At 31.9% G+C, this 72,089-nt stretch overlaps 6 protein-coding genes across 6 annotated transcripts; 3 read left to right on the top strand and 3 right to left on the bottom strand.

The window, feature by feature from the left end:
- The first annotated feature begins 4,186 nt into the window (after positions 1 to 4,186).
- LOC122601768 lies at positions 4,187 to 4,801 on the top strand. The gene has a single exon (XM_043774506.1). The coding sequence runs from the start codon at positions 4,187 to 4,189 to the stop codon at positions 4,799 to 4,801; it is 615 nt and encodes a 204-aa protein (XP_043630441.1).
- Positions 4,802 to 11,528: 6,727 nt separating this feature from the next.
- Positions 11,529 to 14,732, top strand: LOC122599610 (luminal-binding protein-like). Its single transcript, XM_043772142.1, has 8 exons — positions 11,529 to 11,611; positions 11,830 to 12,115; positions 12,230 to 12,444; positions 12,538 to 12,780; positions 12,879 to 13,358; positions 13,485 to 13,639; positions 13,833 to 13,915; positions 14,011 to 14,732. Exons 1-8 carry the CDS (start codon positions 11,569 to 11,571, stop codon positions 14,510 to 14,512), a joined length of 2,007 nt encoding a protein of 668 aa, XP_043628077.1. The 5' UTR covers positions 11,529 to 11,568; the 3' UTR covers positions 14,513 to 14,732.
- Positions 14,733 to 15,562: 830 nt separating this feature from the next.
- LOC122600438 (glutamine-dependent NAD(+) synthetase) lies at positions 15,563 to 22,394 on the bottom strand. The gene is made up of 14 exons (XM_043773149.1): positions 22,294 to 22,394; positions 21,931 to 22,160; positions 21,034 to 21,339; positions 20,716 to 20,939; positions 19,994 to 20,097; positions 19,724 to 19,861; positions 19,412 to 19,580; positions 19,112 to 19,247; positions 18,332 to 18,470; positions 18,034 to 18,210; positions 17,676 to 17,843; positions 16,509 to 16,604; positions 16,227 to 16,355; positions 15,563 to 16,120 (listed from the first exon to the last, which is right to left on the bottom strand). The coding sequence occupies exons 2-14, from the start codon at positions 22,122 to 22,124 to the stop codon at positions 15,938 to 15,940; spliced, it is 2,163 nt and encodes a 720-aa protein (XP_043629084.1). The 5' UTR covers positions 22,125 to 22,160; positions 22,294 to 22,394; the 3' UTR covers positions 15,563 to 15,937.
- A 1,310-nt stretch (positions 22,395 to 23,704) lies between these two features.
- LOC122600075 lies at positions 23,705 to 29,783 on the top strand. Its single transcript, XM_043772731.1, has 12 exons — positions 23,705 to 23,918; positions 25,099 to 25,364; positions 25,784 to 25,857; positions 26,146 to 26,240; positions 26,371 to 26,468; positions 26,592 to 26,675; positions 26,955 to 27,035; positions 27,153 to 27,236; positions 27,329 to 27,424; positions 27,955 to 28,034; positions 28,609 to 28,697; positions 28,933 to 29,783. The coding sequence occupies exons 1-12, from the start codon at positions 23,789 to 23,791 to the stop codon at positions 29,367 to 29,369; spliced, it is 1,614 nt and encodes a 537-aa protein (XP_043628666.1). The 5' UTR covers positions 23,705 to 23,788; the 3' UTR covers positions 29,370 to 29,783.
- A 21,293-nt stretch (positions 29,784 to 51,076) lies between these two features.
- On the bottom strand, positions 51,077 to 52,569 carry LOC122600248 (transcription factor MYB8-like). Its single transcript, XM_043772935.1, has 2 exons — positions 52,386 to 52,569; positions 51,077 to 51,915 (listed from the first exon to the last, which is right to left on the bottom strand). The coding sequence occupies exons 1-2, from the start codon at positions 52,516 to 52,518 to the stop codon at positions 51,221 to 51,223; spliced, it is 828 nt and encodes a 275-aa protein (XP_043628870.1). The 5' UTR covers positions 52,519 to 52,569; the 3' UTR covers positions 51,077 to 51,220.
- An 8,819-nt stretch (positions 52,570 to 61,388) lies between these two features.
- On the bottom strand, positions 61,389 to 64,660 carry LOC122601986 (WD repeat-containing protein 44-like). The gene is made up of 8 exons (XM_043774716.1): positions 64,581 to 64,660; positions 63,314 to 64,419; positions 63,129 to 63,219; positions 62,891 to 63,048; positions 62,736 to 62,787; positions 62,561 to 62,637; positions 62,374 to 62,467; positions 61,389 to 62,203 (listed from the first exon to the last, which is right to left on the bottom strand). Exons 2-8 carry the CDS (start codon positions 64,391 to 64,393, stop codon positions 61,659 to 61,661), a joined length of 2,097 nt encoding a protein of 698 aa, XP_043630651.1. The 5' UTR covers positions 64,394 to 64,419; positions 64,581 to 64,660; the 3' UTR covers positions 61,389 to 61,658.
- Between the last annotated feature and the right edge of the window lie 7,429 nt (positions 64,661 to 72,089).

The following is a 72,089-nucleotide window of genomic DNA, read 5'->3' as shown; positions in this document are numbered from 1 at the left end:
AAGAAGATGGGTATATGATGATTTTTAAGAGAATATATCATTTTAATTGCGGGGTAAGATTATTTAAAAGTTAGTGTTAATTCTCGCCAGATATAGTGTCACTTATAGTAATCCTTTCAAACCGTATTCGATCATTGATCATGGAAGACAAAAGGTTAGGAAGAAAGGATAGAAGAACATGAAGTAATGGTGTTGTGTTTTGACATGAAAAGATCTCCCACAACTGTAATGTTGCTTTCTACAGAATGATCTAATCTCCACTTAGTATCAATTCGATTGATCTATCATTTCGACTAAATCTACATATTCTTTTTCATTGATGTGTCCATGAATCTAATTCTGAAAGAGACTTTCTTCATAATATCCTTCTCAAATTTTCTTACGCTAAATGTGAATATATATGTTACAAATTCTTTGTGAGTAATTCATGACCAGCTATTAACCTTGAGTTGGAAGTTACCAAAATGGATTAAATTAAATTTGGAAGCAACTATGGTAAAAATAAGTAATTGAAGCATCTATGGTAAAAGTAAGTAATGTTGAAAGTCTCTTTTTAAATTTCTCAATAACCGGGTACCAATACTTGTATTGTATCTCGTAATTGGTACAAATTGTTTTATTTATTTTTTTTAATCCTTGCAGTCCAAGCTTCAAAAAGTATCTATGATTTAGCTGTTTTGTTTTCGATTTAGATATCGATGATATACTATTGTAATTGTACTTTACTTGCACTATGGGGTTTTTTAATACTTTGCTAGTAATTTTTTATTTTTAATATTTTACCGTTCTAGAAAAATTAAGAGGTCGATACTTAATTATCTGAAGTTGAGACATCACATCTGTCTCTCTAGAGTAGAGAGAGCGCCAATAAACTGGTAACAACCTAATTAATCGGCTATCCAAAGCAATGGTGGAATATAATGATCTTTATGTACGTACGTGGCAAGTACGTATTAAGCTACAAAGACTTGCCAATAGTCAAATTGACTCGAGTCAATTTGAAACTTAATAGTTATGTCTTTAAATTGGTTGAAACTTGAAAGTAGTATACACCACATGAAATTGGTTATTAGTTTATGCTAAATATAGTTAGTAGCTCCTTATCTCACTTTCTTCCAGCATTAATTGAAAGGCGAACGAAGTTTATTCATACTTGTCCTCTTTTAGAATGCGTAAATAAATGATGATGTTGGTTGAAAATGCAATTTTCATGATAATAATTGTATCATCGTTATTGTTGTTATTATCAATATTGTGATTATTTTTATTTTATGGGTTTTGCTAAACAAAGCCCTAAGCGCTTTCGTTAAGTTACATTAAATAGTTGTACACTTACCATAAAAATCAGGGGTCGACTTTTGATATGAAAATGTACAACCTTTTTATGCACGTTTAGTGAAACCCTAAAAGCTTCATTTAGTATTTTTCTTATTTTATATATCACTAAAATTAATTAACAAACTAACAAATAAGGAAACAATTTAGGTCAACCTCGCATCAATTAGGGCAAGATAAAGGCACACTTATTCGTCATAAAAGTAAAATAAAAAAAATTATCTTAGTAAATCGGTAAGATCATTACCAAATACCAATCATATATTTCCTTCGTTCCAATTTAAAAGTGCAAATTTAACTTGCTAAGTCTTTTTTCTTTTCTAATTTTAACTGTATTTTTGTTTATATGATCATATAATTTCTAACGAATGTTGTATCAATGAAAAATACATCTAAAACTCAATTTATCTATATATTTTACATCAATTATATTACGTATAATTAGTTGCAACTGAAAGACTTTAAAAATCAAAGATTAAAAAGTTTGTAAAAATCAAATATCAATATCACTAACTATGCCTACCTTTAAGTAACTAGGTGTAAATTTAAAAATTTTGTTGAGAACAAATATGAATAAAAAGGTTTATGATGCGGTCATATATATATATATATATATTGAAAAGTTATTTTGAGAATTTTTTTTTTTGCGAGAACCTTTGAGAATTTTTCAAATCAAGCCCAACCGATGATTATTCTTTACATGAAAATTGTTTTTTGATTGTTTTCTGAATAACTTATGTGTAATTTTAAAGTTTATAATTGTGTGGAGGAATAGATTATCATCCGTTATACAATTATATGGAGATTTGGATTCTTGATCATATGTGCACGAATATTGCTATGATTACATGTGATTGACTTGCATACATGTGATCATAGCAATATACGTGCACATGTGATCAAGAATCCAAATCTCTACATAATTGTATAACGGATGATAATCAATGCCTTCACACAATTATAAACTTTAAAATTACATTTAAGTTATTCAGAATACAATCAAAAAACAATTTCCATGTAAAGAACAATCATCGGTTGGGCTTGATTTGAAAAGTTCTCAAAGGTTCTCGCAAAAAAAAGGGTTCTCAAAATAACTTTACCATATATATATATATATATATATGGGATTAGTATTTTAGAATGTAAACAACTTTACACGAATAGTTATAGTGTGTATCGAACTTTAATCACGTGTATTGTATGTAATAAACTTTCAAATCTTGTGCATTGTATGTATCCGAATATATGTGGCAACCATATAAGTTGTCACTTGTCAAGTTTTGATTGGTTGAATACATACAATGCACAGGATCTGAAAGTTCATTACATACAATATACAAAATTAAAGTCTGATACACACTATAACAATTCATGTAAAGTTGTTTACATTATGGGGTACTAATCCCTAATAAAAAATATACATTCATGAAACACTAATTAAGTCAATAAACCATTTACATCATGCTTAATAAATGTATATGTGCATACTGCATAAAAATGTATATGTACATCTTGGCGGAATGTCGTTCAACCTTTGTTGATTTTATATCTTTTCAATCCACCATCGTGATTGAGTGTTTAACTAACCGTACTATACACACGACTTTTAATTCTTTAATTATATATCCAGACTCCTCATTGGAATTGAAAAGTAGAGCAAATATGATGATGGGTAGTGTTTGTATGACACACGTAGTGTATATATCAATAAACTTTTCAATTCCAATATCCTCAAAATATATATAATTTTTAATAAAAATAAATATATATTACGAGTAGTATTTAGGAAATTCTATTGTTTCAACTTTTTAGCAACCATGATAAAAAGACGTGCATGTCGACAAAGGCCTCTCCCTAAGGCTTCGTCGACACCTTCGTCAACGCTCTTCCACCATCGAAGGCTTAGGGAGCAACTCATCGATGCCCCCTCTTCGTCTCATTGTGTCCTTCTAGCGAAGAGCATTGACGAAGCAAAGGAGCGTGGCAACGGCTAGTTTTTGTTTTTTTTTTTTTAACAAACGGCTTAATTAAAGTTTAAAAAAATAACCTCCACTATAAAAACCAACTTCTATTCAACCATTCTCATCTCATTCACTTCTTTTCACTCATACAAAATTTACACAAAACAACACACACTCTATACATTTTCACTAAATATGTCGAGTTCCGACGAAGATTCAGTTTCATACATTCATAAGTATACAATAGATGTCGCAATGTTAAACACTTTCGTTACTTTAATTGACGAAGAAGAAGAAGCAGAGAGCTCGAGAATGGCAAACAGACCAAAAATACCAAGAAGAACAATACCCAGAAACCATGTGGAAGCCGCCACACGTTTTATAATCATTACTTTGCCCCGCAACCCGTTTACCCAGCCGATTATTTTAGAAGGCGATTTTGAATGCCCAAAGAAATGTTTCTTCGTATAGTGAACGGTATGCATTCCTTAAACGCCATACAACCATTACCAAAACACTTTGCATTCTTTTACAACGGTCCAACCAACGCTGTGGGTCGCCTGACGTTAAATACTTTTCAAAAATGTACTTCGCCAATACGCCAGGTGGCTTATGATTCTACTGCTGACGTTAAATACCTCAAAATGGGTTCCCAAACGTCTGCCGATTCGTTGAACTACTTCTGTAAATGTGTTGTTCAATTATATCACTCAGAGTTTTTGAGAAAACTGACACAAGAAGATGTTAACCGCCTGACCACTAAACACGAGGCGGTGCATGGTTTTCTGGGTATGCTTGGAAGCGTTGATTGTATGCATTGGGCTTGGAGAAACTGCCCAACTGCATGGCAAGGCCAATACACTCGTGGTGACAAATGACATCCGACGATTATGCTTGAAGCAGTTGCTTCATATGATTTGTGGATTTGGCATACTTACTTTGGACCCGCCGGTTCGAACAACGACATCAACGTCCTTAATGAATCTGACTTGTTCGACCAGCTTCTCCAAAATAAAGCTCTTACGGTAAATTTCACCGCTAATGGCCGACAGTTTACAAAGGGTTGTTATCTAGCTGATGGTATCTATCACGAATGGGCTACACTTGTCAAGTTTTTCAAGTGTCCCATGGACCCTAAGACCAGTAAATTCAAACGCTTCCAAGAGTCTGCAAGAAAAGACGTGGAGCGTGCTTTTGGGGTACTTCAAGGCCAATGGAGAATCCTTCAACAGGGTGCGCGTCCATTAAGTATTAATAAATTTAAACGCATCATGTACTCTTGTGTGCTGTTGCACAACATGGTCGTTAAATATAACATGCGTGCAATCAGTCCTTTGGATTTGGAGCTAATTCCTGATACGCCGCCAGCTCGTTCTTGGGACGAACGTGTTAACATTCACTTACGTATGACAGGGGAGTTACGTGATAGGGTGACACACAACCGTTTAAGAGGCGCCGTAGTCGAGCACATTTGGAACTTGGCGGAAAACCAACGTGAACGTTGAGTGTAGTATTTTTTTTTTAATTGTCTTTTTTTAATTAATAAATGTAATGTATTGATTTTTTTTAATAAATGTAATGTGTTTTTTTTAATTAATGTAATGTGTTTTTTTTAATAAATGTAATGTGATTTTTTTATTTTAATTTTAAATAAATGTTGAATTATTTATTTTTTGTGTAAATGTAAAATAAAATAAATAAAAAGTGTGGAATAGGGGTTATAGGGAGTGATTGTGGAAGAGGTGGATAAAGAGAGAGAAAAACTGATGTGGGAGTGTGGAAGAGGTGTGGATGAAGTTAGCTTAGGGAGAGGCCTAAGTGATACTTTTAGCCGTTGCTGGAGAGGATGAAAAGAATATTTGATACCTTTTGTTGGATTTTAGATTTTACCGTAAAAGCGATAGGTTTGTGCCTGAGTGATTAAAGCCATGTTTTTGGGTCCAAAATCATTGAAAGTAGGTACTATACTTCAACTTTATCATTGTATAAAGAGACAAGAGTTATGAGAAATAACTAAAACAAATTAGCGATGTACGTGTCGATGATAATATAAATGTAATTGATTTCATCATTCTTGCTCAAGGACATGCTTGAAAAAATCGGGACAAGTGTTGATGTGCGAAATCTAGCTTTAAAATTTATAAAACACGAATCACTGGAAAACTGACTACAACACACTCACGGGCAGTGTACCCGTTCGTATGCAGTATAGTAACCGGCAAATCCAAGATCGTTCACAAGGACTTTTTGTAAGCAATTGTTTTAAGAAATGTGATTCAAGAGAAAATGGGGGGTTTTGTGACTGAATTGTCACTTTGCAAAGTCAGTTAAATTTGTTAGTAATCCCTCAGGATTAATCGAAAGAAGAGTTTGTTGTTTTAAACAATAGTTTAAAGGGCACCCATCTTGATTTTGCTCGACAAAATGTTAAGATTGCACGTTTGATGAAGTTCAAATTCAATTTAGTGATTAAACGACCGAGACTCAAATTAATCGCCAACCCCGTACCCGTCAAGTTAACAACTTATTCGACTCTCTTGTATAAACTAGTTTCATTATTAAGACCGGTACCCCAAGACGCCTTTTTATAACTTCCCTAGTTTAACAATGGTTTTGATCATTTCAGATAACAATTTTGCCTATCGATTGTACCCAACCGTCAACCCGTTAATTCTTATCAAATATTGATTACCCTCTACCGTACCCGTCATATAACCAATTGCTTCTAACCAAGCAATCAAAATAACTTATACCCAAATCCTAGTCGTCACTAAGCAATGAATACAAATTATCCGCAATCAATAATTGAATAACAAAGAATTAATAGATTAAGATCACGACAAAACATTAAATCAAATCACTTGAATTAACAAATATTGTGCAATCCCTACATAATGTCTCACTCCATCAAGATGGATGAAAAAGTGATTAGCCACTCATATTAAATATGAAATAACAAATCAAAATAGAAGAATTCATCGTTGCCGAATACAAAGGAATGAAAACGAATAACGGAATTGATCCAATCGTGCTTGAAATCCTTAAAGAAGGTTGAATACAAGAAAAACCTCAAAAAGTGCTTCCAAAAATGGCTGAAATATGGCTTAGGGTTTCTAAGTTATCAAAAGATGTTTTTAAAATTCGTCCAAAAGAGTTTTTATATAAAGTCCACGCGTAACTGCCGTTATAGACTTGTAACTCCCGTTACACGGGTTAACTTCCATTCTTTGCAGATTTCGTCCTTCAGCTACTAACGGGCGTTAAGGATTTGTAACTCCCATTAAGACCCAGCTTGTAACTCCCGTTAGCACAAATGTAACTGCAGTTACAGTGGCCATGTTATTTCCTTGATCCTCTTAACGGCCATTAGATGTATTATAACTGGAGTTAAGCTTCTTTCATCAAAATTTCTTCATTTTAACATCCTTTTCCACTCTATCTTCATCCCAATTCATCCACGAACTTCACGATGTACTTTCTTAAGTTGTTTTTGGCCATTTTCCTCCATGAACCTGCTATGGACCTGAAACCACTCATACATACCATAAAGCATCGAAATATAGGTACGAATGACTATAAACGTAGCATAAATGACCTAAAACAATATGGAAAATATGTATAAAATGAGTCACATCAAGTGCTCGAGTCATTGACTACGAAGAATTGACTAATTATCTTATACAATTGCCTTTTTTTTCTTCTACATAAATAAATTTGAATATAATTCATTATATCAATTTGACCTACGCGATAATAATATGTTTGATGGATATGATAACAATCACTATAAAAACTAAAAAGAGCTTAATTAATATAAGGTTTTACTTAATTATAAATCTATATCTATTGATCCATTTGGTTAATTGAAAATTGTAACTATCCATATTTCTATACTATCTTATAAAAAAAATAGTCTATGTGTTGAAAGCTAAAAAAATGTCTAAAATATCCTTAGTGACTATATTACACCATCAGTCCTTATTTTTTAAAATATTTTCATTAATCATTTACATTGTTACTTTTACATTAATAATTTACACTACTCGATGTTGTCTCTAACACCAACAGTCATTCCCTACCATCACACCGTCACCGCCACGGTTACCACCGCATTGCGTGGATACCGTGTTGTTACATTACATTACAATATCATTGAAGAGGCTTGCTATGAACATTATCTTTTTTGTTATTTTATATACAAACAAAAATCTTATTTATAATATTTAAAAATGGGTCTAATATCTAATTATCTATATACAAAACTCAAAAAATATATTCTTTTGAAGCAAATTTTTAAATCCTGCATGTACGTGGTATATCCGAAAGGAGCTTGTTAATCTAATAACCATTAGATACATGATAGTTTAAATTTTATTCTTAAAGTACATTTATTCTATTATTTTATTTATTATATATACACCATTTTAATACACAATAGACATGATCTTAGGGCTATAATTAACAAAATATAATTTTCAAAATTAAAATAACAGTTTCTTTCAAAGCTTATTTGCATGATTTATTAAGTTACCAAAATATCCTAATATATAATTATTTTCATACTTCAAAAAGAGAAGAAAACAACTAAAATGGTTGTCTATGAGTTTGAATGAAAAGTTCTATAGCTAATAGTTTTATCTTAACAACTAGTTGGTAGTTAGTAGTTAATAGTTCGTAGACAATAGTTAATAGTTACCATTTGAGTAGTTCTTGATTAGTAACATTAGAAAGATATTTTACATGAAAAATTATATTAATAAAAATACTAAATTTATTTTTTTTAAACAACAAAGAAATTGGTAACATCTTTGGGAATTGTTATGCCCATCCCAAATTTGATTATTGATAATATCTTGAACGGTTTGTTTTCGTATGTTTTGAATGATGAAACTTTTTAAGGAAAATATCCTAACTACTGGAGTACTAGACCAAAACCCCAATGTCAAGTACCAAATATAATATAATGACATTAATATAAGTACTTGCTCTTGCTTTTTAATATGAATACCAAGATTCAAGTCTTTAGTTTAAATAAGTTGGCATTAGTTGATGTAACTAGGAATAGGTTAAAAAAATTGTTATGAGTTTTGTTAAATACAACTTTTAGGGTTGTAATTAACATGTTTAAAACAATTATACATTTACCATATATAAAATTTAAAGAGTTAACTTTTAATATAAAAAAATATAATGGACATGCATTAACTATAACATAATGGCGGTATTTAACTTTTTCTTATTAGAAAAAATAGTTGGTTTATAGAGATATTCAATCTAGATCTAGTATTTATATGAATCTAGATAATAAGAATACAATTAGATAAATTACTCTTAACAACGAGCAAATAACTCAATGGTATAAGTTATCTTGCACAAGTCTCCCAATGATGCAAGATCCAGCTTCGAGTATTGCTGAGGGAACAAAGTTTATCTTAATAAAATGTTGTGTCTTTAGGCAGTTTAATTAGAGAATTTTTCTTCTACAAGGTATTGAGGTGAGGGGTTTTTTAGCGCGGACCTAGTTAAGACAACGTAAGTTAGATTCCCTTTTGCGAGCAAGTGATCCACAAATTTTTATTTCTGCAAAAAAGACAACTTACCGTTTGTAAACTAAAAACATCGTATACTAAATTAAAAATAATAATAATAAAACATGTCGCATAAAAGTATGTCACACGTCGATTGAAAATTTTTACAATCATCTTATAATTATATCTCCAAATTTATACAGAAGATGCGCATGGATACATAATGCAAGGATAAAGTCTATACACGATGGAATTAAGAGAAAAGGGATCGACTACGTACACGTACGCGACACTCACATGGAGCATATGATGACAAAAGTTATGTCGATGATAATAAAATAATACGATGTCGAATTTTTACTTTAGAAAAAATCATATGAGATGATCTATATACATATCATCGACGTCGAATTTTTTTACATCTAACGGGCCACCACACGTCGACAGCGTTAGCCTATCTGCCTAGGTCTTAATGTTAAAAAAAAAAAAAAAAAATCTGCCTAGACCTTGATTGATCTACCTGAAGTCACGTGGCAATATGACAATTGCTATTTACGATGTATATATATGTAATCTCTATATATATGTGTGAGTATGACTGTATGAGGAGTTTTTTTTTTAAAATAATGTATTTGACAAAAATTATTTACCAAATTAGTATAGTTTTAAAAATATTTACTATTTTAGTAGAAAACTTTATTTTTAACATTATAAAGATTGTAAGCTATTTGTAGACCAGGAAATAAACTCATAAACACTAATCACTCATCAATTCTCAAAGTCATAATATTTCATTTTTTAAGATCTAGTAAAATTTTATATAGAAAGATCATTTGCTCAGTAGTCAGTACCCATCTCTTATATAAATCTATATACTCATTCATGTATCAATACATCTATTTTTAAAACAAAACAAGCCAATGAAGAGGAAGTAAATTCAAATTGTAAATGTCACTAGACTTTCAATAACAAAATTTATTGCATGATAGACCTCTCATCAACCAAATGAATACAAATATGGTTTTCAGATGGCGTGGACTTCAGCTTAATTTACAAACGAGATACACAATCAAGGGACCAAATTCACAATTTAACAGTGACATCCGACGAGTGCTACAATCAGATGATTTTGCCGTCGATGATTATTATTTATTAAATAACAAACTCTGAAACCAACCAAGTTGGCGGCAAGTTCGCACAAGCTAAAAATGGATGAGTGTTTGATTACCTGGGCAAATAATGTATCATTATTAATTTATTATATGTTTATATTTAATGATTTTATTTTAGGTTATGTGAATTGGAGGTAATTAGTGTTAGAGCCTAGAGGTTTATCGGTCTACTCATTGCTTTTGATTTTTCTTTTCAATTTTTAAATTTAACAAATATAATGTTAATAAGGTTTTATACTAAAATGATAAATAATTTTAAAACTATACTAGTTTAGTAAATAATTTTAGTCACTACACTATTTTAGAAAAAAACTCACTGTATGAGTGTGTCGACTAGAGTAGAGACGTCAATAAATTTGTTGGTTAACCAATACTGGGCTTCATTTTTGTTTTGAGCAAAAAAGGAAAATGAGCAAAAAAGGAAACACCAAAACTTATAGCCCAAAATAAAAAAATAAAATAAAATAAAAAATAAAAAAAGGGAAAATGTCATTAACCAATACTGGGCTTCCCTTTTGTTTTGGGCCGGTTTTGAGGGATACATACTTTTCAAAAACAAAGTTTATCTTTGATAATGATGTAGTTTAGAGCTGTTTAGTAAATTATGTAAAAGTTTATTGTTTAAAAAGTAAATAAATAGATGATAGAAAAGAGAGCATATTGGAACTAAATGAGTTTTTGGAACTACTAACAAATAGTTCTTTTCATGTCGATTTCACGTCAAGTTTAAGATTAATAGAATGTCGTTCATCTTAATTTGTCCTGATAAAAAAAATAATAAAAAAATGTTACATTTTTATCTTCATATTTATCTTTACTTCTATATAATGGAGGAAACCTTTTTTTTTTATATATTTTAAATTACAATTTTGAACGATCTAATTTACCCCTATTCTTTATTCAGTAATTTAAATATCTCTATCTAATATACTTATAATACATTTAAATCTCAACCACTCATTTTTTTCTCTCCTCAAGTCTTAATCACTCATTTTTTCTCTCTTCTGCATAAATCATTTTATTACTCTAATTCGTTCAAAATCTTTATCTCAAAACCGTATATCGATAAATTATAAAAGTTGGTGTTCTTAAAATTTCATGCTCTTTCATAATTAAAGATGTCATTTGATATACTTTCGACTAATTTTTAAATTTGCGAAAGGAGCCCGTACGACCAAGACATTTGGCTATTACACGACTTATCACCTCCTATGACTTATCACTCCACCATCTCACCGTTGCATTGCGCGGGCACTATGCTCATATAATAAAATAAACAAGAGAAAACAATTCAAGGGTTAAAAATCAAAATACCCAAAACTCGATCAAAGGACACCCAACACTTCACAATTACAATGCATGACAAAGCAACCCAATAATACAACGCCACGTCATCATCTGTGACATGAATTCCTTCCCGCGAGACCCAAGCGTAACCCATATCCATATGTATATATATACATTCTCATAATTCTTCGTTGAAAACATAATGACATTCTCCCTTCAATCGACTGCACAACTTTTAATTATAAAAACATTATTATATATATCTAGAGCTCAAAAGGATTAAATATGCGTCGTCGCTTCGGCATTGTTCTTGCGGTTCTCGTAATCGGTATTGCGCGCTATTAGATTTCAAATTTTGCTACTAGAAATATACTCGTAGTATATATAATTTATAAAAATATATATGTTTATGCTACGTACGTACTTATGTGTATGTAACAATTTGTTACAAATAACAAATTGTTATATAATTTAGATACATGATCTCTCATTGATCTGTATGTTACTAATTAATAATAATTAACACCGATTTCTGTGTTGTAACAGGCTGCTTATCTGCAACAATATCGATTGCGGAAGAAGCAGAAAGTAGTAGTAGTAATAACAAGTTAGGGACAGTTATTGGGATTGATCTCGGGACGACGTATTCTGTTGTTGGAGTTTATCAGAATGGACATGTCGAAATCATAGCCAATGATCAAGGAAACCGTATCACTCCATCCTGGGTAGCATTCACTGATTCCGAACGGTTGATTGGTGATGCTGCAAAGAATCAGGCGGCTGTCAATTCCTATAGGACCATCTTTGATGTTAAGAGACTTATTGGAAGATGGTATATATATATATATAATTAATTAATTCCTTGTTTATAGATTAATAATGGGAATTTTTATTAGTTAATTGTTGTTTAATTTTCATTACAACTATTTATGTTTGGATGATATAGGTTTGGGGACAAGGAAGTTCAGAGGGATATGAAACTTGTTCCTTACAAAATTGTGGATAGACATGGGAAGCCTTATATCCAAGTTGAAATTAAGGAAGGGGAGACTAAAGTTTTCAGCCCGGAAGAGATTAGCGCTATGATTTTGACCAAGATGAAAGAGACGGCTGAAGCGTTCCTTGGGAAGACGATTAAGGATGCTGTTGTTACAGTTCCTGGTAAGGAAAACGTAGAGTTTTTCGTTGATAAAGTTTTTGGATGTATATTATGTATACGTTTGAATGATGTTTGTGTTTTGTTTCTTGGTGCAGCGTATTTTAATGATGCCCAAAGGCAGGCTACCAAGGATGCCGGTGTGATTGCTGGTTTGAACGTCGTGAGAATCATTAATGAGCCCACGGCTGCTGCTTTAGCATACGGTCTGGACAAGAAAGGTGTTGAGAAGAATATTCTGGTCTTCGACCTTGGTGGTGGAACATTTGATGTCAGTATCTTGACATTGGATCATGGTGTTTTTGAGGTTCTTTCCACAAATGGAGACACCCATCTTGGAGGTGAGGATTTTGTTTTTTTGTTTTTAACTTATGAATGTTATGAGATAATACTGTTTACTATATATGCTCATCAATGATTTGGGATTGATATCTTTTAGGTGAGGATTTTGACCAAAGGATCATGGAGTACTTCATCAAGTTGATCAAGAAGAAGCATGGAAAGGACATTAGCAAGGACAACAGAGCTCTTGGAAAACTTAGAAAGGAAGCAGAACGCGCCAAGAGAGCCTTGAGTAGCCAACATCAAGTCCGTGTTGAGATTGAGTCTCTTTTTGACGGTGTGGATTTCTCTGAACCATTGACTCGAGCTCGATTTGAGGAGTTGAACAATGACTTGTTCAGAAAGACCATGATACCTGTAAAAAACGCTATGAAGGATGCTGGTTTGGAAAAGCATCAGATTGATGAGATTGTTCTTGTTGGTGGTAGTACTAGAATTCCAAAGGTTCAACAACTCCTTAGGGATTATTTTGATGGTAAGGAACCAAACAAGGGTGTGAATCCTGATGAGGCTGTTGCGTTTGGCGCTGCAGTACAAGGAGGCATTTTGAGTGGAGACGGTGGTGATGAAACAAAAGGTAATTTTCTTTTCTTATAATGTATTCATACTTTTGTGTGTGTGTGTGTTTTTTTTTTTCCATTTGGGTTATTCGATCTTTCTTTTGACAACGCAATATAAATGCTAATAATGTGTTATCGTGTAGAAATCATTCTTTTGGATGTGGCTCCTCTTACACTTGGTATTGAAACTGTTGGAGGTGTGATGACCAAGTTGATCCCCAGGAATACTGTGATTCCGACTAAGAGATCCCAAGTGTTTACAACCTACCAGGATCAGCAGACAACAGTCTCCATCAAGGTATTCTATTTTTACTAATTTTGCACCCATCAATTATGTGTACAGATGAATATAGATAGGATATGGGGTTGACAAGATGACCCGTTTACCCAACCCACCCGTTTTACCCAACCTGCTGGCTCATTATCGAATCACCCCATTTTCCACCTCTAAGTTTGAGCCTTTTAATGATTAAATTGCGTATTTGTAACAGGTCTATGAAGGAGAAAGAAGTCTGACAAAGGATTGTAGGCTTCTTGGAACATTTGATCTGACTGGAATTCCTCCAGCTCCAAGGTTTAGAAACCACTAAATATTTATCAGTTTAGTTGATACCATTTGATGTTCGTGTAGAGGCTGAAATGCAATTTTACGTTTTCTTTTCAATTCAGGGGAACACCGCAGATTGAAGTCACTTTTGAAGTAGATGCCAATGGTATCTTAAACGTGAAGGCAGAGGACAAGGCTTCTGGAAAATCAGAAAAGATCACGATCACTAATGAGAAGGGACGATTGAGCCAAGAAGAAATTGAGCGTATGGTTAAGGAAGCAGAAGAGTTCGCTGAGGAAGACAAAAAGGTAAAAGAAAAGATTGATGCCCGTAACGCCCTTGAAACATACGTGTACAACATGAGAAACCAGATTAACGACAAAGATAAGTTGGCGGATAAGCTTGAGTCAGAGGAGAAAGAAAAGATTGAAACAGCAACGAAGGAAACACTTGAATGGTTGGATGACAACCAGTCAGCTGAGAAAGAGGACTATTATGAAAAGCTGAAAGAAGTGGAAGCTGTTTGTAACCCGATCATGACAGCTGTTTATCAGAGGTCTGGTGGGGCTTCAGGAGGTGGTGCAGAATCTACAGAAGATGATGATGAACACGACGAGCTATAGGGTGTTTTTTGGTAATGCACAGAGAAGAGGTGAGAAGATAGAGTTAGTATGATTTTGGGATTTTATTATATGAATTTGAGGAGGGTGATGACATGTGATTGATGAAATCCTTTCTTTTGTGATTAGTGATTACTTTGGTTGGATTTTTTATTCTTGTTTTCAAGAAGAATTTTATTGAATTTGTAATGATCTAGTGTTTAAACAATTTGCCTACAGTTTATTGTTCTTCTGCCTTGATGTCTTTTTTTCTTCTACTGTTGTTCATTTGGTTAGAAACCCGACACAGAATTATATCTCGCTTTGTCTTAAACTGACTTGACCATTGTTTCTTGCGTAAGAGCGTGCAAAGCTGGGTGTGGAACCATAGAACTAAGCAACTAGTATACTCGGTTCTATACATAACAAGAATCAGATTATCAGTCTACTTGAATGAATTATGATCATAATATCATAATAAGTTGGACCTGAATCACTAACCCATGACAAATCCAAAGTTTAGGCAAGCTGTTAGGACGAACCTGATACCATATCAGTCCTATTTTCTTCTAATGCTTTTGAATTTTCTGGCCTGATTTTCTTTCCTGCATACCTTGGGCAAGTTGATGGAATGGAACAGATGCTGATTACAGATCATACATTATAAGGCGTATCCTTGGTTTCAAACCGAGTCATATTCGAGATTAACTAGACTTGCAGAGTCAAGATAATATGGCTTAACCATGCCTTCCTGGTTCTCGAGCTAGTTATATCTTTCTTTCAGACATGTTCATTATCAACTATACCACTAAAATGATTTATTATAGCTAACAATAATTCCTAGGTTCAATCAATTTATGCCATTATTGAATGTTGTCCAATAAATATAAATATGCCAGAAAATGTTTGGAGATTGTTAGAGCAAGGTTTTAAAGTTGTTTAATAAGAACAATACATTACCCTGCCATCGTTCATATTGCGTAATGAGAAATAAGATGTTACCATGATCGGTAATCGACTTCATGGACATAAATCATGCAAGGCTCGTACAGAGGTTTATGTGAGATGGTAGCATTCAAAAAAGAAAGAATTTCATCTCAACATATTGTTGTCTGTGAGTAAAAATATACATAGTTTAAGAAATGTGTAATTGATGTTGTTTGAACGTAACATTTATAACTTACAAACCAAAAAAATTTCTTTATGATATGTCCATAGATGAGAAGCACAGATTTTGGATCAGACATGAGTACATCTTAATCCTTTATGATTATTCCATTAAAAAAACTATATAAATCTATACGAACCCCTTTTCTTCCTTTTTTTCAAACAAGAAAAGATAAAACCTAAAAGTTGTGGGTAATATGTATCAAACCTAAAACTATGCACAAGTACATGCATGGTGGTTGTCAGTTTGAGCCATTTAAATAAATTGCATGACCTTAATTTCTAGAGACCGGCTTTTGGATTGGCTGAACCAGCTGCTACAATTCCAACACCATTTGAGGTAGATGCATCTTTATCGACACTAAGCTCATTCACAAGTTCATCTATTTTGCGAAACTGGTATGGCCATCTTGAATTATACAGGAACTGTCGAAGATCAAATCTGTTGTCTTCTGGTGAATAACTCTGCACACATAAAGGTGAAGTTTGTGTCATTAAGTAGTCCATAAAAGTTATCTGAAAAAGAGAGAATATAAAAGTTTGCAAGAAGAGAATACTCAAAATTGAATACCTCAGCATGATAGGAAGGTGTTAATACAGTCATCTTGTGTCGATTGATGGAATAGTATTTGAAGAAGTGCTTCACTTTATCAGCTACCTCAGAAGGACTAAGTTTAGAGCCCCAACCAAAACATAGATTCTGTAACAACAATCACAGTCAATGAGTGCAATAAAATAATCTGGAAGCTAGAGGGGGAGATGAGAGGGTTGGTAATGGGTACACAAACACTTCATGTCAATCTTCAAACAACATTTAAGTTATGATCAAAAAACAACATTATTCAAGACAAACCTTGAACATGGACACAGGACCGCATCGGAATATCTTCCTCAACCTTCCATAAACTGAAAGTTCCTCGTATGTCATTCCCATGTCCACTTCATCCAGCTGATTTATGCAAGATTTTATAAGAGATAAAATCATATGATGGTTGCATATTCACACCAATTTGCTATATGCAGTGGCTGAATATGCAAAAAAGTTACATGTTCTAAGATGTAAAGAATCTAAAAAAACATCCAAAAGTCAAAGATTTGTATATGGAGGTACTGAAGAAATTTGAAATTGCTGATAACTGTGCATCCAAAAATGGGGAAACTGTCCAAAAGGATTCTATGATTCAAAACTTTATATAATGGCCTTTTTTTGGTCAATAAGAATGAAAGTATCTAAAAATATTGAACACACATGAGAGCTAGCAAAATGACAGCGTTGGTAGTATATTGGGTCAAAACGGGTTATTTAGGCCACATCACTTGTAGGTTCAAAAGTTGTACATTTTACTATCAAATAAATCACATATGTTATATTGCATCGGTAATAATCTAATTTCCTTTTAGGGGTGTGCCAAAAACTGAAAAACCAAACCGAAACCACCAAGAACCGACCAACTATAAAACCGATGGTTCTGTTTGTTAACTTTTGAACTAACCAACTGGATCCGTTCTTCTGTTAGGTGGAAAAACCGATTCACTAGAAACCGCCCCCCTCCATTTTGTATACTATTACTAATATGTACATTAAGTTAGTATTTCATTGTACTCAGCATTTTCCATACCATGATACTAACAAAGTTTTGGCCATCAGATATATATACCAAGAGAAAGAACAACCGGAATGCTATTTGCTATTCTTGTAACTGGAATGATCAAATGCAATCCACCTTAATATTTAAGGAATAAAAACCAAAGGTTTAACTTCTTTAATAAAACTGTTTAGGAGGTTTATGCACTACAAAATTTACTATGGGCAACTTTCGACCCGGTTTCTATTAAGAATATTCTATTATTTTTTATTTCACGCGGTTGAGTACAAAAAATAATTTTATCAGCACATTCAATCATTCATTAGTAATTGGGTTAAAAGGCCACCCGCCCACCACTAATAAGCTTGATGGTTGGCATCTCTAAGGCACACATTTCTGAACAGATCACTTAACTAAAAATGATGCTAAATTACCTGGCTGTAATTGGATCGTATAGGCTCTAGCTCAGCAGTTGGTGGAGCAGCTTCTATTTCTGCTAAAGATGAGAAACCAAGATGGATGGCAGCCCACCGCAGAAATATTCGAAGATCCTGCTTACTAATACTTCCAATTGGATTTATATCAGCAGAACTGCAATCATACTACAAAAAGAATACAAAGGTTATAAAACAATCTAGCACAAAATCCCAATTATCCATCGAAGACTAGTTTACAATTCTAAATTTCTACGTGAAGCCATGGAAATCTTTAGAATTCGAATTCCAAAAACTTCTATATTACCTAAATTTTTACCAAAAGATAAATGTATAGAATGATGAATTAATAAAATACCTTAGTTAGGTAACCACGTAACCCTTCATCCACATTGGAGCTACCCAACACAAGATAGAACCCAGGTTTGCTATGAACCCATGGCAACAATGATGCCAACATAAATGCCAAAACCATTCTAATGCGAGCTTGTATGTTTTGGAGCCCTAAATTTTCAATGTTTGATCCCCCATCTACCTATGGATGAGAAATAAAAGTTTTATTACTTTTAGTATGATTATGGAAGTCAACATAATTAGAGAATAAATCATCTTGGCTAGAGATACACAAATGTATGTTCTCTTTTTCAGGGATTTACCTTGTAACGAGGACGCTTCCCGGTGAGTGTCTGAAATAAAGATAGGAAGGCAGATACCACAGTGTCTATGGAAACATCAAGATGCCATGATCCAATTTCATCAGCAAGCAGCTTGGCCCGCGACCGTGTGGCATCAGAACTGAGAAGCAACCACCCATGTTAGTGGTGTATGGTGCGAACACCAATCCGAAAATCCACAAAATATGTTCATGTGATGACTTTGTTTTGAAAAAAGCAAATGAATGTAAACAAAGAGACAAAAACTGTTTTTACAATATCAACTACTGAACTTATGAGAATTGCGATGTAGAGTACTAATTGAAAATGTAGGTCTTTTTCCCGGTGCCCATCAAATATGGTCCGGTGTAACAAATGAATGCAGATAGATCCAAAAGGCATTGCTAATGATGATGTGTTATTATGTGTATTAGCTCTAATGGGTCAGATAAAGCAAAGTAGCTAAAGGGGGAACTTTCCAAAACCCCATCGTATATGTAAATGCATACAGCTCCTAAATCACCTTATTCAAAGAGGTTTATATGACCATTGTAAAGTATTGTTATATAAGTATGACTTGCACATTAACAGATTACAAAGTACTTTATAGAATGGACAAAAAGGTGTCTGCAAGTCAACTCACAACCCATTCCACTTACTGAAAATGACCATTTTCAACCAAAACCTGTTTTGACATGTCACCAATTCTCACATCTTGCCACCACGACTAATGTTGATAAGGTAGTGTACTGGAAAACGATATACAACTTTACATGTACTTGCCTGTTTTCAGTCCCCATGTAAACAGTGTAAAATATGCGTTTAGCAAATTCCTTGCTGTCAGTAGGGAATTTTCCATCAGTGTAATGTCCAATTCTTACAGCATCAGCCTTTACTTGTTCGTCTCCATTTGCGATCTCTTGATGATGATGATATATACAATTTTACAAGATTAAACTATTTATTAAGGAAAAACCTGATGTTTTGTTAGAAAAGTAGCATCTAACAATAATTTTGAATACTTTAGTACACTATGCACACAGAGAGAGCTATATAAAACTATTTATTAAGGAATAATCAGACCTTTTACTACAAGCTGACACATGCATCCAACGATGCCAGCTACTGAAGAGCTATCGGCTCCACCAGAAAGTGGAAGAAGGAAACCAGAAGCCCCACTTCTTCGTAGGTAATCCCAAAGCCAGCAACCAGGTCCAAAAGCTATTTCTTCCTCAGGTAAGTGATATATAATCTGCAAAATAAATAAATTGGCTGATTAAACGATGCTGATTGAGCATAACATAAGAAGAAAAAAAAACAGGACAATATGTGTATTACAAACACCCCCAGCGCCACAAAACAATGGAAGTAATTGAGTAAACAACGCTGACTGACCTCCTTCAATGGACTTGAAAGAGACATCTGAAGGTTAAAAGGCTGACAAAGCTTGTACGGCACATCTACAAAGGAAACAGATCGTTTACAACTTGCTTGCTCTTGGAAACTACTTATGGATCCTCTAAGACTAGCGACCTGCCACAAATTAACAGGCTCATTAAGAGGTCAAACGAGCAATGTGGATGATAAGGAAAAACAAATTGACAATGAATTTACAAACAATTAATTATATTAATGAACATGGAATTCAGGGAATATAAAACATACTGCGTCTAGATCTATTTGAGCAACCACCACCTCGACATCCTTTAATGAGAATTGTGACCCTTGTGCTACTACGTCTCCATTAACAACAACACAAGCACATCCATCTGCAATATAAAGAATCTTCAATGCTCACAAGAGAACATGGTTCATGATTGTCGAAAGGGCCCTTAAAAAGAAAGAAGATATAAAGAAAATCCCAAAAAAGTAACATTAATTTGCAGGTGGGTGGGTGTGTATGAGACAGAGAAAGTGTGAGATGCATTATCAAGTCATCAGAGGAAAAATGGGCTGATACGCTGGGTGGGAAACAGGTCAAAACTAGTGTCATTTACGGGTTGGGTGGGTTGATGAAAATGCTTTCTGCTTAAAATATTTATATGTCCTACATTAAGTGTGGCAAATATGTTTAGAAAACATATACTACTACAACAGAACTATTATGTACTTGACGTACAGAACTTTAGCATAGCAATATCTAGGCAGCCCACCAAACAAGAGGTTGTGAGGTCACCATTAAAAATAAACATGTGTGTATCATTCCCCTTGAAAAATGAAAAATATTCTTATCTACTAAATAAAATGATTTGGGAAGTTTTATGCATTAAGAACACACTTCAGGAGACTTTCGTGTTTCGATCTGTTTGACCCATTTCATTTAAAGCTACTTTCCAATTTTACCAGTTTTGTACTACATGAACATGCAACTAAAAAAACCTAATTACCATAATAGAGGCGGCCTCCATCACAGCCCTGATGATTACTATACATGTAAACACCACCACGAGTGTGTGTTGCACCAATAAAAGCACGGATGCGAATGTCAAGCTTTCTTAGTTGGTGATGGCTACCACTAGCATTCATAAATACTTCGACGCCATTTAGTGCAAGCTCCGTGTGAGGAGGAATTGGAGTAAAAAGCTCTTCACAAATTTCCGCAGCAACAGCTCTGATTAAAACAAAGGAATATATGATTATCAAAAGTAATCAAAGAAGGCATCTGAAATCTTTCCACTTAAAAGAACATGAAAGCTATAGCTTACGTGTCCAAAAATTGCATGAAGCCATAACCAAAAGGAACTGTTTTCTGCTGCAACGCCTCGGAAATATCACTTGGCAACTGAAATTCCTCAAGCTGGTCTTTTTGCTTCCAAGCAGTAAACCAACGAAGTTCCCTATAGTTTCCATCATTTGCAAGCCACATTTTTGCCCGAATCATAATTATCTTTCTGTTCATACATATCACTTGACAATTGTAACGCTCAGAACCTTTGATAACAGGCATCCCAAAACTACATAATATACCATCTGTCCAATCACCAAGCAGGAACTCTTTTAAACACTCCCAGCTGCAAGAAATTAACCATAATGTGATTACATATATTAACCACAACTTCTTTTTCTATGGGCTGCATTTGGTTTCCTTTCTTAATTACTCAGCATCGCATAACAAGAAAAAATTTACACACGTAACAGTTAGACGCAAGGTAAACACGTTTAAATAAGATAGCTAATTAAGGATAATGTACATGTAGGGCACCCAAATATTCAACTTTTCTAAACTAGCATGTACTGGAACAAGTTTATAAGTATGAATCCATGTTCAGTTATACCAATTCTTGTCAAATGTACACCGAAAGACCATCAAAATGATCAAAAAAACACGCCCGTAACTTTAGCGAAGTAAAATAGGATGAGCGTGTAACAAAGTATCAAACTTTATGCACTTGGCTATACTTTTGCTAAAGTGGGATACACATAACAGAAGCTCTAACTAGCATCACAATTCACAACATGAACCACGTCTAACATATCGAATACTAGGAAACAATATGAAACTTGAGTGACATTTTATACTTGAAGTAATATAAATATAAAACAACAATATATGTTAAAAATTATGAATAAATAAAAGAAAGAAAGAAAGGAAAGAGACATACGCATGAGAAATAGTGTCAAGTTCCAAGAAATGATCTTCACAACCATAACCAGTGATTTCAAGCTCAGGACCAAGCCTAATAACAGCCCCACTTTCTTTAGCAATCTTTATTGATTGTTTTATATTCTTTATATTGCAATCGAATTCCATTGCCCATTGATTCAGATTACACGTTGCTACTTTCAACAACCTCATTCTTTTCTTTCTTTCTTTCTTTCTTTTTTTATTAACCTGTAAAGGAGCTAAATTTAGTTAGAATAATTCTTTTTTTCCAAAAAAAAAATGAAAACTTTATTAGAGAATTCTTTGTGGTTTCTTTTGATTAATTTAACAAAATGAGTGAAAGAAAGAAAGACAGGCGTACGTGGATTACGAGGTGTAGATATGGCGGCACTTGACGAGGATGACCGCTTACCCCCAACGCTCTCTTACCAGTCTACACTCCTATGTTTTTGGACTTTTTTATTTTTCTTTTTATACTGCACAAAATACTCCTATTATTCATTACTTTATACGAGTATCTTTTTTAATTTAAGGTAAAAAAATATATATTTATAAAAACTATCAAATTTGTAAATTATAAGTTGGAAAACAAAGATTTTCTGTTTTCAATAGAAATAAGTTTTAAAGTTATCATCACATCTAAACACAACTTTTGTTATCAATGTTGCCTTTAAAAAGTTTTCTATAAATCATTTCTACTTTTTTACTTAAACACACAAAAAGTTGTGTTTGTTTATGAAAAAACTTTTTTCTAATTTTTCATTTTATTTTTCAAAAAGTTGAATTTTTTTTAATCATTTGGTAACCCTTGAAAATTATAAAATCTTTGTTAATTATTTAGTGGAAAACATAAAAGGTTTTTTCTAAAACAAAAAATAGTTTCAAAATAATAAAACTGATTTCCCCAAAATATATAACCATAGATTATAAAACTAAGTTTTCTATTTTTATAGAAAATACTTTTATAAAAAAACCATATTTAAAATATTATTTTGTATGAGTTTTAGGAAGAAAAAAAATTAACACTATTAGTTATTTATACTTATATTCACCATAAGTCTTTTAAATTAACATAAACTAACAAACACCATTAGGATTTAAAAAACAAAAAACAAAAGTTCTTTAAAATAAATGTACATTAGTTATTATATATCAATTGAATTCAAGTGTATATTAAAGTTCATAAATCTGACTAAAATAATTAGAATCATATAATGTATCCACATAACACAAGTACATAGCTATATGATGTTGATATCGGCCGAAAATAAAAACGTTGGTCAAACGGTGTGTAATTGACATACAGGTAATCAATATTCATAAACACTAAACATTTTTTTTACATCAATTATTTTTACGGATTGAGATCCTCTAAAGTTACAACCCAACTTCATAGGTAAAGTTGATGTTGATATTTGGACCATTTTATTTTGATTCAAAGGTCAAGATGTTTCCAACTTCATCGTTGTATCGTCGTCGTCATCATCACCGCCACAACGTTGTTGTTACCACTACTCAACACCATCACCACCAATCGTTATTGTTACTACCACCATTAACCACCGCATTACATGGAAGAATCTTATAACTTTATTAATATAATAAATTTTATATATCTCGATTGAAGAAATGTTGTAATATCTATCTTAGTTAAAGCAGAAAGGGATTATGTAAAATTTAGGAAAAGTTATCTAAAACTCATAGCACTATTTATGTTTATCAAATTCAAAAATTTAATTTATAATTTTTTTCAAAATGATAATACTGAGGTTTGGTAAAGTTTTCCAAAGTACCCACGCCCTTAAACCCTAGTATTTTCTGTACAGTCTCACCGGGGACTTTGACAGCGGTGCGAAATGTCCGGTGCCATATCGGAAACTGTGCAACGATTCACCGCCGAAACCCTTAAAGCAGCTAGCAAACAATCCAAAGGATGTTATGTCGTCCCCCTCCGTCTCCGCCGAGCCATCAAAACTTATCTTCGAGGTCCTTTTCATTTCTCCATCTCTTTCTCTAAATATATATACATATAATCTGTATCTATACACCTAAGATCGGTATAAATCTGTGAAACAAATTTTAATTTAAATCGCTTTCAAAACTGACCTAATTTAGAACTAATTATGTAGAGGTAATCTACATTGAAATGATTCGTTGCTTATCGAAACGCGATAGTTAGGAACTGAGTGACAATTTTACATTATCGAGAAATTCGAAAGTATAGGCGGATAATAGTACTAAGCTGAAGGATGAGGTTGATGTTAGGTATCGGTTTATCGACGACTTAGTGAATGGTAGATGAACATGAAGTTTAGTTGAAGTGAGTTGTGATAGATTCAATCGGAAACATAGAAGAAAACGTTCTTTTGCCCAACATGCGCGACTTAGTACGAGAGCCTGCATTTTTTCACGAGTTAACCTACACAAAGCAAATGCACATAACCTTGTACATATGATATTCATGTACGATTAATACCCTTCCTGCCTTTGAATCTACATGATCAACAGCATTTATTCATTAACTGACATATGAAAGTATCACCGTTCCGGAATATAGGCATATATATTCACTATTTCGGTATGATATGGCTGATACTCACAAGGCCTCTGCACCTAGGCCCGAGGGACCCTTTGATTTCTTAAGCCTTTAACAGTTAAACAAGTAATTTGGACTCGCCTTAGTCAAACATTTTTGACTAAGCTTTCTATTCTCGACAAACAAGTGATACACAGTTTTATACTTCCAAGTGACGGAGAAACCATTTTATTTCACTATTTTGCTCCTTTCTCTCTCTCTAATCAGTCAATTTAGATAAAGCTAAATTGTACCATTAGACTTTGCAATATAGGTCATGTGTGAACTCATCCATACCCAATGCAAGGAGAGAAATGGTAATTTTGACAAATGGTGAAGACTTATTCCAAAAGGGGACATACTGGCATCACCTTCATATGTTCTTAGCATAGCTTCCACCCTGCCACAACATTGTGTGTGTGTATATATATATATATATGTCACATTTACATACTCTATGTTGAATCTTTGTTTTCACTAAGATCTACCAAGCTAGACTGGAAGTTTATAGTTTCTAATCAAGTTTAATAAAATAGTTATACCGATTATGCTAAGACTGGTTTATTCAATTAACTATTTTGATAATAACAGATCAAGAAGATCAACATATGAAAAGGAAAGTTTTAAGGTTGTCAGAATCGTTCAACGCTATCAAAGATGTGAATTTGCAGTTAGCTGCATCTACTGCTAGGGAGCTAGTAGAAGATCCTTTCAAATATGTAGGATGTTCGAAGCGATGGAAAATTAGGAGCAATTATGGTGATATCGGTCTTAAATACAGAGATGATCAGACAATTGCTTATGTTGCTTCTCGGATGCCTGCTGTATTTTCAGCTTGCCATAGAGTCCTCAATGAGGTTTACTAGTCTTCAATTTGCTTTTACTTTTTGTTGCTTCCCCAAGTTATCAATTGTATTAGTCAACTCTTCGATAGGCATGGAGATGGTCTATGAAAGGCTTTACTTATCTTAAGTTAAACACTTGCGTAAACATAATTAGAAACTTGGAAGGGGAAAAAATAATTATATACACTGATTGCTAAAAGAAGTTTAAACATGTAGAAACCTGAACACATATGTCTTAAGATGTCAGTAAACATATACAGAAAGTTTTTGAGTGAGAAACTGATTTTATACGCTGATTGCTACAAGAAGTTAAGCCTCACAAGTTGAAACCTATATATCTCAGTTTTCTTTTCTTTTGTCATTAATTGCACACTTGCTATCTTACTATTTGTAATTAACACATCACTTAACTTACTATTGATTGTATTTAGGTTAGAAGAAGGCTGCCAGGGTTTTCACCGACTAGAGTGTTGGATTTTGGGGCTGGTACTGGTTCTGCCTTTTGGTGAGTATTTGCTAGACCAATCACATTCTGTTTGTATATGAGCTTTTCTTCAAGTTGTTAAAGTAACTGTAGGATCTTTTTTGTTAATACACTTGTTAGACAATTTTTTGCGAGTTGCTTGCTTTTTGTCGACTTATTCTGTGTCAATTGAAAAACAAGGCTTGCTAACGGAATTCAACTTTTAGTACAATGCTTTTGCCAGCGATTTTTTTCCTTTTCTTTTACAATAAAGTGCATTGATCAGTAAATTTAGTTGTTTGCACAATGAAATGTTGAAATATTGTTTAGGGCTTTGCGTGAAGTTTGGCCCCACACTCTAGAAAGCGTCAATGTTATCGAGCCATCTCAGTCTATGCAACGAGCAGGTCAGAGCCTTATAAAAGGTACAATGTTTAATCCATTTCTAGTATTATTTGCGTAGCATTCGGTATATTTATATCACATAGTTAAAGGTTATGTTTAGTATATAGTGTTTGGCTGGATAAGCTGTAAATCTTTAATTCTATGCTTCAGATTTGAAGAATTTGCCTCTTATACAGAGCTATGCTAGCATTCAGGAATTAAGTCAAAATATAAGCAAGCCTGAAAGAAAGCACGACCTTGTCATCGCTGTAGGCATTTTTTATTTTACCCTGTTTAATTTTTTTTGGTATATGTATATTCTCTAAATGCTAACTTATCTAATAAATATTGTTACTAAGGTAAATATTATCCTTTAATTATTCTTCATGTAGTCATACGTACTTGGTGAAATACCATCATTGAGGGATAGAATAACCATTGTTCGCCAGCTTTGGGATCTTACAGGAGATGTTCTGGTAAGTTCTTAACACTGTCATAAGGTTGCTTTTTAAGTCGATCAAATTGTCTAAACGCGAATATTGCATGTCGCTAGATGGTAAATTTTATTTAAAAGATATAGTATATTGGTATACGATACATCCGTTTTTCTATCGTGGGTACATCTGATAGACCAAGTATGGTGGAGGTAAAATTGGAAAATCCATGTATGTGTGATTTTTGTTATGAATATAAACCATAATATGTCATTCATATTGAATCTGGTTTTCTTTGCAAGTAATTTTTATTTAAAACAGGTTTTGATGGAGCCCGGAACACCACACGGATCTAATATCATCTCTCAAGTGCGATCTCACATTCTTTGGATGGAAAAAAGGGTAAGTGAGTTTACTCGTAAATTAGTCAGGGAAGTGTTCTGCAGATTTTATTTATTTTTTTGGTCATGACTGCACATTTTATCCAGAAGCATTCATTAATTCTCATTGACTTCCCAGAGAAGTCGCAAATTAGCTAAGGCATCTAACCAAGCTTCCAAGGATTTAATGACAGACAGATGTGGTGCGCATATAGTAGCACCAGTAAGTTCAGAAACCGATACTATTCCTTTTGTAATATTCATTGTATCATTTGATTAAGCTCCATGTTCTTATATTGTTATTTGTTACTTCAGTGTCCTCACGATGGAGCTTGTCCATTGGATAATACGGGGAAATATTGTCATTTTTCACAGCGCTTGCAGAGAACGACAACACAGCTTGCGTACAAGGTTTCTATCTTAAACATGTTACATGCTTGTAATTTTGTAAGATCTAGACATATTATGTATAGCATTTGATATATGATTTCACGATTCAATATATAACCGATGCCAAAAATTTTTCCATGTTTCACAGACTAGTCCATTTAGGAGGCCAGAAAAGATGAATTTTGATACTGCCATTTGTCATTAGGAGGCTTGGTGCAAATTGAAGTCATCCAATTTGCATTTAGGAGTATAACTATGTTTGTCTGTTTTAGATTGGGCTCTAAAATGAACGACCTATTCTTTAATTTAGCCTGAGTTAGATTTTTTTTTCTTCTGTGGGATGACAATTACTACTATTATTTAATCTGATGATCACTTAACAGGGTGGAACAATATTAACTGTGAGCATTAATTCTTGCATACTAAAATGCCGATGCATAATATTACAAATAGTTGGTAACTTGGTAATTTTTTTGTATCATGTGGAATCACTTTTGTCATGTTAAGAAATTGAATCAACTATTTATTGTGTCAATTTGATATTTTTCTAGCAATCTAATGGTGTGACTCTCCGTGGCTTTGAAGATGAGAAGTATTGTTATGTTGTATTCAGACGAGGACCTCGACCCAGGCAAGCACTCATCTTTCTTTAACGTCGGTATTTGATATTTTTCGGGTACATTAAAGATTGTTGATAGTATTAACTACAAAATATCTTATTATCTGAAGTAAAATTTAAACTCCTTTGAACATGAGACTCATATGGTGCAAAACTGCAAATACATTTGAAACTTTTTGTATTGTGGAAATTGCAATGTCTGATCGGGTACATGGTTTTATGAAAGAATTCAATTACTTTTTCAGATTAACCTAAGAGAAAACTTACCAAAACAGAATAGAGATCATTTTCAATTGACATTCATAATGTTAATAATTGCAACTTATATTGGAAAAATGTGGTGTTTTCATCTAGTACAAGGTTGGGGACTTGTGTGTTTGTTGTATGTCAACTTTACAAAATTGTGTTGGTGATTGTTCCGTAAAATCATATGTCTTAAATTTTACTATAAATAAATCTGAAATATCACATGCAAATCGTACCACAAAACTTTATTCGCTCGAAGTGGAGTCGATCATGATTCTTCGCGGCTGTTATGTCTTGACACTAACCATTCTAGTGTATAACTTTATTTTTTTTCCAACAGTGGAGCATGGCCCCTTGATGGTATGAAGTTTGATACACATAAAGAGCAGCAAGATAAAATGAATCACGAGGAATCTGAGAGCGACTATGGTACATACTTATTGCCATTTTCTTTATAAGTTTGTAATAATTATTGTACATTTGTACTATCATTCTGAAAATTAAAAAAGTGCACCATCAATCCATCATGTTGAGGACAGATACATTGTGATTTAAACTTTAAAGATTGCATTATTGAGTCCTTCATGCCCCCCTCTCCATCATCAAGAATTGTTTTTAGATTTCAGGTCCCATTTCTTATTTACATTGTTAATCTTGTTGACAGATGACCAAATTGATTCAGAATTTGAGGTGGTGGTTCATGATAATACAATGAACAAGTATGAATCTGAAATTAATGAGGATGTTGTTCATGATAATACAATGATCAAGTATGAATCTGATATTAAAGAGGATGTTGTTCATGATAACGCGATGATCAACTACGAATCTGATATCAATGAACCATATGCCACGTCAGAAGATGACGCGGAGGAAGAATGGGAAGACAAGACCACTGAAGCAAATCTTGGAAGTGGCTGGGGCAGAATTGTCTTTTCTCCAATAAAAAGGGGTAAACGGGTTGAAATGGACGTTTGTCGGTCCACCAATCACGAAGGAACCGAGGGTCGTTTCGAGAGAGTGATTGTCACAAAAAGCAATAACCCGACGCTACATCATCAAGCACGAAAGTCGCAATGGGGTGATCTTTGGCCTTTTTGATTAGAATTATGTATAAATTCTATATACTGAATTTGTACCAATAGTAGAATTTAGAATCAAGTCTAGCTGACCAACGATTATTGACCAGTGATTCACATGTGGCTTAGCTAAGTTGTATCTATCCCAATAGGTGGTACAAGTTATGAAGCCATATCAAGTCCTTAAAAGCACGAGGTCGAAGGGGTACTTGAATCTTATGTCACTCAACAACTCACAAAGACACGTGACAAGAAAAGATGCCATTTTTTGTAGCAGAGTATGGTCGTTGGGGTCTAAGATCCACTTTTTTGGGTCAGAAATCAGCGATGTAATGAATGCAACAGTAATAATTTATATGGGATTCTTAAATAGTGACTCTTTTTTTACTTTATAGCAGAATAAGATTCAGATTCTACAGGACACTGATTCACCTTCGATCGCTATGAATTTTTACCATTATTCCACAATCTCGGTTAAAAGAAACTGGGCAAAGTTCATGTCACTCACAATAATTAAGATATATGTGCAAGTCTAGTTTCGTTATAAAACTGTATGGTTTGTGTTTTGCAATTCAATATCAAGAATATCGCTCACTCAAAGTTAGCACATCCAACCGCCAGTGGTTTAGTAGTCAGACATTGAATTCTCATAAGAGGTCACTCATTTGAACCTTAGATATATTGCGATGATCACAAAAAATGTTCAAAACAATCATGGCAACATCTAGCTTAAGTCGACATGCCTTTGATAAGAAATGTGAGTGGGGTAGCAAAGGTTCTTTCATGTCAATTTTATCGGGATGATTTTTGTTGGCAATAAGTAGTCAGCAAATGTCAACCGTGAGTAAACGGTCCCAATATGGACATACCGTCATAAATTTCCTGCTTTTCCCATATCATAACACTACTCCGTTATCAACAATATTTTTTTTTTTTTTTTTTTTTATTTCCCATACTTACTAGTATTATATAAAGTATTTATTTATTTAGAGGCAAGGGTGCAGACGTGCAGTTGGCAAGTAGCATCGGCAATAATCGGAAAATCGGTTCCATTGCAGTATTGCACCCCCTCCATCGGCTCTTTTTGGCAAGTAGCATCAGTTTTTTCCATCGTCTCCTTTTGGTCGATGCTAGTGAACGTTGAAAGCGTGCATATTATCGTTTTTTTTTTCTTAATTTCCAAAAGTGACCATTTTTTAAAAAAAATATACAAAACTCACCCTTCACCTTAACGACTTTATTACTAAAATGGTGTATTTGAAAAACTTATTTATCAAAATAATGTATTTTTAAAAATATTTACTAAAGTGGTGTCTTTTTAATAAAATATTTATTAAAAAGTGTTTTGTGACCATATTGCTAATTAATGTCGTTTTAAGTGCTAGTTGTTAATCAGCTAACGTGAGATGTTGTTGAACTAATATTTTAATGTTATATCTATACTTCTATATATTATATAATAAAATAATAATAATAATAATAATATTAATAATAAAGAAAATAGTTCTCATGTTGAAAGTTATATAGATGGAAATGACTAAAATACCCTTAATGAGTATATAAAATTATCATCAATTTTTCTTTTAAAATATTCACATTAACTATTTAAATTAATTACTTTTACATCAGTTATTTAACATCACTCGACGCTGCCACTACCACCAACAGTTGTCCCCACCATCACACCGTTGTCGTTACGGAAACCGCCGCATTGCGCGGGTAACTTGTTAATATATCAAAATGAATATATTCTTGTTTCAGGCATTCTTATTTCAACTTCACCAGTTATAACTTTCAAAGAATTCATACAACTATAAAATAAAGGGTCTTAGCAAACATTAACTACAAAAAATAGAGAGATACATCTTTAATCTTCATATCCCCACTTCTAGGAATGGAAATGGGTCGGGTTCGGGGCGGGTACTACCATACCCGAACCTGAACCCGATAAAAAAAATGCAACTCGAACCCGACCCGATACCCATCGGGTACCTTATCGGGGATAAAATATTCCCCAAACCTGGCCCGATACCCGATCCCCGATCCCCATTAATAAACCCAACCCGATAGTAACCTACTTGTCTTTTTCAAGATTAGAAAAAAAAACAAACCTACAATTCTTTAAAGTCCAGAAAAATTCATATGAAGATGATCCATCAGTATTTTGTATTTTGGCAAAGCAATTATATAAAGTATAAACCATGATGGCATGATACATCACCTATTACTAAAAACAGAGTCCAAACGTCTGAACTTTTATGCGAAGCAGAAAGTCTATAAAAAAAAAACTGAATATAAAGAGGCAAAGAAATATAGTTACAGATAAATCATATATTAGAAAAAGGGATCGGAAGGAAGTTTTATAGAGAAATGTGTTTCACATTTTTTTTTCCATCAAGTAGATCGATATAAAAAATAATAACAAGTTTCTTGTCCACTTTTCCAGACCATCCAAATATTATGAGTTTTTGTTTGAAAATAAGGCATGTAAATCAATAATAGTGTTGCTCTAATAATCTAATATAGTATATCAAGTCTTCGCCAATAGGTTAAAAACCTCAGCGGCATTCTGAAGTCCTACAATGATGTTTGGATCCTGGGAAACTAAGGTTCGAGTCTGAGTAGGCAAGATTTTACTCCAATTTAACGTCGTGTCTTAAATTGGTGGTTTTTCCCTCCCTGTGGTCCCTGACTTCGTAGATCGATCGCTAGTGATTGGCTGCCCGTATTAATATAAAGGCTAGCCGTCCCGTGACACGATCGTTCAAAAAAAAGTATATCAAGTCTTCATTATTAACGACTTCTAGTTTATCTATAATTCCTTATAAAGAGGATTGAGATTAAGAAATTAAGCAAAAAATTTTTTTCCCAAAATACCCCTACTTGAAACATAAAACCCTTATATATTCCCTTTTCCCCAATTTTCTCTCTGATCATTATACACTCTATCGACTTTCTATCACCCTCCGTTGCCGCCCTCCTTCTCCACAGCCTCCCTCGATCTCCACCACCGCCTGCCTTTCTCACCTTCTAGCCGCCGCAACGCGCGGGCACTATGCTCGTTTATGTAATCTATTTTGGTTTAAAAAAATACGTTATTTTGTTTAATGTTTTATTAGATTCTTTCTATTATATATTTTATTTTCTAGTTTGTATTAAATGGGTAAATCCATAAGCTACATATACTGAAGTTCTTATTGATGTTTTTAACTTTGTGTTCCAGAAGCTACATATTTATGTTTTAGAGAAATTGTCACAAATTGTCCTTATGGTTTGCTCGATTCACATTTTTATCCCTGTATTTTTTTTATCATTAGGTGTCTTTGTACTTTTCATTTTCATTGTCAGTCGTCCCTAATACTAACAACCATTAGTTTTTATTCGTTAAACCCTTCATGTAGTCATGTGCAATGCACATGAGAACATTTTCGTCCAGTTTGTAACCACGGAGACTATTTGTGATAAAACTAACATCTTTGACGTTTACACACTTCATCATCTTCCCCCACAATTTACGCCACTATCTCTAACCGGCCGTTACCACCTGCCAATGCCGGAAAATTCGTTGAAAGCCAAGAACCACCATCCCACGCCGACAACCTCCATTTTCGACCTCCATCTCACACGATTTCTCTTTAAAAACCCTAAAACGGGTTCCTTTTTCTCCTTGGGTTGAATCGCTGTGAACACCACCAACCCACCACTTGCCAAGAGGGAGTTTCTTTTTGCTAGGGTTTGTGAGGAATTCGCGTCTGAGTGTTTTGGTACCAATCTTGAGTTCTATCAAAGAATCGCGGGAGAAATCTCGAAAATGAGTTTTATGGTGACGTCTTTCCAGCAAAACGGTTAAAGAGAAGGGTGGCCGAAAATCAGAGACGGGAGAAAGAGAGAGAGAGAGGGCGGAGAGATGAAGTGAGGTGGTGGTTCTCGGCTTTCGACGAGTTTTCCGGCGCCGGTCAAGGATGGTGGCCGAAATTGTGGGAGAAGATGATGAAGTGTGTAAAACTCAAAGATGTTAATTTTATCACAAATAGTACATGTGGTTACAAACTAGACGAAAATGCCATCATGTGCATTGCACATGAGGGGTTTAACGGATGAAAACTAACGGCTGTTAGTGTCAGAAACGACTGCCAATGAAAATGAAAAGTACAGGGACACCTAATGATAAAAAAAAAAGCACATGGATGAAAATGCAAATCGAACAAACCACATGGACAATTTGTGATGATTTTCTATGTTTTACCTTTTTATAGTAATAGTGCTTTTTGAAAAAAAATTCAAACTATAGGGGGTGTTTGGTATGATGGAATAGAAAGGGGAAAAAGGGAATGGGAAAGACTTCCCTTGTTTGTTTGCGACGAAGAAAGAGAATGAGAAAGGAGAAAGGGGAATCAATTCCATTCTCTCCATTCTCTACAAATTGTAGAGAATGGGTGAGAATGGAAAATAAAAAAAGAAAATTTAAGATGTTATATGTAATAAATGTATTATTATTTAAAATTTTATTTTTTATATATATTCATTCTCTGTGGGTACCAAACAACGGAATCCATTCTCTTTCCAAATACTTATTCTCTTTCTCACTATTTTCATTCTCTATTACATTTCTATTCTCTATGATTCTCTCTTACCAAACACTCCTTAGGTGATGAATGAGTAGTTTGTTGAACTTGAGACTTCAGTGACATATTGGAATGAAGATTGCCATGAAGATCAGTGTTATTGACTTACTTTTATGTTTTGTATTTTGGTTTTTGTCATTTGGATTATTTTAAATTAAAGATCAGTTAGAAATTTGAAAATGTTGAAAGTTTATTTTAATTTGATGTTTAAAATTTTGTTTAACTTATGAATGACTAATAATGGGGATCCTCGATACCCGTAGGAAACCCGTTAACCCAATAGTTAGTTAGTAAACGGGTACCCGTCGGATATGGGGTCAGGTCTAGGACGAGTTTTTTTAATCAGGTCCGGGATCACTTAAACCCGTCCCATACCCGGCTTATTGCCATCTTTAACCAAAACTTGTAAATTTATCGAATGTTGACACTACACCCTTACTCCTGACATAATCCTCGCTTGAAGGATTTGTCTCACTCTCTTTAGTATTGTACCATTCCATCTTGGGTTCTTTAGTTTAATCCACTATAATTTTAGAGATAAAATGTGATAAATGTTACCATTTCATCTTGATTAATTGTGGAAAATAATGGTTGGTTCGTTTATATAAGTCTATAGAAGTAGGAACTTGATAAATATTACAATTTTATCTTCTTAGTTTATCGAATAAAGGTTCGTTCGATTATTTTACTTTTGGTTAGCTTTCCTTAGATAATAAGGATTATGACATAAAAAAATACTCGTATTAGTTTTAATAAAATAAAAATTTATGATTGATTAATAAATAGTTAGGATAGTTTATTTTTAATAATATCTAAAAATAATTATTCAAATTTTCAAATCAACCCAAAAAGTCAAAATCAAAAAAGAATAATGGTTTTTGCTAAAATAATTTCGCACGTTAAGACATAAAATACGATGTAAAGTGCCAGCATAAACGTGACACACATTTTGGTCCACTGTCTCGATCTTCTTTACTCACACGTGCTTCTTCTAATCGTACCATTTTAATTTTCCTTATAGTAACGTGGAAAACAAAGCAAATACAATACGGTGGATGATTCTAACAAGTGCTAGATAAACGGCCTTGACTCTAAAACGGGCCATCGATTTCTAAAAATTTTTAGTTATATTTTAGTATAATTTGAACATTTATTATTAAATCATTATCTTAAAAATTTTGCAAATATTAGAAATATGTTTAAGTGTAATTTCTTAAAAGAAAGACTAATATTCAGCGAAAATTTAAAAAAAAAAAGTAAGTAAGTTCTAACTATTTTTATCATAAAAACTTTTTTTTTTTGTACCGTAAATTTCTATAAGCAATTATCATCCTTTTTTTTATACACTTAATATCATTTTTGTTATATGGGTCTCTGTTTTGAATTTGCACATGAGCCTCAAAGTTCACTTGTTGGCCTTGATACAAGGAGTAAAATTTGAAAGGTAATGATATATATATATATATATATATATATGCATAAAGTATATGTCTAAAAACATGTCTAATACATTAAATAAATGACACATGAATAACATTTATTATCTTTCTTAATCTACATTTTTAATCATATCACATGTCAATTTTAGATTTTTAGACCTATTATTTACTACACCATTTTGATCACTCTATCAGTCTATCCTATGCCTAGGAGATTTGTTTAACCACACGAGAAAGATCTCATTTATCATTAATCTATAACTAATTTATCATCACATGAGAAAATTCACACTACTAATAAACAACTAGTATTTCCCATTACAACTCAATGGTTGAGCATCAGATTTATATACTGCAGGTATCGAGTTCGATACATGAAAAAAAACATTTTAAGAAATTTCACAAATAAAGTCATTCAATGATACAGGTTTTAGTCTTGCAGAGGGGGCAAATGTTGTATCCCAATTAAATGTTGTGTCTTCATATGGTTTTGTTATAGGTTTCTTCTCTTACTAAATATTGAAGGTGAAAGAGTTATCTAACGCGAACTAAATTAATAAACAAGTAAACCTTTTGACATTACCATATGGAAAGACTTAAAACACACAAGTTCGGTCTTTTGGAATGCAAAGATGTGAGAAATAAATAGAGGTCATTTATTAGCAACAAAAATCATAATGGTCATGAATCATGATGAGTTATTCAATATGATATCAAGATCTTGGGACATGTTTATTGTTATTTATATTTTGGGATACGCAAATTGTCCAGTTTATTTTTAATGATTAAATAATAACATCAACCACTTTACATTAATTACTTATAACACTTGACACGATCATTAACATAACCAACCGTCGTCGTCACTATTACAGTCATCAACATCACCACCAGTAACTACACCGTCTTCGTGTTGTGTGATTAGCCTCTGAGTATAAGGATAAAAAACTTAATAATCATTTGTACTTTATGTTTTTTTTTTTAAAAAAATAATAATACAAGAGTACATTTTCTCTCTATATAATTAAAAGATAGCTAAATGTTTATGTGGCAATTCTTTTATGTTGAAAACTAAGTTTTTTTCCTATGTATAATATTATGGTTAAAAGTTCATCTTTTTCAATAGCCTTATATTTTATTATATCTTTATCTTTATGTATTAAATTAATATATTAAATAAATTTGTTCATAATTCTTTCTATATAATAATTGATACATTTGACTTATCTATAATTTTATCTTATTTTCTCATCTTTAACTAAATCTTTTTTAATGTTTTAATTATTGAATGTATATCTTTAAGTTTATTATTTATACGTAATGTTTTTTATTTTTATGTATTACATGACTTTTATGATAAAAAAAAAAAGTATATCTTATTATCCACGATAATGTGACATCCGTCAACAAAATTGATAATTTATTATAGTCTCTAACTTACATTCCAAATTTCTTGACTAGTCAATATGCCTATATAGTATAACAAACATAGAAATGTGGTGATCATTTCCAATATATTGCAATAGTTTAGGATTTAGATATTTGATCTTTCTAAACGTAGATGACTATAACTATCCCTGTAATTTCTATACTTGTAGTTGTTAGTCATATTCATTTCTAGACATTGATGAATTATTATACGATGTTTAGTGGTGAATAAAAATCAATAATCATCAAAGAAAATTATAATCAATACAAGTAGTAGGATAATAATAATAATAATAATAATAATAATAATAATCAAAAAAAAAAAAGTTGGAAGCTAGCATTTAAGGGGGAGGGGGAACGGCCAAAGGAAAAAAAAAAGGAAAGAAAAGAAAAAAATTTTATTTTTATTAGAACTCTTGTTAAGTTATATATTAATACATCCTAATTACATTCAAACTCTAAAACACTTATCCTTATAATAAATATAAGTAAATACCTAAAAAAAAAACCTATTTTTTTCTTCTTTTCTCCTTTTTGCCGTCGACCCAAAGAAAAAAAGAGGGAAAACTCTCTCAAGATCAAAGTTATAATTTATTGGTAAGTTTAATTATAATTCTATTGAATCTTGATTTAAATTACAATTAATAACAAAATCCTTAAAGATTATATTCTATTTTTTTTCCAAGGTATCTAAGAAGAAGATCATCAATCTTGGGGTAAATCACATGTTTTCTCTTTTCACATATATATATATATATACTCATATATATATACACATATATAAGCATATATTCTTTTTATTTATTAATCTTTATTTATAAGTAACCTATTTGATGAATATATATTATAGCAAATTTATAATAATGAATGAAAGGGTATTTTTTTAGGGTTAAATCAAAAGCTTGAAGTATAAATCATATTAATGTTAAAAGTTTAAGTATTTAATGTAGCATAATAATTAATGTAATAAAAGAAATCCAATTATGAAGACATGAAAATCATAATAACATATTTAATTAGGTGTTGGAAAGATTTGAAAGTTTATATATAAATATTAGTTGTAGTAGTCTTTAAAACAGTGAGTTTGAGTTATTTCAGAATCTGGACAAATTCGGTTTGTTAACTTTGAAAGGTCGTATCTTGGTCATGGAAGATGGTTAAGTCATGTTTTTGGTGTCTAAAACTTAGTTCAGGAAGTCTCCTTTCTGGTGGAAGCGTGTCAAAATATGAAGTTTAAGGTTGTCAAACAAATTTTATAACAAAACTGCGCAAAGCTGAGTTTTTGGAACAGATTTAGGTCGACTTCAAATAGTCATATCTTGGTCGATTTTATGAACTGGAAGATTATTTTTTTCCAGAAACATTTTTAAGATGTTAAGAGTGTACAGTAAAAATTTGGAATTTTTTTAAAGCTTCGAAGGCCCTGAACTTTTATAAAACTTTTCTGCGCGCAAACAGTGAATTTTCTGACTAGTCTGTGATTATGGAATTTTTAAAAATAGTTAACGTGCGAAATAATATAAGTAAAAATTCATGTAAGTTTATAACACTCTAAATTTACAGTAGTTAAGATTTGAAAACTTGAATTGGTCGTTTCTCCCTAATAAAAAAATAGATAAAGTTACTAAAAATTTCAGCGAATATGAGCTTATAGAATTCAATCATAAATCATTAAAACAAATACTCTATATTAAGTTATGTGACTTGTAACTTAATAATATATGACAAATCAGTTATGAATATTTTTGAAAGTAGCCATATATGTAAATCATCAAATACGGGTTACAATGGACGGTTATTGACCATGTCCATAATTGTAACTTGTTTATATATATATATATATATATATGCTGTGTAAATTCTAGCGATCTTGTTGGACTTGCATAACTACTTGCTTGTTGAGGTGAGTTTCGTGGCCCCTTTTTATTTTATTTATTTGGGGGAAAATGATGCTCAAAACACTTTTCATTTCTTTACTAGTTATGCCAAAACTTGTTTGTTTTCTTGGACAAATACATGTAATTATGAAATGTGTATGCTAGCTTGTTTGTGTTGATTCTATGATGCAATAGATGTCTGTTGATATCTATTGAAGACTATTTGAAATCTATCGACCAACTATATACTCCAACTGGTAGTTGTTGGTATTAAAGTGTGTGATTGAGATGTTGGCAAGTAGTGATGTGATTGTGTTGTTGGCAAGCAGTGATGAGTTTGTGTTGTTGGAAAACTATGATGACATTGATCGGTATTTGGTATGCATACATGCTACTACATGTTTATATTTACACTATTGTCCAAACCTCATATATCATGCACAACAAACTCAATTGTATTTCTTTAAACCTACGAACTCACCAATGTTATGTTGACATTTTCGAGCATTCATTTTCAGGTAATAACAATGCTTAAGGAGAGTGAACTTATGGACTTAGGAAGACCAATAAAGAGAACCGTCATGGACTCCTATATTGCATTTGAAACATTGAACTCTATTTGCAATTTGCTACTTCTTTTGATATTTGAGGCGTGTTTCCTAGGCTTTCCGCTTGTGGAATTTACATTTATTTGAATTTCATTTAGTATGACTCTATTATAAAGTTCATGTGCTATTGCTATATTTTTTCGTCATATTCTACAATTTCGCCTAAGATGGGGTGTGACAGATAAAATATTTATAAATGATTTATGATATAATTTAAATATTCTCCATTATTATTCATACTAAAATACCTTTATACGAGTAATAATCTTATCATATTTATGTGTATAATCGTATTTTTTCTCTAAACTTAAGTTCTACAAAAGTCACATTTAGATTTTTTTTTACGACATAAATTTTGTTTAAAAACCATAATTTAGTTCATTTTTCCTAAACTATAGCTATACAAAACAAAAATTGGTCACATTAACAAATAATATTATCAAAATAAATTGTATCCATGTATTTTTTTTCTTAACAAAAACAAACATCCCTCTAAATAATTGAGTTTTTTTCTATGTACATTTTTATTTTTTGCCACATTGGTTTTTTTAATAAGGTGTTATTTTTTTCATTTAAACTGCTATATTTATGTATGATTTTAATCGTCAATTTTAATCTTAATCATCAATCATAATTCTAATAATTAATATTTATTTTTCTATTTTCTATATATGTACAACGATTTTTATTATTTCAATGATAATTGTATTTTATCAAATAAGATTGTTTTTTATATTATGTTAGTTTTTTTGAAAAATATTTATTATATTATATTTAATAGTTGTATATCATAAGAAGATTTTATGATTTATAAATATTTATGTTTCATTAATCATGCTTTTACATATTTGACGTATTTCATGTATTTATAAATTATAATTTTATTGTTTGTATTAGTCTTAATCTTACGACAGACATTTTCTTCCATTATCATAAATTATGGATAATAATGTGACTATTAGTTATTGTATCTTTTATTTATGTTTTTAGTTACCCCGTACAACGTGCGAGTTTAATCTAGTTTATCGCTAAAGCGATTTAGGAATTACACATTTTGTGTTTCGAACTTATGGGTTTTACTATAAGACTTTTTTAACTATGAGTTAGAGGAAAAGGCTTTGCCTAAATGAATGTTAATTACATGTTTAATTAAATAATTGGCATATGTGGCACCTTCAATTATATCTGTATCTATTGTTAGACGAATAATTAGTCATATATATCAATATTTAATCTAACTTTTATTTTTTTTAATTTAAAATAATCAGGCTGATAAGTGATAAAGATTAGAAATGGACTAAAGTGAACGCAAAGATAATCTCTTTTGTTTTCTGGAAATGTCGTGAACAACATTTAATCATTGAATACAGACATGTGTAAATTGTATTTTAGTTTAATATAAAGAGTCACTATAGTACTCTGCAATGATAATTGAAAATATTTCTGTTTTGTGACTTTTTAAGTTTTTGTTTATTTATCTAGAAACATGAAATAACATTAGAACCTAAAGTAGTTGTAGGTAAAGAAACGTCAAGATACTCTCGTGATACATTTTATTAAAAGCTAAATGATATGAAAGTTGAAAAATAATAATAAATGTAATTAATATATTATGTGTATAAACATACTTAAAAGTTTGGTGTTTACACATTAACAGATGAGATGGGTACTTACGCAATGCGGTGGCGGTAGCGACAACGGGTGGTGATGATGGCGGTAGTGGTAACGATGTGGTTATTAATTTAAAAGTAAATGATGTAAATGGTAGTATAGTTATTTTATGGTTAAGAGATGTATATTTGTAAACAATTTTATTAAAATTACTATAGAGATATTAGGTGGAAATATTTAAATCAATAAACAAAAAAGATAGATAGTTTGGATAAAAATTATTAGAAAATATTTTAGGATATATTAGGTAGGTTTAGTATGTGAGTTAGGAATGTGTTGAAAATTAAGGGTATTTTGAGTATTTTAAAGGTAGAAAGTTGAAAAGATGAGAGAGCAGTTTGTATTATAATTGAGCATATAGATTGGAAGATAAATAAATGCAAAATTCATCAGATTTTTAAATATATTTGTAAACTTACCAAATTATTTATAAAGTAAATTACATATTTGGTCTCTCAAGTTAACACGATTTAAAGTTATTTTCTTTTAGTAAAAACATTACATTTTTTGCTTTGAAATTAGTCAAATTTTTCAATTTTTATTCCGCGATCAAACAACATCCAAATTGTCTCGTTAACACCACCACGTGACAAACAGGGTATCGCAGTCCTTTGAGGGACGAAAAATGAAAGGAAAAAAAAACATATTACATTACTCTTTATCTTCTTCTCTAATCTATTATATGAATTTTCCAACCAAAATCCAAACTCCGGTCACTTTCTTTGACGAATTTCTGGTGATTAGCATAACCCAAAACATAGATTTTAAATATATCATTGTAATTCAATCCTCAAATTAAAAAGCATATTACATTACATCCTTTATTAATACAAACTAATGTGAATAGTAATGTTCAACTTTAAGAGTATAAAGTACAACCATTAAAACACTCAAACTTTCTTTATATTTTACACTTATCATGTGTTTAGTATAATTTGTCTTTGAATGTATTTGGGGTATTGCTATGAAATAACTATATAATTGTTTTTCTTTAATTATGACTTTTTGTTAAAAATAAAATAAAATGTTTAATAGTGCTTTTTGTAAGTTAAAACATCTATGATGTTGTGTTTGTGGTATTGTCATTAATAAAAAGAAAATCATATGACAACGCATAAAGATGATTATTTCAGCATGCAACACATGCTTTGTAACTCCCCGTTATGAATATTATGTGTATTATCCTATCAAATCAGATTCCATCTAATTTCACAAATCAAAAATGTATATTACATAAACTAAAAAGAAAACAAAACCTCATATCAAGAAATCATGGGCTAATACTTACTTCAATACCTAATTAATAAGAGTTATGAGTCATTGATATTTCTAGTGATTTTCTATTTTTTTTAAACATTAAACATCAAACTTTCAGTATCACAGGGAAAAAATACTAGAGTAGCTAGCACACCAACATATTACAATAGTGAGTATTCAGGGGAAAATTAAGAATACTACATTACACATTAAACTATTTCATATCTGTCAATCTAAGTTAGTATCCCGGGCTCTAGTGATACAAAATGGGACTGTATGCCCTTTGCTCTCATTTATTTAATCTAAAAAACAAAAAAATCACTTTGTTAATAATTGTTTCTAAGTAATATTACTTAAAATACTATAATTATAATCATTTTAATTTAATGTGTATATAACTAAGTATTCTATATATATATATATATATGCATCTATATCTATACTTTATAATTTTAGTTTCAACTCTAATTTATCATTTGTAATGTCTTTCTTATTATTCCAAAATTATGGAAAATAATTTATCAACTTAATTTATATACTTACCTAAAACCTTAAAAATTTGATACGTGTATTTCACTATGTTTCTATCATAATTTTATCTTTTGATCCTTCCACATGTCATCATCATACAATTAATTTATTTTTAAACATATAAATTAGGTTAATTTATAATCATCCACAAATTATGTCTTAAAAAAGTTAATTCTTATGCAACATGAGGTTTCGCCGTGGAATTTAGCGAGACTTTCGAGAACCGGCCAGGGGACTCACACCCACTTTCGAAAGCTAGACCTTTTACGGCTTAAATTTTGATGACGTGGTATAAGTGTACAAGTTATCTCTTCACCCGTGTCTGCTCGCCTTTTAATTTGAAGGATTACAATCTTTTGTCATTACGTACAACTACACAAGTAATAGATTTTGTACGAAAAGTCGAAAACATATCGCAACATTAATGTTTAAATTTTACATGTAAATTATTACTCGTAATTTATTTGAAGAGGTGGAATAAAAAACGATTGACAAGGCTCGGTTAGTGATGAAGTAATTTGTCGCGGAGGGAATATCGTCGAAAGAACGTTACAACTTTTGTGTTTTGTGACATCACGTGTGACACACCGGTTCTTCCCCAAGACACGCCATATCAATCATGTCTTGGCCAGTTGGCCTTTTGTATTTTATACGTAGAATATATAGATAAGCGTATATCTATAGGAATTGATACATATTAATACTTAATAATTTTTTAAAAAACTTTAAAATATAACAAGTCGTTATTTTTTTTCTTAATCTTATCATTTAGTTTTACTAAGGGATAAGGAACAAGGGTGTAGTCGGCAAAATGCATCAGCTAGCATCGGCTTATTGACAATCCTATAGCATATGCATCGGCTTATATCGGCATGTTTTGGCAAGATACATCGGCTAGTTTTGGCCGATGAAAGTGAACGTTGAGCAAGGACACGTGGCAAGTTTGGCTGCCAAAATACATATGGGAGCATGTATTTTTGTTTTTTTTATACTTTCCCCGCAACTTCTACATATATACATTTTTTCATATATAATTAAACAAAACACATTTTATTCTTATTAAAAAACACATTTTACACTAAAAAAACACATAATTAAAGAAGATAATACATGATAAAAACATGAAATACACTGCGTATGATTACTCATTGTCGTCTTTGATTGACATACTTCCTAAACCACGGTAAGCGTAAACGTCGAGTCACCACTTGTCGTGTTGCGGACATTTGACTTCCCACGTGCTTTTGTCTTCCCCGCAATTGTCGTGTAATAATTCGGCCCAAGTGCATTGGTTACCTAATGTGTGACATGCGTTAAAAACATCATCGACTACACTCTTGACGTTGTTGATCTCCCCCTATAAGAACGAAGAATAGTGCTCTTCGTGCTTCGAAACATTGCGCCCTGACGCTTGTATTGCGTCTACCTTATGCTTGCATCGTCGTCTTTTCTCGCTCAGGTCACCCATGACCCCAGAGAGTTCAGCCTGAAGAAGGGTGTGCTCTTTGATATCAGCCATGATTCGTGTTTTCATTTCATTTTTCAGTCAGACGAGGTTGGAGAACATTCTTTTTTGATGATGAGGATACCATTTGGTTAGAAAAAGTTAATAAAAGGAAAGACAATTATATTTTGATGGTAAAATGCAACTGAATTGAGCTCTGGGTTCGTATTTATATAGTGACAATGGAACTAGTCGTTCACGGACTGGAAGTGTAAATATTTTAAATTTTTTGGCCATTTGAGGGATTGAAAGTGTAAATATTTTGAATTCTGCCGTTGGAGGGACTAGTTGTGTAAATATTTTTAATTTTGAACGTTTGAGGAACGTCTTTGTAGTCTACCTATAAATAGTGGGTCCTTATCAGAAACATTGTCTCAAAAAAACTTATATACATCTACAAAATGGCTTCTTCATCAACTAAAAATGACTGTTGATCAAGTGCATGAGAGTATCATGGCTGATATCCTCTACCACCAAAGGGTCAAAGAGAAACTTGTTGCAGTTATGCGAAAACTAAATGCGAATAAGCAATGGTGTCGAGAAGAAATCGATTATATACAAACCGGGTATTGTACTGATCTTGAGTGTCAATAATTTACTTATTTGCAAGGAAAAATCGACAAGATTCAAATTGTTGTCTAAGAACTTGCTTATGCGGTCATCACCTTGGACCACATGATCACATGGACAAAAGCAATGAATTATTTTTTCTCTTAACTCATCTAGAATACTATTGATGTTGTATCTTTCTCTTTAATAAGTTTGTAACGTTTTTAAATTATGAATAAACTTTAGTTGTTATTAAATTACCAAGTAGACATTTTTTATTAAAATACTTAAAGACATTACAAAATTCATAACACTAAAACACACTTAATTAAAATACTAAAACACAGTTCATAATTCAAAACAATTAAAAAGCAATCATGATAAGTTTCCTCAAACACTACTCGTAACTAAAACGCCTCCCATACTTCTCACGGTACTCCTGATGAGCCATTGCATAAAGCATCTCATCATCGACGATCCTCCCTTGTGCATTCAACCTCATACAAATTGTCTCAAATTACTGACATGCATGTCCAATTTTTCTCATGTGGCTTGCTGCTTGATGTTTGCTCCGTTGACCTTCGGTCGTGTCTCTGTTGAACATTTCAGTAATGTCGTTCCACAAGTTTTCGCTTGGGTTAGCCATTTCACATCTACCGGTCATTGGGTCAGGATGCCTCAATATCCAACACCTCGACAAAAAAAGATCTTTTGCTTCCGTCCACATATGCGCCATTTGGTTGGGATGTTTGAATGAAATGATTTGATAAAGATAGAAAAGATTTAAGATAATATTGTTGTGGTTTAAAATGGTTGTGTTTGTTGGGTATAAATCGAATGTAAAAGGCATATAGCCGTTTGATGTTTAGCTAAGATTTAAATGAAATGTTTTATTTATTTGTATTGTGTTTTAAAAATTAATGAAAGTTCATGGTTAATTTGGTAAATTGTTTTTGCCAAAAAATTGACAAGTTTTACCACTACACCATCACTTTTGGCTAATTTTTGGCTAATCCATGTGTCAAGGTATCATTGGCTTAAAACTTGCCAATTTGCCAAGGATTTGACACTACACCCTTGCCCCTAAGTATCATGATTTTATAGTTTGGAGGATTTTTTAAATGATTTATCATTTCTCTAAATTTATTAATAGGTTATTTCTCGCATAATACGCAAATAAACATATATAATGTGTTGAAAAATGATAATGTGTCATTTTTTTATTTTTTTATTATGTTAGTCACCATAAATATTGGTAATATCTTTTGTTTAAATATCATAAAATAATTGTTATAATGAAAAAAATATCCAAAATGTGATTTTAAAAATATAATATAAAACTTAAAAATAATTTTCCATAAATATATAAATAAAATAATTACCTTCTATGTTTATAAAAATTTAGTAAAATTACTTAGATATAATCATTAATATCACTTTTTTTAACGGCAAATTTGAATCACTGACGGACCACTAGAATATCATCGTGCCATTAGGGTACCACCCGATCATATCCTCACTAGAAAATAATGTCAATACCGCAATTCAGGATGAAACTCGATAAATATGAGAAAACCCTCTTATGTGGGTTTTGAACCCATGACCTTATGGTCACTAAACATTATCCCACCATTATTAATACTATCTCGTTAAAATAACATTTTTAAATTTGTCTATTTATTTATCTAAAAAATTAGTGATATTTACTAGGGTTAAAACCCTTTACTAATAATATAAAGAAAAGAAAATTAACGAAAACAAAAGAACGCAATTGTTTTATATAAATTATAAACATTTTTATTCTTTTTTGTTTGTACATTTTTTTCACTTTTAAATAATAGAATAGAATACTAGTGAACTTTTGGTTTAGTAGGTCAGGTGAGAGGCTTTGCTTCTTTAAAGGTCCCCGGATTTAAATCCCAACATTAACGACGTATAATTACTAGTTCTAGACAAAGTGAACTACTAACAAAGTTACAAGTAACATTTTTTGTTAAAGAAGTTCAATGGATTTATCTTTTTGGAATTTTATGGGTTAAAACAATGGAGATATGATATAAAGATGAGAAAATAAAAATGATTATTAGATATATATGTTTATAAAAAAAGATGTGAAAAAAAATGCAAATTTAGGGAAAAGATAAGCTTTTTAACGGAATATAAGGGGGTGGGATTCGACAAACAAGTTTACCGATCCGGTGCCGGTTTGTAATACCGCCGTTGGTGAAGGAGAGAACGGGTAGGAATAGAGAAACTTCACCGAAGAAAGAAAGTGTCGTGTTCGTGTGTGAGGCGCCTCCACCGTTTTTTTTTTCTTTCTAATTTATATCAATAGGTGTGTGATTTTAAGGTTTATATATATGTATTGTATATGTATATGTTGAGGTTTGAAGAGAAGAGAGAGACAAGATTTTTTTTTTTACTATTTAATATATATTTTTATTTTAGTCCCTAAATTTTATTTATTTATGGAATAAATTATGGAGTTTTAAATGTTTTTAGTTTTAGCCCTAAACTATTATAAAACTTTTATCATGTGGAAATTGGTGAAGTTCGGTGAAGTTTGTTGAAAGTGATGCGAGTATTTTGGTAAATTTTGGGGAAAAAATAAGGTGAAGGATTTTTATTGGATAATAACGCTCTACTGGCTCTAAGACCCAACATTACAGAAGTAACCTACACTTGCATAAATTCATCCGATAGAGAGTTTGAATTCAGTGATTTAGGAGCATAAATGTACTATCGGGAGAGGGCAAAAGCAAGCCTATATTCTGGATTGGATACTGCATAGTTGTTAAACTCTTACGAGTTACAAGTCGACTCTTACGTGTTGAGTAGATTTACACCAAAAACGAGTCGACTCGCTGGGTGACTCTTTTTTGTCCAGACTATTACGAGTCACCGTGTGAACTTGGACAAAGTCAATAAGAGTCGCAAATTTATAATTATTCTAGTTTGAGATTATGGTTATATATTATATAATATTTATGGCTTCATTATTTTATGTGTTATCTATGTATATATTTGATCATTTTTGTGCGAATTAGGAGATAATTTGTAAGTTTACGACTCAAAACTATCTTATTTGTAATATTTTGATAAACTTATTAAGATAATCAACTTATATTTTGGTTTTAAATATGTCGTATATAGAACTATACTATATTTTGTAACATTTAAAAATGTCTTGACTCTTAACAGTCGAGTTACATTTCGAGTCACGAGTCAAAAAATCATGTTTTCGAGTCGAGTCAAAAGTTGTGAGTCGGCAACTATGGATAGTGATGAGGTGGAAATTTGGTAAAGTTTGAGGAAATGGTGAACACTTCCCCCTAAGAAATTATAAGAAATTATCAGTATTGACTGAAATTTTCCAAAATTTGATCAAATATATTTTTTCAAAATTCATGAATATTGAATATATACTAAATTACATGGTAATAATGGAAAATACATGACACAGTAGAGTTGCATTCCAAGCTTTAAACCTTAATAATATTTTACTTGACTAAATTAAATGAACTTAATTTTGCAGGAGTCGCTACCTAGATAACACCTATCGAAACTGGTGTTACATAAAGCATTATTATATAACAAGACATACGTTTGCGAGGAAGATCTGGGCACGATGGAACTAGAAAGGAACACAAGTGTGTATATGTACTTCAAAATTTAGAATTGCTAATTTGCTATAAAATATACAAAATTCACACTGTTCGTATACATACTTGATGAAACTAAAAAAATCACAACCTACATTTTCAATAAGTGTGCTTAATTATTATTATTATTTTTAACTATATTTGTGAACTAAAGTGATAACACGTGACTTACACGATGTAAAATTTTAAGGTAAAAACTAAAAAACAACAAGATCACTTTACGAAGAAATTTCACGAAAGGAACAGAACTGTGATGTTTAAAAGACCATAGGGACGTTTTTTTGTACTTTATCCTAAATATTGTGTCGACAAGTTGAGTCCTGCGATGGTACAAAAATAACATCATATACCCCGGACATTAAACGTATTTCCACCATGACAAATTTGCAAGAATGTTCAACTATTATTAAAGAGAGATCTGTCAAAGTCTCGAGCTTTAAATTTATAATATATATCTTTATTATTATTCAAAAATTGTCAATGTGTGAACCTTGGTTAACCACAAAATTTCAATCTAAGAAACTGACTAACATTAATGATGGCTAATATATCAAATAGAATCTATAGTATTTTCTTTATGCAACTGGCCGGGTAGATAAAAACGGGTGACATGAATAAATTTATTCAATCGGTTATCTTGGTCAGATTAATGAATTAAAATACCAAGGAGTATAATTTACATGATAGTAAATAAATTACTTCAATCCATTATCTTGGTTAACTACAAAATTATAATATAAAGAAAATGAGGATAGCTAATATGAGACCTCGATCAATCGGCTGTGTGGCCAAATCTTGAGGACTACTGTGTGGCCAAATCTTTGAGGACTACTGTGTGGCCAAATCTTTTGGGACTTTTTTTCTTCCATAAAGTTAATAATATATAAGTTTTTTTTAAAAGGGGTGGATTAATCATTGCAGCGAAGGCTCTAGCTTAAGCTAATTTTACATACTTTCTCATCTTTCAATACCCGGTAAAAGGCTGCCCGAAGGCACGATAATAATTATAGATAAAACTCTGCCCTTTCAAAGTTTGATCTTGAGACCTCACCTATCACAAAAAGACTATTGTCTTATATACAGTGGCGAAAGGGGGGGGGGGGGGGGGGGGGCTAGGGGGTGTTTGGTCCCCCAATATATGACTCATATTTTTCTTTACAATATTACTTGCTGATAGGTGCAAATGAAATTATCTCTTTTAAGTCTGATATGCGTTTGTTTTATTTTTCTTTTTGAAATGGAAATGCATTTGTTAATGACTTAATGGAAGAAAGTAACTCAGTGAGGAAGAAGACATCTTTTTATTCCTTATTAGTAAGACCCTTAAGTATTGATAAAAATACAGTTTAAACCTTATACTTTATATTACACTACTTTAGCCTCAACTTTAAGCAGCCAAAAGCACCATTCGTATTACAAGTTAAAAGCATCTTTTAAACCTGAAACTGTACATATTATATTATACTATGTTTAAATATCACTAGTATTTGTTTTCGGGAAAAAAAAACAAGAATTATACTCGTATATGTTTAGCTTTATAAATATAATAGTTAAGAAAATATATTATGTTAATGTTAAAAAAAAAAGAAAATATATTATGTTAAAAAATAAATACTTTTTCAAATAAAGATTATTGTTCTTATTATAGTTATTAATAACAAGTTAGATATAGTTTTTAATAACAAAAAGAAATAAATCAACTAATACATGCATTTCGCCGTTTCTTTTCTTTTTATTTTTTTTACTAAAAGTTTTTCATTAAAACATTATATGTTTGTCATGGAATTTTATTTATAAAACTTTTACGATATTTCGATACTAGTTTAGATTGAAAAATTTACAAAACGATTTAACATAGGAGTCACAAGTAACAACTATTCTCACAACTATAACGATATGCACCCAGGCATGTAGATGTGTAAATTGAAGAGACAAAATAATGTCACATTCTTCAACTACAAACCAACTTCAAATATTAGGAGTTTATATCATTATTCAGTCCCCGCTGACTCAAAATCCTGGCTCCGCCCAAGCTTATATAGCAAGTGGTAGGACTAGTAATATATAGCACTACATTCTTGAGTTTTTTTTAAATGAGACATGGAAAGAAATGATAGGAAAGAGTATTAAATCTTCATTTTTGAGTTTTTTTTATAAAAAAAAGGAAATGGAAGGATAAGAAAACTTATAGATTTTTAGACCTAAAACTTTCTTGCCAAATTGGCATGATTTGGAAGGAAAAGAAAGAATAATTATGTAAAAATACTACTTTATCCTTCAATCTATTTCTAATAATTTATTTAATAAGGGTATCTTTGTAAAACTATTTTTTTTCTTTTCTTTTCCATTCATTTAAACTCAAGAATATAAGTAATTTTTTAGATTCTTTTTTTTTCTTTCATAATTTTTTTAAACTCAAGAATGTATTATATCCATACAATTTTTTTTCTTCCCCTTCTCTATTCAATCCTATCATCTATTTTCTTTTAATTAAAATCTAAAAAATGCAGCGTAAGCGTAATGTTTTCTAAAATAAAATATGAAATAAAAGAATATACATATGAAATAAATTTGCAAATTGTCTGAAACTGCCAGTTTCATTTAGCATTCCAACAATGCAGATCTTTTTTTTTTTTCTTAAAATAATTATTTAATACCAACTTACAAATGTTTGACTAGAATGAGCAATACGTAATAAGCTGAAGCTTAGAATAATTATTATTTAACTAGTTAAAAGATCCTTGTCTACCACATCTTCATGATTGAGTAGATTTTGGTATTCATGGTAGAGCTTATCGAGCATTAAGTTTTCGTCATCATCTTTTGCCATAACAACATCGCAACCGTCTATCAAGAAATCATAATCATATCGACCGTCCAAAAACGGAGACAAGTTTGGCCAAGAAAAGTCAAAGTCAGCATCATTAAAGTCAACTGTACAGCTTGATGATGCACCACTACTACTACTTGCCATCCCGTTATGATCATCCGCAACACTCTTGTAATTAGATGACAATGTGGTGGCTGATGAAGAAGAAGCCGCAGCAGATTCGACAAGTTTGACTTCCATTGACTTTTCTTGGCTTGGTTTTTCTTCCTTGATGATGTCATCTTCTGGATGCTGCTGCTGCTTCTTCTTGTTGTTTTTCCTTTTGGTCTTTTTGTTATTTTTAGATGTTTTTGGGTCGTTTTCATTTTGGAGCAATTTTTTTTTGATGTGGGCATTCCAGTGGTTCTTGATCTCATTGTCGGTTCGACCCGGAATCTCGGAGGCAATGTGGGACCACCGGTTTCCGTGGAGGGAATGAAGTCGGATAATGAGGTCATTCTCTTCGGTTGTAAAGTTTCCTCTCTTAATACCTGGCCTTAGATAGTTCATCCATCTTAACCTACAACTTTTCCCACATCTTAGCAATCCTACAAAAAAAACCCATAAACTACTTATCAAAGTATTCATGATAACTTATCAAAAGTGTTTGTTTATCTCAAAATTAACTAGATAATGAAGTAAGTGTTTATTGTTCAAAACTACTGCTATTTATAACAAGTAATCTTAAAACAGTTTGGAATTAACAGTAATTCGTTTATTTTGTTTTTTTTTTAATTGTTTTGGAAAATGTAATACACAAGTAGTTGAACAACAAAATAGATCACTGACAGGCCTGATCATCATCATTCCCCGGATACAAGACCCAAAGACCACCCACCAAAGAAACAACCCCTAGTCCACATAGATTTATTTTATTTTTATTATTATTATTTTTTTTGTCAAATGTGAAACTTAGAATCAAAGATTTTCTCATTATTGAAGCTAATTAAGTCACTAGCTATTTAAGTGTAGCTTGAATGCGATATAGTTACAAACTTAAATAATAACATATATATACCGGCTTTAGAAGGCAATGCTCGCCATTGACCTTCACCATGAGCTTGAATGTAGTTAACAAGGAGTTGGTCTTCTTCAGAGGACCATGCACCACGGTGTAAACCAACCTTTGAACAGCAAGGTCTTCTACCCATTTTTTGGGGGGTGAAAATAAGTGAAGAGGGTGAGAGTTTGAGTGGTGTGTTGTGATGTGATATGTCTAAGATTGCAAACCATTTCGTGGCCTTATAAATGGCTTTGTGAATATACGCACGTTTATTTCACTCCCTCCTTGGTTCATTTTTTTAAATAATAATAATAGAAGTTATTTTGTCGATATTTAGTTTCAATGGTATGAAAATCAGACAATGTTTTCACATTTTATCATTATCATAACTGAATTTTCTAGGTGAAATCTATTCTTAAATATATATGGTTTTACATGCGTCCTATAATTCAAACTTTCCCTGTAACTAGAAAGTGCATTTATTACACTTTCATTATTATAATATATATTTACCTTTTCTAGAGAAATCTAATACAAGTAGTTAAATAATGTGTATATAAAATAAATCTTTGATTAAGAACCCAAGATGATAGATTAAATTGAATTATAGGTAAAAGGGAAAAAAAGAAAGAGAAACTTGTGTTATAGAGGCATTATATATTAGAAAAATATCTCAAATTTTGATTTCCGTTAAGTAACGTTACATGTATATATGAGACTTAAATCGCTAGCATGTTAACATGTTTTGACGATTTTTTAGATTGGTATGTACAAGCTCCACGTACATCTCTACTGCATATACATCTTTTATAAGGTATGTAGTGATATTTTCTCAACACTTATATTAAATATATAATACAGTTGTGTAAATATATAAATTATTGTAAATGGTTAAATGGTATTGTGGGATCAACACTCTTCATATTTATATGCTTACTAAATTTTTTAGTTTATAATCAAACATTCAAAAATACTTACTACGGTAGTTTACTGAAAGAAAGGAAACTAGTTAATAAGTTAGACACATATTTTTTATGAATATGAATAGAAATAGATGTTTATAGGTACATAATATAAAATCTTTTTGACAAATAAGTGAATAACTTTGTAAAGTAAATAATTTCTAATTCTATGTAAATTACTTTTTATCTTCAAAGAAAATAATAATAATAATAATAATAATAATAATAATAATAATAATAATAATAATAATAATAAAAATAATAATTTCTTTTAGTTGTGTTGTTTTTTCTCTTTCTTAATTATTTTGAAATGGAACTACTTTTACTTCTATTATAGTTAGAAGTTATTAACTGAATGAAGAAAGCTAATTCATCGAGACGAAATTTCGAACTCATCGATTCATTCGAGAGTAATCTCTCTATATAACTAAGAAATGATAGTTTTTTTTTCCTAAGTGGAACTCCTCTGTTCGTGTTAACTAAGTTGTTTGCTTATGTGTCATTTTCTGATAATTTTAATATTTTTTTTTACATATATTAATATTTAAAATCTATATTTTTTAGTGCTTATGTGGCACTTAATTTGTCACATCATCATTTGTCTACATGGACATTTATTTTTTTAATCAATTTCAAATAGCAAATTAAAAAGCCATATACAAGATTAGAACTCATGACCTCTAACTTTTAATATTATGCACATACCACTTGATCTAACTTAATATTTGTTTATTTTTGCAAACTACAATAGATATTCTGTGAATATTAAAAGATATTAATTGATAATATAACTATCAATCTTTGTAACTTATCACTTTCTATTTTGCTTTTGTATTTAATTATCTTTGTATGTGGAATATAATTTATTTTAATATAATATAAAATTGAATTATATTGATAATTTTATCTTATATTTTACTATCCGATTACATTATCAATGTTCAATTAGATATTACTTTATCAATTTCACACATATATTTTTTGATATTTGTGATTATATATGATTTAATTTTTTATCTTCACCTTTATATCTTATTTTTTATCTTTATTCTACTTTATATATGTTTCTTTTAGATTTTACATGTTTAATAAAAGTAAAATATCATTAAAAATCCATTTAATTATTATTATATAACATTTATTAATAATTTTGTCGTATATATGTTAATCATTGTCTTCAAGTAATATTACTTAAAATCTTATACTTATAATCAATTTAATGTAATGTACATATTACCATGCATCGCATGAGCTTAATCTAATAGATATGATGAATTAGAACAATTTTATAGATACCACATTATTAAAGCATGTATTGCTTATTATTATTATTTTTAGTTAAGCTTTTTGAAATCTTCAAAATATATATATTTTTTCATTAACTTAAACATCTCTATTCAATATACCTATAGACTTTTAATGAAATTATTTACAACATACAAGTCTTAATCCTTAAAATTACTACATTATCACTTTTATGAATAACCAAATACGGGTATAGTTATATAAGGTTGTTAAACACTTAAACTTGGGTGTGGAACACTCACATATTTGTTTTTTAATCCATAAAATTCATAGAGGCCAAACATTTAGTTATTAAACAAAAAGTCTTCAAAAATTATTATGTGAAAGATTTCACATATAAGCTTAAACCTTATAGATACTTTTTCCTATCAAACAATATGACATGCTAATTTCTAGAGGTGTCAAAACCAGTTAACCGGTTTCAGTTAGTTAATTTAGTAACCGTAATCGGTTTTTTTTTTATAAAAAATTAACCGGTTCCGGTTAACCGGTACCGGTTAATAACCGGTTAATCCATGAAAATTATGAAACTGATGGAACCGATTTCGGTTTATAAAAACCGGTTAACTGAAATGGTTAACCTATTTCAGTTAACCGATATGCTTGAACAAAACAGAACAGAACAGATTTACAGAACCAGAAAACAGAACAGAACAGTTTTACTATGGCATATTCAAGAGAAACACACATAACAGAACTTGCAGAGTTGCAGATTAAGCAAAACAGAACTAATTAAGCAAAACAGAACTAATTAAGCAAAACAGAACTAATTAAGCAAAACAGAACAGAACAGATTTAAAGAACCAGAAAACAGAACAGAACAGTTTTACTATGGCATATTCAAGAGAAACACACATAACAGAACTTGCAGAGTTGCAGATTAAGCAAAACAAAACTAATTAAGCAAAACAGAACTAATTAAGCAAAACAGAACAGAACAGATTTACAGAACCGAAAAGAACAGAACTGAACTGAACAGAACAGATCAACAGAAAACAGAAAAGAACAGTTTTAGTAGCATCAGTTTTAGCAGAAACAGAAAAGAACAGTTTTAGTAGCATCAACAGAACTGAACAGAACAGAAAACAGGACTGAACAGAACAGATCAAACTGGAACAGAACTAAAAACAGGAACAGTTTTAGTAGGATCAGTTTTAGCAGCAACACAAACAGCAACAGGAGCAGCATCAGCTGCATCACAAACGAAAACCAACTCAAAACAGAAACAGAAAACAGATGCTTAATATCCAAAAGAGAAACAGAAAACAAAAAACATCTAAAGTATAAACTAAATAACAAAACAAAACTTACTCGTCAAGTTCATCGTCAGAAAGTGGAGTGGCCTTTCCTTGTGATACTTCATAGAGATGTATGGGTTCTTCTATGGCAAGTTGATCTTCAAGACTAGTCACATCCTGTATACGTTCAGCGGCGTCCAAGTAGTCTTTCAAGCAAATGCACGTTTCAAGAGAAGTTGGAGTGAGCCTTGTTCTTCTAACTGATAAAACCCTTCCACTAAGAGAAAAAACCGACTCCGAAGCTACCGTGGAAGCTTGGACACTTAATAAATCACGTGCCATGGCAGCTAGAACGGGAAAGTGGGCTTCCTTTTCTTTCCACCAAGCCAAAATATCAAAGTTTGAAAATTCTTCAGGAAGCATTGTTGCCAAAAAGTCGGTTCCTATATATCTTTCGAGCTCACTACTTGGGGTGCTACCCCGAGACCGCTTACTACTAACATTTCTCAAAGTGTTATACAAATTTAGCTCGGGGTTCGCCCGTGAGCTTGACGACTCCGAAGCCATTTGTTGGCGTATGTTTGATGTCGAACCATATTTAACCAAATACACATCAAACATATCTTCTAAACATTTTTTAAAATGTTTAATTGCATTATCCGAGAAATTGGGGTCATTATCGTTCAAATCCAAATCGAAACATATGTTTTCTATTAACAACTCCACACCCGCAACATTTAAACACGGGTTTAATGCGGCGGCACAAGTAATTACGGGCGGGATTTCTTCAAAATATTTTTTAAACTTCGCTTTCATTGGAGCTATCATTGTTTCATAAACGTTACCCCCAAATTGAAAGTCATTTATCTTTCCACACATCAAATATAGTTGTTTAAGTACCAAACTACTAGTGGGATAATAAACTCCGGACAAAATAGTGGTTGAAGTTTTAAAAACTTCAAGTAACTCGGTTAATTTTACAATACTATCCCAACCCACAGTAGGAAATTGAGGTGCCAAATCTTTTGAAACAAGACCGTCATGGAACAATTCTAAAGTAGGTCTTTGTTGGATAGCACTATCAAACATTTTCCAAGTAGAATTCCACCTAGTCGGTACATCCCAATTAGGACCAAGACACGGTTTATTTAAGTCTTTGCATAATTTCTCATACTCCTTACGTCTTCTTTTAGAACTTGAAAAAACATCTTGTAACATTTCTTTAAAAACATCTTTTACCTTCTTAATCGCGGGAACTTCTAGTCCATGTTGCACAACCAAATTAATGATGTGTGCAACACATCTACTATGAAAAAACACACCCTTACAGATAGGTTCATACTTTATCTTCAACTTTTGAACCGCACTAGTATTATTTGAAGCATTATCAAAAGAAATTGACAAAATCTTTTTTTCCAACTTATAAGTTTGTATCACTTCATCTAAAATTTCAAATAACGCATCTCCCGTATGTGGATATCCAAACATCTCAAACGCAATTGTGCTTTTCATCAATTGCCAAGTCTTTGGATCGACCCAATGTGCTGTAACACAAAGGTACGATTCCGGTAAACCATGGGGGGCAGACCAAACATCAGTGGTTAAATTAACACCGGTTTCTAAGTTTTCAAAAACAAAATTAACTGTTCCTTAGCTTCTTTCCACATGTTTATACAATGCTTTCTAAGGGTATTACGACTTACATGAGTATAAGAAGGTTGAAGCGTGTCACGAATCAACGAAGTCAACCGTTGGTTGTCAAAGTGATTGAATGGCAAACCCTGTTGAATAACAAACTGAGCCATCCTCTTACGAACTTTTCCACACTATAACTAAAAATACCCCCCTCTTTCGACATCTGTGATTGACCGGGTTTTGCAGTGCCTTTTAATACCTTGCAATGGTCCTTAATATGGGTATTTAAAGTAGAATTGGCACCTGCAGCCAAAAAAGTTTTACAATGTTTGCATCTGGCCTTCTGCTTTCCATTTGACATCTCGCATAAATCAAAATTTACCCATGTTTCTTGTTTCCTTGTGGTTGCTAGGATATTCACCACACTTAATTCACTTGTTGTGGAAGCACCAACCTCACTAGAATCGTGAGCACTAGAGGTAGCCATGTGTATTATTTGTGGGTTTGTTTGTTAGGTTTAATTATTTGATCGACTGATTATTGAAAGAAACCAAGAATTGGGGATTCGATTGATTCGGTGGGAGTGTGGGACTGATCGATCGAATTTGATTTCGATTGATTGGGGTTTGTATACTGGCCTACTGGGGATTCGATTGATTCGGTGGGAGTGTGGGACTGATCGATCGATTATATTGTGTACCTGGTTATTGATTTCGATTGATTGGGGTTTGTATACTGGGGATTCGATTGATTCGGTGGGAGTGTGGGACTGGGAGCAGGGAGTCTGGTTATTGATTTCGCAATATAAATTATATTGTGTACCCCATAACCGGTTAACCGGTTTAATCCCAAAAAATTAATCGGTTTGTGGTTAACCGACTATTAATCGGTTAATGATTTCGAAAATCCTAATCGACTTCTAACTGGCGGTTTTTAAAACCTATAATCGATTAGTATGATATCGGTTACTAACCGGTTACGGTTATAGGTTAATTTTCGAATCGGTTCGGTTAACCGGTTTTTCCGTGCACCTCCCCTACGTTGCAGATATTGGGCCATATGCATTTTGGTGCCCAACATGGAGAAGTACAGATGCCAAACAAAATGGACCACAAGTCCACAAGCACTAATATTTTATTTGTAGTGTATTTATGTTAACCAACTATAATATCTAAATGGGATAAGTATTGTCGAAGTTAACTAATTATGACAAAATACATATGGTGCGAACAAATTAAAGTTTTGAACATTGTATGTTAACAAGTTAGAAAAAAAAATTCAAATCATGTAACCGATCAATTAAGAATTTGAACGTGATAAATTGACAGCTCATATGGGTTATCACGTATACCATGTTACATAATTTAAACACTATTAAATTGTTAATATACAACGTGCCAACATAAATCATTGTAATATATATATATATATATGGTAATAGTTACTATTATAATTCGTATGGACTATAAATTACTGATTAATACACTTCACTGGAATTATAAACCATTTTTTCTTCATGTTCAAAACATTACTTATCAATAAAAGATGAATATTTTTATAAATAATAGATAAATATAAATGACTAAGCTTACCAGTATTATTATTATGCCTAGTTTAATTTTGAACTTTATTATTATATTCATACTTAGCACTTATACATATTTTTTAAATTAGTTTCGATTCAGACATGCTGGAGACAATTTTAACCAGCGATTTGTCGAACTTTCAACCCCTTCATGGAAATACCTTGAAATGAGAAAAGACAAGACTCGAACCCGACACCTTGAGAAAAACCTACCTACGGGGCCTACATAATGGATTTAGAAGATAATTCTGACCAAACCACCTAATTAAAAACTTTAATATCTTTAATTATAGATTAAGGATATAAGTAAAATGTGATTAAAAAGATGGGATAATTAATATCTTTGTTAGGCAACAATTATCATCCACATGGCAACTTTCTAGATGTTTGGAAAGCGATCACTTGCTTCCACATATATGTAAAACTGAAAATTATATATATCATATTATCATCTGTATAAAATATGAAAATGTTTGTAGGAGGGGCCGAGGGGTACAAAAAGTTATGGTGGCAGGCCTTCTATTGTTTTCCCTTTGTCTTGGTTCAGGCTTCAGGCCAAAGCTAAATTTCCAGAGAATAAGCCAAAATGAAATTAAAATTTGTTTGTGTTCCATTTTGTATCTTTCATAAGGCTATCTCCAATGCTAAGAATGTCCTTAGGTGTCCTTGAGCTGCCACATCATATCCTTACAAATCCTTATAAATCCTTACAAAGCCTTATACATCCTTACAAATCCTTCAAATTTTATAATTTTATCTTCAACTATACAAACATCCTTACATATCCTTACATATTCTTTTACCTCCACTAAAAACAAAAATATATTAGGTAAGGACAAGTAAGGACATCCTTAAAAAATCCTTAGTTTTGAACAAGTTTCAACGGCAAAGGATATCCAAGGGCACCTAAAAGCACCCAAGGGCACCCCATTGGAGATAGCCTAATTGTCTTTATTTCTTTTAAATCTGACCTACAAAGAATATCCGCGTAATAGTGATGACAACATTAACACAACAGCGGGGGCAACAACAGGTGGTGATGATGCTAGCGGCTGTTAGTAATGCTGGCGATTCCGAATGCTGTAGATATGTGATGTAATGCAAATCGTGTATATTTTTAATAGATTACAATATATAGTGTACGTAGATATGTAAAAGGGAAACTGGTATTTTCTATATCCAAATTTTATAAATTCCGACATGTATGAAAATTTTGATAATAAATATAGATGATAAGCTTGAGTGAGTTTTCTCTTCCAGATCTGGGTGATACTTGATAGAGGTTTCTCATTAAAAAGCTTAAATTGAAGATCTATTTAGCAAGGAGACTCTCTAATGGTTAAATTAATGTGTGCTAAACTTCACGATATTTATGAATAACCCACACACAATAGAAAAAAACCCTTAAATATAGTAAGTGATTAATAATTATTAATTCACAATAAATTAAATGTTAACAACAATGATAATATATATTACGAGTATTATTTTTGACAGTCAAATATAAATCTTGTCATACGTTTCTAAATTCGTTTATAGATTTTTTTAATAAATTTTTAAGTTTTGCCTCATTTTGAATACGATCCTACCAAAATAAGGTTAGCCGGTCTAGTATATGGTACGACTATATCTTACACTAGGTATGGTCTTAGCAACGGAAATTTCAGCACGGTATTGTTTTGTTATCATGAGTCATGTACTAATTAGCCATGATGTTGGACAAGATAATACACTAATACCGCATGAGCATCGTACCTCAAAAAGAAAATTGTTACTCATCCAATTGATAGATTTTGGATGGAAATATTAGATCGTAATGGAAGTTCATTATAATGCATATTTGTATTTGTATCATTGAATGTATCTCTGTGTATCCAGCTTCCAACTACAATTTACTATGCGTGCTTCCAATTACAATTTTCGAGGCTTGCAAGTTGCAACTACCCAACTATTGGGCTTTGATTTTGATGGACTTTGATGGGCGTTATGAAGTTCGATAAATTATTAGACAACAATATAATAATTTCCAACACAATGTTGCAATTATTATTATTTTTTTGGTAAGGGATTTTACCATGGTTAGATTTTCATACGATTAGGCAAAACACCAAATAGACTTTAACAGTCTTACATCGCACCAACATGTTTCCAACAAGACCAAACTAGTGCTAAACAACTGGTAAAAACAAGAAACTTAATTTGCAATTATTAAGGAACTCGGCAGCCTCCATTATTTAAACAATTGTTCCACGTGCTGTTATCTTCAAAATCGAAATGTTGTAATTATCTTGAATTTCCTAAAATTTTGACTTTCAATTACAACTAAATTAATAATCACTCAAAAGTACATAAACATGTACACGTGAAATAGTTACAAGAAACAAGAACATACCAACAATTTTGATGGTGTATTGGAGTCTTGAAATTGGTCATGACAATATCAACCATATACAAGAAACTACGGAAAGAAAAAACCCAAATGTTGTATACGTATATAGGTAATTATAAATATTATGTACTAAACTATATTCTGTATGTTGTATAATTCCCAAATTCTACAGTTTCATTGCCTGACTGGTAGCCCGTAATTGAGATATGTTCTGATCCGGCCATCCAAACCTGCAGTGACAATCACCAAACCCCATGTATGTGGTGCAACAAAAGTGCTCCTGTAAGCACTTCTTAAGAACCTGTACTCTGATTTCCGCATTGAAGGAGAAACACTAACTTGAGTCGAATCTGGAAGAGTTTCTGCTGGAAACGTAGGTGGGCTTTTCAGCATTGACTCCAAGAAAAAGCTCCGGCTTGTGGATAATGAGGGTTTCCTTGGTGAATTTATCGTGCTTCTTGGAAGAGCGTCGGTTGTGCTGGTTAATCTTGGTGATGGAAAAGCTGCTGCTATGCTCTTAATTCCAGACCACGGGACGGCAACAGAAGCGTTTTGAGAGAAGAAACTTTCACTGGATAAATTGCTTTTGGCTTTTGAGTAGAGCTTATCTGATGTAGCGTGGTTCCACATGTATATGTTTGAGTCATCACCAGCCGATACAATATGTTTTCCATCAGAAGTAAAAGATGCCGACATCTGCCCTCCTGAACATCGGTTTCCTGTTGCATATCATAGCTTTATGAGTTTATGTTTTTCATATGTATACGTATATAGATAAGATACAATACAACTTTCAGTAAGCAAAATGAATATATAATTATAGAAAACAGAAGGAAAAGTAAAAGAAAAAAAAAATAATAAAAAAGGGTGTAACTTTCCCATTACGTACCCTTAAATTTTCCAACAACGTTGACGCCACAAAGAACCCTGACTTGTGAATCAGCAGAGGAAACTATAACTTTCCTTGAGTCGGTTGGGCAGAACTAAAAAGAGAAAAAAGGTATTTATGAGCCTAATGTTAGCCAAAGGGAAGGAGGAGTTGTATCAAGATTCTAATGAATGATGTCATTTGATACCTGAAAGCCAGTTATTCGTCTTGGCCACTTCTTTTTGGACATTATACATATATGAGTATCGAGTTGCAACCGTTTATCTGAAAGAACAAATTCATAACATAGATTTGCAAATCAGCCATCAGAAAATCTAAAGAATTTTTGGATTATTGACACATATTAAAGCACTCATGCATACCTATGATATCATAAAGACTGCAGTTTCCATCTAATGTTCCCACAATGCATCCCTAATAATAAGAAATTAGGAAAAATTTTGGTTGAGATATCACACAGGGGTATTTATAAATTAGAAGAGTTGAAAGAAGGTTTGAAACAAACATAAATACAAACCTTTCCATTTGGATAATAGGATACTGCAGTCACAATTTCTCGATTATCAATCCATTCTATAACTTGACAGCCACTGACTTCCCAAATGCGTACCTTTCCATCAATTGAACCGCTAATGAAATAGTTTTCATCCACAGGATTAAATTCTACAGATGTCACTGCATCAATAAAACTAGTAAGAAAAACACTCTTAACAAGTGGGATATATGAAAATATTCATAGCAAACTCAAAACTTACCATAGTTGTTGTGAGTAAAAACTTTGATGCACTCATGATGCCCAATTTGCCACAATCTTACAGTTTTATCAACCGATGACGATAAAAGATACTGCAAGACAAAGTTCAAAAGACAGCAAGTATTAACAATATGCAAAGACTAAATCCTCATATAAATTAATTAAGTATGGTAACTATTTACTAACCCCTTTCTTTGACCAGGAAAGGGACAAGATTTCACCACCATGACCATGGAACTCGTGCACAGGCTTCTCCAATATCCGAAATACTTTAGGTGGTAAAATAACACAAGTCAATTCTGACGGTTTCTTAATCTTTCGGTTTTTCTCCTTATCTACGTTGATAGGTGCTAACTCAGAAAGATGATTCGTTGAAAAGTATAACTTAGATGGATCATTTCCTTGAATTTCATATTTACTTGGATCTTCATGATGTTCAGTGATCTCCCAAATTCGTACAATACAATCATCACCGGCACTAGCCAAATATCGTCCATCATGACTAAACTTCAACACCGAAATGGAACCATTATGGGCCGGAAAGTCTTGTGTTGTATAAACAGATGATAACTCTTTGGATTTCTTCTTGTTTATATGCACATTAACCGTTTTAGTACAATTGACACCATCCAAAAACATCATTGGTTCGTATTGATTATGATGATGGAGATGATGATCAGTGATTCTATGTGCTATAACATTTAGTTTCTTTAACCAACCCTTTTTCACTTTTTTTCTTCTATCCAACAAAGTCCCAATTTCATTGTCTTTTCGTGATGATGAAGATGAACCAAATTCGAATGATTGTTTCACTGATAAATCGTCTTCTTCACCATGTCGAACAAATGTTACATTCTTGTTAACAAAACCAGATGGTTGTTGTAATTCAAACCCCGTATTCGACCAACAAGACAAAGAAGGCTGTCTAATCAAAACCCCATCATCAAAATCCGAACTTTCTTTCACCAACACCTCTTGTTTATTATCCTCTTTAACTTTCTCAACAAAATCGTCACGAAAACAACCCTTTTCGGGCTCGATTTCTTCATCTTTAACAACCCCTTTAGAACCCAACCCAACAGATTTCATAAACCTATTTCTCCTTTCATCAACACTATCATCAAGATTCCCAATCCAATAATCATATTTCACACCAGAAGTGGAACACAAACTCTCATCAGATGAATCATCATCTTCTGAGTCAGACAATTTATCAAACACTTCATGTGCATCAAAATACCCATCTTCAATCTCACTTATTTCCATCCCTCAAAGTTTCACTTTTTCAATATCTAAACATCAATTCACTAAAAATACTCAAAACCCAGAAATATAATCACAAAGAATACCAATAAAAGTAATAAAGTTCGAACCTTTATGAAAATAATTTCAAGAAACAGAGTATCAAACGAAATTCAATAATTTTAAGTGTATAAAATTGAAAAATTCAAACCTGGGTGTGCATGAATTATTTGCCAAAATTGAAACTTGAGTGTGTGTAAAAGTATTAGTCAGTTATGCAAACAGTTTTCTGTATATAGAAATTATGAGGAAAATAAATACAGATAATATAGATATATAAATAGTTTGAAAGTGACAATGTTTGACTTAATGGGCAACGTTCAAAACAAGCCGACTGAAAACGAAACAACGTTTTAATTCACGGGTCGACCCGAATTTAGAATCCGGTTTTGGGTTAAAATTGTCGTTATTGTGTTATTTAGTTTTATTTTATTGGAGGATAAAAAGGTGGTGGTTGAAGAATAAAAAAAAAAGGCGGGACCCGGCTCCGACGACGGTTCAACTATCAGGAGTGGCTGAAGACGTTTTAAATAAATAAAAAAATATGTCGTAAATTATATTGTAATTTTTTATTAGTTTAAGTTTAATTTAGATTGGTCAATGATAAAAGGTATTAAAAACGTAAACTAGAAAAAGTAACTTAATATGTTATCAAAGAAAGAGAAACAAAACATGAATGGTTTGTTTTTTACTATGTGTCAAGAAGCCAAATCAATTAAAAAAAAGGTACAAACAGATTAAAAGTTTCTATAAATATGAGAAAAATGTTTAAGCAAAGTCAATGGAAAGGTTAGCTATTATCTAAGAAATCTATAAACTATGATTTGATATGTTACAATTTATTACTTAATATCTACTTAGCTTAAGAACCCGCGTACTACGCGGGCAAATCAAGAAAAATTTTGTTTTGATCTATTGAAAAATGTTTAAAAATTATTTATGATGTACTACGTATTATAGTTAACATTTGTGATTAATGCATATACTAATTAGCTATATCTAATTTCTTCTGTTTTGATAAAAGAATTAAAAAAATTTAAAAATGAACTAATAAATGATGTCATAAATCATTTAAGTAAAAAAGAAAAAAATTATAAAAAATTTTCTAACAATACCAAGTAAATTTGTCTTTATAAATAATGATGTAAGCAAAATTTTCTTTTATTATATATAGAGATCTTATTTGTAGAGCCCTATAGGACCGTTTAGGCTGCCTTAAAGAATCGATATTACCCTTGACAATGGAGAACAATACACCATAATATATATGTATATATATATATACCCATACATCTATATGATAAAAAGGGAAAAAAAAGGAAACGACGTCAGATCTTTGGTTGCAACCCCTAACGTCGCGGTTTGTGAGTAGTTCCGAATTGGGAGGGACGGAGAGGGGTTCAACACCGACCTACCCTTAGGCGATGCTGATCCCACGCTGTCCCATACCCGATGCTTGTAAGTAGATTTTGTAGAGAGTTACATTGAGGTATAAAACTATGTTGATTATTTACCCTTTGTTATTAATAGGTAGAGAAGAGACATGTGGCAAAATGGCAAAATAACTATGGCAACTAGTAAGGGGGAAAGGAGTGGCAAGCGGCTTGCAGGCAGGTTGGCCATGCCGCCGAGGGAACACCGCCGCCATCCCAGCGGCATGAAGGTGAGCGGGATAAAAGCCAGCGGAGGGATGGACGATTTCGAACGTTAGGGGAGCATGTGGAGTGGGGCCCAACCTTCTTTTTTGACCGTTTAACATTAAATAAAAAAAAATTTCATACACTGGTGCATTTTGAAGAAGACGAAAGGCACAACGCAGCACATTGACATTACTTTCTTTTTATTTGATAGTGTAATATTTACAAAACATACCATCAAGTATTATATATTTACAGATTATGTTAGTTTTTTAAATATAATTTGTTTTAATAATTATTTAACTTAATTGATATAATGGATTTTTAAGTTTAACAATAATGTGTTTAAATAGAAAAAATTATCTAGTTTAATTTAAAAAGAGAAAACAAAAATAAATTTGGGAGGGTTGAGAAGGTGATGAATGCCATTAAAAATGGTTGGGAGGGTTGGTTGAGAAGGTTGAAAAGAAAATTTGAGTTGGAGGTATTTGATTGGTAGGATTTGGGAGGGATGAAAAATTAAGATACATGATTACTTCCCCCTAAGATTCAATTAAGTGATACATCTATATTATATTATAAAAAAATAGCCCTTTCTATTTTTGGAAATGTTGAGAGTTACTCTATGCGATATGACAGAAATACCTCTTTCTTATTTTCTAAATCACCTTATTCTTTAGTTACTAATTTAATTACCTCTACTAATATACTAAAAATACTTTTAATGAAATAAATACACGTACCTTAACGTATATACATTGATTATAATCAATTAGATTTACATCAATAATTTACAATATTAGTCGTCACCGCCACCCGTGATCACCGCATTGCCGTCGTCACCGCCGCATCGCGCGGACACCATGATAAGCTTCAATTAAGTGATACATTAATATTAGAAAACATTTAAAGAATTCAATTCAATGGTGCAAGGTAACTAATTTTGAAAACATGTGAATAAACTATACAGTATTAGTTGCATGTGTCAACCGTGAACAAACCATTGAAGTTTGACCACCGCGTGCCACGATTGCTTATATAACAATTTTAATTCTTTTAACACAACTCTCCAATGCGTCAATGCCATAAATTACGGGACATTTTCTAGTCAATACATTGGTATAATAACAAGTTAAAAAATAACCAAAGAAAATTGTATAGCTAGTGATCAGTTCCCTTATTATCTAAAGAAAATTTGTCCAACTTATGGACAAAAGATAAAAGTAGTTGGGTTTAGTGACTCTAGTCTTGTAATCTTGTTAACCCACCACTTTACAAAACCAATTTTCTTCTTTTGTTTTCCTAATTTAAAGTTGATGTCTCTTGTAAGCTTATAACAAGTAGAAGAATGTTAAACTATTTGACAAAAATAATAGGTGTACAAATATATATTATATTAGCCCTTTGTTATTTTGTGTATTAAGTATTAACTATCAAAGTTTCCCGAAATTTAAATTTCTATCGAATGTACTATTTTGGTTTTGTTTAAATAAAATCTATTTTAATTCACATATTATAACTTGTTAAAACGACCATGATATGTACCAATTGTCACATTAATAAAATACTTGTTACTTAATGAAAAGGTATACGGATACACAAAATTGATGAAAAGAATGAAAAATTTAATACATACAATAAATATTTTGAAATTTCAACACATATAATAACAGAAGATAAGATAATCAGAAAAGTTTAATATATATCGATCATATGTCCACGGCCTAAACCCCTTTTATATCATATACACCCAAAATCTGACTTTCGATATATCATGTATTATATTATTATGGTGTTGATCTCCCGTTGTCCCATTGTGATTGAACGCATGTTTTTCATATATTAGAAGACGGCCACGTAATGTCCGGTATTTTTAAAAATGATTAATTAAGCATTTTTTACAAATCATATTGCATTTGTTTACACTTTTAGGTGAGTGTGAACAAATTAAAAATTTTGTCACGCTTTTTAGTGTGTAAAAATATATTAAATTAAAAGTGTATGAAAATTTCTCCACTCTAAAAAGTATGTAGAAATAAAAGTTCACAATTTTTAGTGTGAACTTTCATAGTTATTTTGTCACACTTCATTTGTCCACGGTAACTAAAAAAATTAGCGTGAATAAATGAGGCGTGACAAAATAACTATGAAAGTTCACACTAAAAAGTGTGAATTTTTATTTATACACACTTTTTAGTGTGCAGAAATTTCCATACACTTTTAATTCAATATATTTCTACACACTAAAAAGCGTGACAAAATTTTTAATTCGTTCACACTCACCTAAAAATGTAAACAAATACAATATTGTTGTAATGACACATAAATTCATTATCAAATTGCCTATCATTACACTTTCATATATCTGTCTCGGTGCTTTTTGCCGATATGATACATCAACTCTATATTTGTTTTTCACTTTCTTGGTATATATCCTTGCTTTAAACTAATCTTCTATTAATTATCTTTTTGATAAATTAAACTAAATTATTATATACTCGTACTTTAAATGGTGTTCATTACTTCATTATAATCTATGGATCGTGCTTATGTGTATGAGCCCGGAGTCGTCTCATTCTTTGAGTCTAAAGCATGACCCAAAGGCCCAAATTATATTATTCCCAAAGGCCCAAACTAAACTGAACATATGCGAAACTTTTTTGGTACACTTTTATATAGACACAACTCACACAAGACATCCAGGAATATTTGAACAAATTAATTCTCTTCTCTTGAAGAGAGACTTGGCCCAAATGAAAACTACTGCATAAATATTTTGGTTAAACAAGATTTAAATTCTTAATCATTGATTTTAAATCTTGCCAAGCGTGATTAAGGTGTTCGTATTCGTATCCTCCAAACGACCGAAAATCTACAAGCTTTTAAAAAAGAAAAGAATTGAAACTTTTTAAATTCGCCATATTGTTCGTCCAAATTAACTATTGTTCGTTCCACTTTCCAAACTTTTTAATTGGAAGCAAATACAGTTAAATTTAAGGAAGTTAGATAGTCGTACTTTATCCATAGGGAATTGCATACGTATCTCCAAACAAATTTGGAGTTTGGAAAGAAAAAGAAGCCCCCAATTAAATCCATACGTATAGGTGGGTGACGTGGAAAAGCAGAATCGAGGAAGCTGTGGGGGATAATCACTCACGTGACATATCATATTAATGAGATGAGATGAAATCGATCGAAAGAACAGTGTTTGAATAATTCAGCATGCGCCAAATGATGTTTGTTTGTTGCGGCCCCCACCACCCACTTTCATTAACTACCGCAATCATACATTCCTTCACGGCAACATCCTTTTCTTTTAAAACATCCCCGGCCTCTTCTATTATTATCTTTCTCAATATGAATATGGATATATACTTCATTATTATTATAGTGTATTTAAATGAAAAAAAGTGTACGTTTAGGAGTTTAGGTAATTAATTTTATTATATTGTTTAATTAGAGCATGTTTGACATACAGTACTTACATATAATATCATATCTTATACGTACTCTTATTAGTTGAAAGATCAACGATTCATCACATATTAAGCTCAATCAAGTACTATACATACGCGACATCCAATAACTTAACAAAATCAGCTTAATTTAATTGTCTCTTCTAAATTAGTTAGCTAGCTAGAACTGAAATACGTATTTATCAAAACATCATTTTCCACTTATCTAGCTAGATATATATATATATAGCTAGCTAGCTATTTTGTAAACCGTTTAAACATCTTAATCACTCAACTACATGAAGCAGACGTGGTCCAAGACAAACCGTTCTTTCTATTTCTTTCTCATAATAGTCTTTTTCGCTTAACTTATAATTCTTTCATGCATGTCTCACTACTACTACTACTACTACAAAAAGGAAATAAATATTATAAATCATACATGTAAATGAAATGGGTCGTAGGTTTATGGAAAAGTAGTTAAAAAGGCTAGCTAGTGGATTTGGGGGATAAAACAAAAGATGTTCAAAGTTTTTAGTTTTGTTCGAGGAAAAAATGTTTGAAAGGGAAAAAAATAAAAATAAATAGAGACCTTTTGTTAATTAAGAAGATATTCGAACTACGTTATTTTTTTCTTCGAATACATAGAAACGGGCTGGTGTACGTTATCAAAAATGCTCTCTATATATAAACCTGTTGTGTTAATTGAATTGTGCCCCTCTATTTTTCGTATAAAGATCAGTTTGAATGGTAAATTTGAATCTACCAGTATTATTGATCCTGTATATCCAACTTCAATTTAAACGTAAAACACATTTTTGAGAATCTTTTGCGCAGAGGGAGCATTTTGCTCGCACCGATATAACCAAGGCCACCAACTCGTATTTATCAATATACTGATAGTTGGTACGTAGTTTGATAGTAATTTAATGGTATATATGTAAGTCTATGTTTTCTTTATTAGTTGATCTTTTTGGTAGTGTCTTTTGGGTTTTTTTTGTGTTTGAATCGATCAAATTCCTTCCAAGCCTAACACGTACGTCAACCTAGCTACTAGCTAGGTTTTTGTCCGAAAGCAATGTTATCTATAAATTATAGATCGAACTTTCTTAAAATGTTTGAGATTCTTTAAAAACGTGTTATTATTGTTTAGAATGCAACTTCTTAAACGAGAATAGCAAATCTATTAAAACCATATAGCTATAGGTCCATAAGCAATACCAAAAAGGTACGTGTGATATATTGTTTCCAATGACGTTTGTGTCACAGAATTGCAAGTATATATGCCTAGATCCAAATATCCAATGACACAAATTAAACAACGCAGATATATATATATATATATATATATTATATATATATATATAAAGATCACTATACATAATTTAAAGTGCGTTTCATTCTTGATTTTGGTAAGCTCATCAGGCTCCTTTAGCATTTCCTTTGTCTTGCGAGTCCGAAATTGTCACATAAATTCATAAGATTAATGATGGTGCTATTTGTTTCCTTTCGATCATTGATCATATGGCGGTGGACCGAAATGCAATACAAAAAGATAACACTGATTAATTAAGTAACCCCAAAAACATGAATGATCAAAACAATATATGTATGGAGTTTAATGATTTTTATTCCATCTAGTTGTTTTGGCATATATTACAATTATTTACTTTAAATTTCTACATTTATTTGAAAATCCTTGTTTTTATCAACAAAATTTATCCCAGCTTACTAAGGGGTTAACCACTTTTTTAGACAAATAAAACCGTCTTGGAAAATTTTTTAAATGATCCATTTAGCAAGTTATTTGCTCAAATATACTAGAATCCGATCGACAACTTTTATCAAAAATAAAATATCATGTTACTCGGTTATACCTGGATAATCCAAATTTCAAATATAATTTTTTTTTACCTCCATATTAGTATACATAGAAAGTATATTTATATATTTTTTATGTATACAAATATACTTTTTATGTATACTAATGCTCCAAATACTTTAGGGATACATATATACTACCAGGGATGTGTACGGGTCGAAACTCGTCCTGACCCGTGACCCGCAAAAACATGAAAAATGGAACCGTGACCCGGCCCGTAAAGGTCCGGGTCGGTTCGGTTCGGGTCACGGGCGGGTTACGGGTTTCTTTAACAATTTTTTGGTTTTTTGGCTTCATCCGACCTAGCCCGGCCCGTTCAATCTTTGACCCGCGAATGCACTAAAAACATGACCCACGACCCGGCCCGTTAGTGTTTTGGACGGGTCGGTTCAGGCTACGAGTTTCGGTCCAAATGCTCATCCCTATATACTACTACTTCTACTAATAATGGTTTAAATCATAACGTATCAATATATAAAATACTTGTAATTTGAGAAAATTTTGTCGTGATGATCTATAGCTTTTTTTTTTCCTACTTAATTATCAATTTAAGGGCGCCTGAGAATTTGACAAATTAAGTTGCCCACACTCCAAAACTATATTTTTTGACTCCTTTATATGTATTCTTTTAATTACTCCTTTTTAACTTAAGATGAAAACTTATACTAATTTATTGTAACAAAACA

Source organism: Erigeron canadensis, chromosome 5 (genome assembly GCF_010389155.1).
Source record: "Erigeron canadensis isolate Cc75 chromosome 5, C_canadensis_v1, whole genome shotgun sequence".
Lineage (NCBI taxonomy): Eukaryota > Viridiplantae > Streptophyta > Magnoliopsida > Asterales > Asteraceae > Erigeron > Erigeron canadensis.
The sequence above is the reverse complement of the archived record's forward strand: the minus strand, read 5'-3'. Positions and strand labels throughout refer to the sequence as shown.

Coding starts and splice junctions, on each gene's coding strand:
- LOC122601768 (XM_043774506.1), top strand. CDS start 4,187: ATGCTTGAAGCAGTTGCTTCATATGATTTGTGGATTTGGCATACTTAC.
- LOC122599610 (XM_043772142.1), top strand. CDS start 11,569: ATGCGTCGTCGCTTCGGCATTGTTCTTGCGGTTCTCGTAATCG. Junction 11,612..11,829: donor TCTTGCGGTTCTCGTAATCG/GTATTGCGCGCT, acceptor GTGTTGTAACAG/GCTGCTTATCTGCAACAATA. Junction 13,916..14,010: donor GGAATTCCTCCAGCTCCAAG/GTTTAGAAACCA, acceptor TTTTCAATTCAG/GGGAACACCGCAGATTGAAG.
- LOC122600438 (XM_043773149.1), bottom strand. CDS start 22,124: ATGAGGTTGTTGAAAGTAGCAACGTGTAATCTGAATCAATGGGCAATG. Junction 21,340..21,930: donor CTTGACACTATTTCTCATGC/GTATGTCTCTTT, acceptor AATTTCTTGCAG/CTGGGAGTGTTTAAAAGAGT. Junction 18,471..19,111: donor TACATGGGGACTGAAAACAG/GCAAGTACATGT, acceptor GTTGCTTCTCAG/TTCTGATGCCACACGGTCGC.
- LOC122600075 (XM_043772731.1), top strand. CDS start 23,789: ATGTCCGGTGCCATATCGGAAACTGTGCAACGATTCACCGCCGAAACC. Junction 26,676..26,954: donor ATCTTACAGGAGATGTTCTG/GTAAGTTCTTAA, acceptor TATTTAAAACAG/GTTTTGATGGAGCCCGGAAC. Junction 28,698..28,932: donor GGAATCTGAGAGCGACTATG/GTACATACTTAT, acceptor TCTTGTTGACAG/ATGACCAAATTGATTCAGAA.
- LOC122600248 (XM_043772935.1), bottom strand. CDS start 52,518: ATGGGTAGAAGACCTTGCTGTTCAAAGGTTGGTTTACACCGTGGTGCA. Junction 51,916..52,385: donor AGCATTGCCTTCTAAAGCCG/GTATATATATGT, acceptor TTTTTTTTGTAG/GATTGCTAAGATGTGGGAAA.
- LOC122601986 (XM_043774716.1), bottom strand. CDS start 64,393: ATGGAAATAAGTGAGATTGAAGATGGGTATTTTGATGCACATGAAGTG. Junction 63,220..63,313: donor TTTCCTGGTCAAAGAAAGGG/GTTAGTAAATAG, acceptor TTTGTCTTGCAG/TATCTTTTATCGTCATCGGT. Junction 62,638..62,735: donor CAGTCTTTATGATATCATAG/GTATGCATGAGT, acceptor TTGTTCTTTCAG/ATAAACGGTTGCAACTCGAT.